Source organism: Cydia amplana, chromosome 17 (genome assembly GCF_948474715.1).
Source record: "Cydia amplana chromosome 17, ilCydAmpl1.1, whole genome shotgun sequence".
Taxonomy (NCBI): Eukaryota; Metazoa; Arthropoda; class Insecta; order Lepidoptera; family Tortricidae; genus Cydia; species Cydia amplana.
Genome location: NC_086085.1, coordinates 914457 through 986545, shown reverse-complemented (window position 1 = coordinate 986545; position 72089 = coordinate 914457). Strand labels below are relative to the sequence as shown.

At 38.0% G+C, this 72089-nt stretch overlaps 2 protein-coding genes across 2 annotated transcripts; both read right to left on the bottom strand.

Annotated features, from left to right (window-relative positions):
- Positions 1-8201: 8201 nt before the first annotated feature.
- On the bottom strand, positions 8202-21334 carry LOC134655740 (uncharacterized). Its single transcript, XM_063511206.1, has 4 exons — positions 21140-21334; positions 20387-20537; positions 19317-19471; positions 8202-8305 (listed from the first exon to the last, which is right to left on the bottom strand). Exons 2-4 carry the CDS (start codon positions 20506-20508, stop codon positions 8202-8204), a joined length of 381 nt encoding a protein of 126 aa, XP_063367276.1. The 5' UTR covers positions 20509-20537; positions 21140-21334.
- Positions 21335-25040: 3706 nt separating this feature from the next.
- On the bottom strand, positions 25041-62674 carry LOC134656034 (nephrin-like). Its single transcript, XM_063511550.1, has 8 exons — positions 62536-62674; positions 62286-62372; positions 58387-58590; positions 55676-55827; positions 32113-32254; positions 29218-29348; positions 27429-27588; positions 25041-25211 (listed from the first exon to the last, which is right to left on the bottom strand). Exons 1-8 carry the CDS (start codon positions 62672-62674, stop codon positions 25051-25053), a joined length of 1176 nt encoding a protein of 391 aa, XP_063367620.1. The 3' UTR covers positions 25041-25050.
- Between the last annotated feature and the right edge of the window lie 9415 nt (positions 62675-72089).

Genomic DNA, 72089 nt, shown 5'->3' with positions numbered 1-72089 from the left:
CTGCATTTGTTACAATTTCTTATGTAGACGTGTTCACCTTATTACACCGACATAAAGCTTATAATTGGTTGTGGCAGTTCTGATAATCGTTTGGGAACCAACTTGTTTTCGGCGATATCAGACAAAAGGGTATTGGAAAACAACACGTTCTAATGAATGGAACACCAGCGGCCGGCATTTATTACCTGAACACTCGTGTGAAAGTGACCCAAGTGAACATGAATGATTACCAATTTTGAGATCTATCTTAATGTTCTTAACAATATAGGTAATCGCTAGGTAACCAAAGTAGCATGGGTTTTTATTTTTTTAAGGTTCTCGCGTGAAATCCTTCGTTTCGAATGCCGCTTGTGTGTACTTTTTTTGGGTCGTGGGTCGTGGGTAAGCACTTGTTTGGTTTTAGTATGAGCTACTATGAAAGTACAACCGTTTATTACGGCTCCGCTTATAACGACCGACCGCTTTTAACGACGGAAATTGACACAAAATCCGTCCGTCAAGTCCGGTTACAACGACGAGCGATGTAATTTTTACAAATAAATTGTTGGTAAGAAGCTTACTCTGTCCCGCGCACCCAACTCCCCTCCCCCCTTTGCCTATACGCAGCAAGATGAAAAACTGTGACTTTTCGTAATCTTGCAAACTAAATAAAACACAATTCGCATTATTCAATTGAGCTTAAACTTCACATGCATAATTATGTAAGTTGGGTGACAATGCAATATTTTGGTACCTTCGAGCTGGAGGTGGCCATATTAGGAACTGTTTGATAAAACAACGCATCCTAATTGAGTTTGGGTTTGTAAGAATTGTCTCAATTGAGTACAGGTTGCTTGTTGAAACAAAAGTAAACAGTCCGCGATAAAGGCTTGAGTCAACATTGAAATGTTTGACAAAATACTTATTTATTTTTTGACTGTCGATGTACGATTGTCACCTTGATTAGATCCCTAAAAATTATGACTTTTTATTTTACGGGATTCGAGTAATTTGCGGATGATGAGTGAGTACGCGAACCTACAAAAGTGGCTTCTTCTAAACACACAAGTCTCTGCATTTAAGACAAAGTGTTGTAATACTAACGTAAATGAATTTATTTTTTTCGTTGACTGTCGCATAAGTATTAATAAATACAAAATTATGTCATTATTTTGATTAAAAAAAATATATTAAAATTGGCAGTTCGTTTAGTGCGACGTCCGGTTAGTACGACGTAATATCAGCGGTCCCTTGGGCGTCGTTATAACCGGACTCTATTGTACTTACGTACACAATTATACATGTATAAAATGTATTTCTTTGATTGAAATATAATTATATTAATTATGTAATTAATGATGAATATGTTAGCTTAAAAGTAGAGATGCCCCGAATAGTGGTTTTGGCCGAATACCGAATATTCGGCCACCCTCTCGGCCATGAGATGCGAACATTGTGAGTCACAATTATTATGAAAACTGTTCGCCAACAAAGCACAACGTTTGCTAAGATATATTTTTTGTAAAACAGAACTAATAAATAGAGTCAATCAAATCAGACCCATGATAAAATAAAAAATATTCCATGATCAACAAATGCTTAAAAAAGGGTCTTCCTTTTTAACAACTTTCCAATAATACTTTTTAAATATTAAGTATACTACATACCTAATTTTTGGTATTTTTTTGTGTAATTTTTCTTTTTAGTTAGGGGCAACAGATATTCGGTATTCGGCCGAATAGTAGGCAATATTCGGCCGAATACCGAATATTCGGCAAAGTGGCCGAATACCGAATAGTTGCCGAATATTCGTGGCATCTCTACTTAAAAGCAATAATAGTAAAAAAATGAAGGTTTTAATTTAAACTAGGGACGAGTAGGTTTAAAATTAAAAATAGGGACACCTACTTCGATTAATATATTGTATAGTTGGCTAAATATATTATATCAACACAGTTATAAATAATTAAAAAAAATCGTACGCCAAACGAGTTCATCTGAAGTCAACATTCAATATTAGACCTTACATACCCAGACCTAGAGCATTGATTGGGTCAACCTGTTTCGGATCCGTTCGGGCCGGTGTTAAGTACCCGTGTAAACGGAGATACGTATCTGAGAAACGTGTCTTGGGAACGTTTATTGGAGACGTATCCGGATCCCGGCGGTTCCGTGTCAACCGTGTTCTTAGCACCGCCGGGCTTAAGAACACGGGTATTCGTTTCGGCGTGTAACACGGATACCGGGAGCCCTAAGTTTGAAGCGTTTTATATCCACGTGCGTAGCTCGACCGTGCGCTGCAGTGGGATTCTGGCTTTAATCTTATACCTAGCTTTATTAGACGTCCATAAGCGGATTGTTATGTGTGGAAAAAAAACTAGGTATCTTTATCTGTAATCTAAAAAGTTTTGTGGAAAGATTTTTACTAAAAAATATTTGTTTTTTTTCGTGTACCAATTTTTTTATTCCTAATGGCAATACAAACACTTTGCGAACAATCTAAGTTGAGTTTGACCTACCGCGGTATTCGGAAAACAAGATCCGTTCTAGACTAGAGAACGATACGATATGTACTAGATACGTTGTAGTTTACATTTCAACTAATTCTCTTTTGCAGCTCAATTCGGGCAAAAATGTCCCTTTTACGTTAAAATATCGTAATAATATGTTGTGGAAATCGTTCAAGAGTATCTTCAGAATCGCGGAAATGTCAAATTTGACAGGCTAGATCTTAAAATTATCGTTATCGTATCTAGGTGATGTCTAATAGATGTCTAGTTCAAAATCCGAATTGGGCCCCTATACCCTTCATTTGAAATTATCACTACTTATTTCCTAAATAGGATAAAAGGGCGGAATATGATAAACGATGGTGATATCGCAGAAACAAATTAGGGTTCTCTCGACAGGCAAATTATAAGAGCATAAACGAATTGTACAGTCAGCAGCGGATGTAGAAGGGAACATGCAAATAATAAGTAAAATTGTTTGCATTAATTTACCGTAGGGGCTATTCATAAATTACGTCATTTCAAATTAGGGAAAGGGGTGATTTTAGGGGGGGGGGGTAAAAAAACGTCAAAAATCGATGACGTAATTTATGAACAGCCCCTAGGTAATGGTGCGTTTTAGACCTATGTTCGTGTTTTTTTCTATCGCGCGAAAGTTGTTTATTCAGGTTTCGAATCCGTTCAAAGATTGCCATATTTTTTGGCAACTGCATTAAGTATTTCGGTTGTAGCTACTTGTTTTTCTGACAGTTCTGACTGTACGGAAACTATTAATAAAGACGTGTTCAACACAAAGAAAAACATAACGCCGCGAAAGCTGTTTCATTACGCTGTCCCAATTAGGGCCCGCCCGATACAATATATTTTGTTTTTCATAGTGGGCGGAAACGCTCAGAAAAATGTTAATTTATTAATCGTTAATCCCGTAGAACGCCGGATCCTATTAAAATCTATTACTGTAAAAAAAAACGACCGATATTTTTATTCAAAATGTATGAGTAATATTTGAATTAAAGGTGAAATCTATTTTTACCAGGATTGAAATTTCAATGTTTAAAAATAGTGGATTTTTGAGAAGATAAGAGATAATCCGAATGGTATTCTGATTTAAGTCTTGTAAAAATTACGATATCGTTATGAATTGACACTACTTTCAATGCCTTTCGCGCGCACTAATAATTTGTGAGCGAGACTCGGAGTCCATTTATTTATTTTGCGCGCACCAATCAGCGCGATCGATCGTATTATAAGTATCAGACAGACTAAATAAATAAATCCTACTTCGAGTTTGAGTTTCAATTATAATATATCTTTACATCTTTCTTTAGAAAATACATAAGCACTATGTCCACGCACGCTTTCATTTGAATTAGCATAGCATATTTCGAATACAGATTTACACCACAGTTTTGTATGTCAGAAGACTTGCATTGCGCCCAACAAAACTGTTTAAACAATTCGGGTGAGAATCCGCAGCGTACGGAATTCCACGCCACAAAGCATTTCGGCGTCGTACAAAAATCATTTTAGATTTCTAGTGCACTGGAATTTAAATGTGCATAATGCTGGAGCTACACTGGCGTAGTTGCTCAACAAGGCCCGGAAAACCGACCGTCATTTTAAAAACAAATCATAATTTAGGATCCATTAACGAGTCGAAAACATTCGTTTACGCTCTACGGATGTCATTGGGGCATATTTAATGGTTGACATTGGTACAAGGAAGTCTGTGTTGTACGGAACAGGGTAATGTTTTCAAAATGACGGGCGTTTTTCCGAGCCTTGTTGCTCAATAATATAATTTCAATGGGTTAATACTTCAATAGGATATAAGGGCCATTTTAATTCATTTTGTACCTACACTACACTTTTTTCTTAAATTTAGGAATGTATATGATCTTTCTACTCTAGTCAAAATCACGAGCTCTTTCGGTCCTAATAGAAGAAAAAACAGCAGCTGCATTACTTTTGCAGCGTCATTGTTGCCGCAGCTGTATCTGTCAATTTCCTTGATACAATGAATGTCGTTTACAACGAAATTACTGTCGAGATTATGACGTTCATTCCATCACTCTTTTTATCAAGGAAATTGACAGATTCAGCGTCGGCAACAACGACGCCGCAACAGTAATGCAGATGGGTCAATTTTCAAATAGGCATTTTTTGCTGTCCCACAGCTAAAACTCGAAGTCCATACGACTTAAACACTAGATATGTATATAATTTTCATTCACTTTAAAAATAATGTACAACTGTACCTTCAATATTATTTGTTTCTGACAAAATCGCATTTGAAGGTCCAAAAACGGCGAAATTTGCCGTTTTTCGCGTGTCCCAGTGGCGGCATTGCCCAATTTAAAAAATCATAACTTTGGATGTAGGCAACGTATTGTGAATAGCTTTATATTTTTATAAAGAGCATTTTCTAGAGAATGAGTATTTAGTAATTTCGACAATTTAATGCGTTATTTAATAAAACAAGAGAAGCCTTTTTATCGTTGTCCCGCGCGGCACTTGTTTTGTTATGACTTAAAGATACCCCCCAAAATCTTCTTTGTCTATTGAATAACGATTAAATTAACTTTACGACGCAATAGTGCGGTTAGTTGGGCGTCTTTCACCATTAAGTATGCACGCGGAAACAGTTTTATTTATGTAATAATCTCTTTCAATATATTTTGGTACGACTACAATGACATTTGTATGGACGCTTCATATGTTGGTACACAGTCGAAATAAAAATGTGTATTTCATAATAATAGTTGCAAATATAATGTTAAAATAAATAAGTGAATCGGTTATATGGTGTAAGAAATTTCGCCAAAAAATATTATTGGCGACATTTGTATGGCGAGATTTGTACGGCTATTTTGACCGTACAGATGTCGATTGTGGCATACAAATGTCGACATAGTGCCATACAAATGTCGAAAAGGCGTCATACAAATGTCCTCAGGGTCTTACAAATGCCACAAAATTAATAAATAGTGACATAAACATTTTGATACTGCCATACAATGTCGAAAATATGCCAAATACACATGTATTTGTAGGCGCTTTAGACATCTAAAGCGCCTTAAAAATTGCTAAATAGTGCCATACAAATGTCGATCTTCAAACATCCATATCTAGCAAACTATAAAAAGTAGAGTGGTGCCACGTACAGTATATTTTTTGTTGTTAAGAATCCTTCCTAAATCGATGATTATAAATCAAATTTTCCAAATATAAAAAATTGCCATACAAATGTCGAAAAAACACCCTCTTCAAAAATTTACCCAGCTGCAGTAGCCATCCGAACGTCATCTTTATTAAACAAAGGCTAATATAATGCTTTTGAAACAAAATAAACCGACATTTTGAAAACATTTGCTTAACTTAAAGCGCGAAACTTAAAATTTCATTCCGTGTAAACCACCCGCGAAGAAAGCCTCTCTGTCCATGCAAATATATTCAAATGCCTGTAAATCTCATTCGTTATCAAGCCTTAAAATCCCTCCACACTATGCTCCTCGCACTGCCGCGATGTTGCCCTCTCTCTCTCTCTGGCCACACACTACTCTACTCGCGCATTTAATTGCGACTATCCGCACTATAGTTCGTTTTTTTTAGTATTAGACAGAAGGTAAGCGATCTTGACATGTCTTTTTACTAAAAACCGGCCAAGTGCGAGTTGGACTCGCGCACGGAGGGTTCCGCACCATCAACAAAAAATAGAGCAAAAAAATCGCGTTTGTTGTATGGGAGCCCCCCTTAAATGTTTATTTTATTTTATTTTTAGTATTTGTTGTTATAGCGGCAACAGAGATACATCATTTGTGAAAATTTCAACTATCGCGGTTCATGAGATACAGCCTGGTGACAGACGGACGGACGGACGGACGGACAGCGATGTCTTAGTAATAGGGTCCCGTTTTTTACCCTTTGGGTACGGAACCCTAAAAATCACCATTGAGAAATAAGTCACAGCAAATATAGTAAGAAGAGGGAACGGTAAGAGTCAAAATAGGGAGCGGTGGGCATGACGAGGAACATGACGTGCGGCATGATGTAACGTTCCGACACTACGTGTCTGCATACTTTCCTCGCTACTTCCCATGCCACTCGACGAGTGTGTAGCAGGGGTATTAGGAAATACCAGCATAACCACTATAACCAGACTTGGATATCCGTAATAACTTATTCAAAAAATTCATAATAATATAAATTCCATTATTAGGCGCCCATTATTGAATGTTGGATATTTTGGGAATTCTTTTTCTAATGGTAGGATGGAAAATGCTGTCAATTCTGAATAGAATGAGCCAAATGTCCAGATTTAAAAGAATCATGTTTTCAATATTTATTTTAGAAAACGTCCACGGATAAATTCTAAATAAATTAACACGCCAAACTTCCAAAAAAATTTCCATCCAAATTTTAGGTATCTACGTCAAACAATTTCCGAGAAAAGTGTTCCGTGAAAAAAGTTTTGTACGGAACACTAATTAACTGTCAACGGGACCATCATTCGACGCGAGTAGGTTAGGTTGATATACATAAATATTATTATTTATGTATATCAACCTAACCTGGACAAAGAGGTTATCACGTTATCAAGTTTAAAGATAAAAGTTCCTTCAACCAATTTTTCACACACAAACATAAATTGATTGTCCCCCATTTCCACGAAGTCGGATATGAGTGCTGCATAAATTATGAATCCATTCAGTCTACATGGTTCCGTGCGATGGCAAATAACTTGGGCTGTCTGCGTTGCCGACGTTGAGAAATGGCGGTGCCCTGACGCATGACAGCGAGTTTTATAATGGAGCTGTGCTATGATAGTTCTGAGAGTAGTAGTAGTGGGTTATGGAATTTTTTCAAACTAAAATTTTCTGTAAAGGTAAATAAAAGCGTGAGTGTCGTGGAACCTTAGAGAGCATTTAATAAGTCGCCTTTAAGAGCATACCCCTTTGCCGAAATATACACAATTGTGCATACTTTTGTATGGACTGACATTACGTACAAATTGCCATACATTTGACGTGCCCCTCCCCCGCAAAAATCGGCAGACTGTTTTGCACAGAAAATGATCCAGTTATTAATGATCTAAGCGTGGAACACTGTGATGGAATTAAGTATATTACCTATATACACTAAAAAAGATACAAAACTACAAAAATACAAAAAAAAACATATCAGGTCGAAAACATCATATTATACGAATAATATGACTTTCAACTTTTAACGCGAAAGCGGTAAACAATTTAAATCTATCAGTGAAATATCTCTAAATACACCAAATTTCGTTTTAAATACGGTTTTTGATGCCGTTACATTAAACCACTAATTACAATTGCACTTCTCTATGAGCACCTATCTACAATCCTCTGTACGTAACGTACCTACTTCACAACCGCTTTCAAATCTTCTGTAACAATGATAGTGGGAACAATTTCCACCTCCACAAATCGGCTTAGCCTGACTACTGCGAATCACATAATCACCATTACTGGATACTGTCGATGGAGATAACAGTACCCCTACAGGCCGATTCGAACGTGCACTCACATCAAACCGATATTTAAATAATATTGGAATCACATCAGTTAGGTGTCATTCGCGCATTCAATTCGCTCAGACTCTGCACAATTAGTGCGAACGAGACGCAAGTGAGGCGGGGACTAATAGGAATACACCAAGAGAGTAGGGTACGCGGAGGGATATAGTTTAACTTACCATACTAGGAGGTAGAGGCTGGTCGCTATACAGTCTCAGCGGGTCGCTCTCGGACTGGGGCAGCGGTTGCTTGCAGTAATCGCTGCATTTCTTATCTGTGCAGAAAATAGGAATTACACAGAAAAATAAATATAAGTAAAATATACTCAGAAGGATTTCAAAGGGCCTAACGGAAAACACTTCCCTCGTTATTTCCAGTCCGTTACCGTCATACAAAGTCTATGAAGAATAGGAACGGAAGGAAAAAAAAAAATTGGGACATTTTTTCTCCTATCAGGATCGAAAAAGCTCGTGATATTGAGTAGAACTTGCATAAGAATTCCCAAATCTGAAAAAGTGTAGAGTATATTACAATTTTTAATCAAATGAACGTACAGTCACCTCACGGGATTGTTATGCCATTTAGGGTACTAGCTAAATAGCTTGTTCCATACTTACGCTATGGAATTTCCAATTTAGCTAGAACCCTACATGGTGTAACAATCACGGAGCGTGACTGTGCTCTGTCAAAGTGACCTTCACACTTCCAAGTGGTTTACATATAGCTGGCTTGCGCCAGTTGCACCCGTGACCTTGGCGTATGAGTGACATTTTTGTTTCTGACATAAAACGTAATATTAGACAGTCAGCATCCGTACATAGGCCCGTCAGCTATTTAGGTATATTTGACACGAACCACGAGCGGTTGCAAAAAGTAGAACAAAATCTCGTCTAGGCCGCCATATTAGATTCCAAGGCCGCTCTTCGGAAAGCTTAGCGCATATGCTACGGCCATCCAGCGTACATGTGATCCTTCATTTCTATCCTCTAGCCACCCACAAATGTACACTTTCCAAGGCAAATTATAGTTTTCATTTGTGTTGCCAGCATTGCCGACATGAGGAATAAAATAAAATTAATGCATTTTGTTATATTTGTATTATCTGTGACAGGGGGGTGTCACTCCGCAGTTTAGGTACATTTGGCCGGCGCGCCCATCAGACAGGCGTATTCGCTAGGTGCACGACTGGTGCTGCCGTCATTTTGGCGGACTTTCTACGTTAAATCTTATGGAGTAAAATTAGTTCAAGCGGCTGCCGCTAGTATTCATGGCGGACATTCCATAAGATTACCTGTGTTTGTGACGATCAGCGCCACTTCCCCCTCCACCGACTTCGCACCTAGCCAATAGCAGTGGGCTGCCGCTCGGCGTGCACGATAGTCGTGTCACGTGGCGGTCGCGCAAAATTGAAAATACACAATGGCTTCGAAACTTACTCCGCGAGAATCAGACATGCTATTTTCGGATAAAACATGTATGTTTACATAATCAACGTTTGTAATTCCTACATATTTATCTTAAAAACAATAAATCAGTGGGTATAGGTATAAAAACTTGTCAAGTGATAACCCCGTGCCGACACTCACAGCTCGGTCATAAAACTGCGGCGCGCAAAGGAGATTCACGGTTCGTGCGCGGTTATAAGTTTCAATTTTGCTTGCAGGCGGCGATATAGGTGTAATTTTATACCTAAACCTGACTTTTGTGAAGGGGTGAATTTTCTGTACGGTAGTACTATTAGTTATTCTGTGTCTGTGACTCGTTTCACGTTCTCTCTATCTCTGCCTCCGCGCACAATGTGATCGGGTCATTCTCGGTTATAAAAAGGTATGATATCGAAGAGAGCCAGAATTTTTAACTAATGTCCACTGAATCAATTTTTTAAACAAGCAGATACGTCTGCGAGCGATATTCCAAATTTTATATTAATGATTTAGTATGGGTTAGCACATTGTTACTGGTGAATTCTCAATGCAACTTGAGACTCCGGTGCCGTTAAAAAATGTAATCGTCTTTCGGTAGATGTCGCTATACGCCACCCCAAAGGCGTGTATGCATAAAGGAAGGAATGGAAAGATTTGCGATGTCCTGGTAGCCTTCCGTAGCTCAATTGGTTAATAAGAGCAACACACGAACTGTGGAGGATGCGGGTTCAAGTCCTGTCGGAAGTGTTAATGTCCACTGTAGTTGAAACTAGGGTCCATAGAGAAAACAAATCTTTGTAGATGTTCAAGTCTTGATTATACTGGTTTACAAGAATGCGATGGGAGGAACAGTCCCGCTACTCCTGATGTCCTATGTCCCTCGTTCAATTTGGACGATTCATTTGTAATCTCGTTATTGGTGTTGCCTATCGGATCAAATCTTTTTTTTGGTGCTTCGACAAAGTTGAATGGGGCTATTTGGAAACCCTATTCTATAATTGAATTAATTTATGATGTCGTTATACGAGTCGTACAATACTATAGTTGAAGTAAGTATCTACCTAGTATCCAAATATTACGAAATATACTTACAATTAGATACATTAAACCGTTAGATATTTACGTAGGTATGAGGTACCTATATTACATAATATATATGGTACTTTATTAAAACTTTATCGCTCAATAAAATCAAGTATAGATTGCGGACTATGCCTTAACCATAGGACAAAACAGAAATTCTCGAATGCGGGTACCTAAGTTATTATTTATGTTAAATATTGTACAATAACAAAGCAGAATATCAAATGTACAGAATTCTGTCAAACATAAAGTAAAGATAATAGCATTGTTCCAAATGTAATTAGCAAATACAGTAGAAACTTAATTAGTTTTATAATTTGCGGTAAAACTAATACGGTTCACAGGTAACCTAGAATAATCTAAACTAAATTACCACATTTACCGTTTATATTGAGTGAGCGTTTACATCTGGTTTGATTGGGAAATGACCACAGCTTACTAATTAATGCTACGATGTAGTTGAAGCGCTAAAAATGACGCAATACCGTAATAGTATTTTTTGCAACCGTTGTTTAAGAGAGGTCAAAAAAGGCGAGTGGCGTAAGTAACAATTTGAGGCGAAGCCGAAAATTGTTAATAAAGACGCCACGAGTATTTTTTGACTCAGTTAAAAAACGTTGCATACAATACTTTTTCTACGACCAAGCACTTTGAAATAAAATTGTAAAAACAAATATTTTTCATTCAAGAAGTAGCAAAGAATGGACGGTACGGGCGGGAAAAGAATGAATGAAATAAAAAACATGTCTATGGTTCACTCATCTATCAGAGATGGCAGTTAAAATTAGGTTGGCAACAATGTATTTCATATAATATTTTTTAAGTGGTGATTACACGAAGTATCGTAAAAGTGCCAAAAAGATACTGCGTGTATGCAAAAATACTTTTTTGGGGAATAGACTAAAGACTTGTCTTGACAACTATAAGATAGGGGTTTAAAGGTGTGTGCACGACCCTTTAAATGACAAATAAAAGGACGGGAGTAGAAAAAAGTATTAAAGTTGTGTTAAAGGGTAGAGTTTTATACTTTTACGGTAAAGCTTAAAATAGAATTTAGATACTTGCCTACGCAAAAACGCTTGTCCAGATTATTTAAAACAGTTTTATTATATTCGGTAAACCTGCATCATTCAGCCCTAAATGCCCTTTGCCCACGCAAAATAAACCCTTTTCAACGTATTAAAAAAAAGTGAAAAAACTGTAGACTAAAGCACTTATGTCATAATTTAATAATATATCTAAACATGTGGTGGAACAGATTGAAGGACTTTTACGCAAACAGCTACCTACTTTATTTTTCACTTATTAATCGCCTTAATATTTCTAACCATTTTTGAGATACAATGTGTTAAACATTAGTGCAAAAATCTGTATGTTTCAACCCTAGCAAGTAGATCCTGTTGAATGACGGCATGTGTCAATTTAACATGTAAATAACTTTGTAGGGTTATCAAAGATGTAACAATATTTCATTTTAATGATTTTATTTAACTTTTTAATCCAGCTTTACGATTACAATAACTCGATTGTAGATCAATTAGATAACCCTATCCTTTCAGCTCGGTCTCTAGAAATGTTCCACCCAGTATAAATTTAATAAGATAGGGTTTTAGACATAAAAAGACAACAACACAAAAACACAACAACACAAACACAAAAACACAGAAAGAGGAAAGTCAGCTCCTGGTAGCGGAAAGGAAAATCTTTCGTAAGATCCTGGGACCTATCAAGAGAGACAACGGCACCTGGAGGATAAGGAGGAATGCCGAAATCGAGGACTTGGTGGCCGGACCCAATATCATCGGCGAAACGAAATCCCACAGACTTCGCTGATTCGGGCACCTATTGAGAATGGGAGAGGACCGAGCTGCCAAGAGGGCGTACCTGGGAAGACCGACTGGTGGCCGCCCGGTAGGTCGGCCCAGATACCGCTGGGGAGACAGTGTGGAAGCGGATCTGCGTCAGCTTCAAGCCGATAATTGGCAGGAAACGGCGCAGGATCGGGAAAAATGGTGTGCTCTCGTTTCGGAGGCCAAGATCCTCTTTGGGTCGCTGAGCCGTAATAGTTAGGGTTTTAGAGCGTTCGGTTACCCGCACCGTGCAGCCGCGCCAGCAAGCGAACGTCCTAACGTGTAGTAGTAGGTACACATTATTTTATTCAGGTGTAGTCTGTGCGGAAAGAGAAGAGTCGTGGAATGTATGGGGCCCAATACATTCCAAGACTCTTCTCTTTCCGAACAGACTCTATTCAATGAATAAACTTGGCTTATTATTTATCCTTCGAAATCTCTTTCACTTTGATCAGCCATATATACATAACTTGACGGTATCCCTTCGCGTTTCCCTATCGTTTCCGTTAAATTACGTACAAACAAGCTGATGTTGATCCAAAGGAATCCTCTTACCATACCACGTCTATCATTTTGACTGACATACGCCTTGTTACGAGAAAATGTAAAACATCATGGGAACAGAGTGAACAGAGTAGTTCACATTTTGATATATGACGCGGTAAATACGTAGTAAGTACTTATTTTCCATTTTTTTTCACGGAAACGTACGAACCTGTGTTGCTATTTCAGTCAGTCTCGGTACAAAAAGTACTGAAGGTTGACTGAAGTACCATGACAAATACGAACGCATCCGAGAAAATACGATGATTATACACTACATCTGTAAGTTCTGTTAGTGAATATAGTACTTTTACTCAAGAAAATAAACGAAAAGTATCGTGAAACGTGCCTACCAGTCTACCTTGCTTCAATATTGTATGTAATTTTTTATATTATTAAATTGTGCTAGTTACTTTTGTTAATATACACGTACAGCCTACAGCTACTACGGCTTTTCTCTGAACTTCCAACCGAGGGGGAAATGAAGTCTTATTGGGTATATATAACTCATGATGTTTTCCTTGATTTCCTACAACGAAATAGCGTCCTGAATATCAAATGACATAAGTAAAGTAGGTACCTATATATTTTCAACAACTGATTCTCTCTGCTACTATCGCTGGTCACGCAACGTGTCTTACCGTTGGACGTTGGACTATTATTATGCAGGAACAGGATCATGTATAAGAGATATACTACTTCTCTTATTTGACAATGAGAGTTTCATTTTGATATAGGTAAATTTTGTCTTCTGTGTTAGTACAGTCGACGTCAAAGATATGTTTACATTGTTCGCCTTATTACAAAGGAGTAAGGTGCAAAAGTGTAAACATATCTTTGACGTTGCCCGACATATAAAGCCTTTTCATGCACTCTTGAAATAGTTTGAATTTGTGTAGATAAAAACGTATTTTGACGTTGTAATACGACGAAATAGAAGAGTTTGATTTATTTATATTACTTCAATACAATACTAATTTGTTTTTATAATAATTTTTAAAATAATTAATTGTGATTTAAAGCGCTCCTAAACATAATTCAGCTCCATCCAGCGAAATGAAACCAATTTAAGATCCTCCTCAACAGACAACACTTAAAAATCGCACTCAATATAGTTTTATCCGTTGGGGAGCTACGATGCCACAGACATACAGATGCACACGTTAAAAACTGCTCTTTCTAGGATCCCGTACCAAAAAGATACAAAAGGAACCCTTATGTTGCGACTCTGTCCGTCCGTCTGTGTCACATTGCTAAATATCTAGAGAACTCTACCGATTTAAAATTTGGAATATTTATGAACAAAGCTAAGTCAGATGCTATTTTTGTTCCGTCAGGAGTTAAAAAAAGTTAAAAAGCCAAAACAAAAATAAAAATATCATATATATATATTGTTGTTATTTATATCAAAATAAGCTTGAAATAGGGTTACTAGCGCCATCTAGTTAAGAATATGTATAACATGTGTCTATGCATCTGGTCTTCTTTCAAATAAAATCCCGTTACTTGTCAACCGTCATCCGTGTGTTTCATTACTTTCTTTAGAGGTTATGGGCTTTAATCCCGTATTTTAATTAAAAAGTATTAGTGTTTTTCGTGTTTAGTGCGTGAAAATGACTTCCAATTTTCTGACGAACGTGCCGAAGCTTAAGGGTCGCGAAAATTACGACGATTGGGCGTTCGCAGTAGAAAATTTGCTGATACTTGAAGGCGCGAACAAGTATCTGAAGGAAGAACCGCAAGCAGACGGGACTGCAACAGCAGCAGTAGAAACTGCAGATGCAAAAGCACGAGCTAAACTGATTTTGACGATTGATTCATCATTATTTGTGCATATAAAGAATGCAAAGACCACGAAGCAATTGTGGGCAACGTTGAAGACTTTGTTCGACGATTCAGGATTTTCGCGGAGAATTACTTTGCTTCGTCATTTAATATCCATCAGATTGGAAAACTGTGAAAATATGACGAATTATGTGACACAAATAGTTGAAACTTCGCAGAGATTAACCGGTACAGGTTTCAAAATCGATGATGAGTGGGTAGGTTCATTGATGCTAGCTGGTTTACCAGAACGATTTATGCCTATGATTATGGCCATCGAGCACTCTGGAATCAGCATAACGGCCGATTCAATAAAAACCAAATTGCTCGATATGGAATCAAGTCAAGTAAGTGAAACGGAATGCAATTCAGCATTAGTTGCAAAAAGTTACTTGAAGAAGAAGTGTAACAACACTAGCAAGCATAGACAACAAACCTCTCAAACGTCAAACTCAAATGTAAACACGAAGAACATAACCTGTTACAGGTGTAAGAATTCAGGGCATTATCGAAGCCAATGTCCACTGTTAAATGAAAAAACAGACAAGAAAAAGCAGACAAACGCGTTTAGCGTTGTTTTTCTTAGTGGAGACTTCAATAAAAGTGATTTTTACGTGGATTCCGGTGCGAGTCAGCACTTTACGGCGAATGAAACTTGGCTGCAAAATAAAGAGTTTTCGCCGGATATTCCAGACGTTATCGTAGCAAATAGTACAAAAGTTCCTGTTTTGTGTTCCGGAGATATGGAAATTACGACAAGTCACGGTTATGAAGTGAACGTGACAAATGTCCTGTGCGTGCCAGAGCTTACGACTAACTTATTATCAGTCAGTGAATTGACCAAAAATGGAAATACTGTAAATTTCGGTCCTAAGAAATGTTGGATTCGCAACAAACTAGGGAATTTGGTGGCAGAAGCAGACCTAGTCAACGGTGTTTACAAGTTGAAACTGAAAACAACACCGAGCTGTATGTTATCCTCGTCAACAGCTGATGGTCAGACATGGCACAGTCGCCTTGGTCATATTAACTCCGCTGATTTGAACAGGATGAAGCACGGATTGGTGGATGGAATAGATTTCCCTGGAACTTTCACGGGAAGTAAATTAAACTGTGAAGTGTGCTGTGAAGGAAAACAGTCAAGGTTACCCTTCTCACAAGGCACAAGAGCCACAGAGAGCCTTCAAGTTGTTCATAGTGACATCTGTGGTCCTATGGAGAAAAATTCAATTGGTGGTGCCAGATTTTTCATTATTTTTGTTGATGATTTTACCAGAATGACTTTCATATATTTCCTTAAAGCCAAGAGTGAGGCACTAAGTTATTTTAAGGAGTTCAAGTCAATGGTGGAAAACAGTCAAAACAAGAAAATCAAATTTTTAAGAACGGATCAAGGCCGTGAGTACTGTAGTAAAGAATTTGAAGATTTCTTAAAGAATGAAGGCATAGTGCACCAGAAAACCAACCCCTACACAGCCGAACAGAACGGTCTTAGCGAGCGAAGCAACCGTACGATCGTGGAACGAGCAAGGTGTCTTTTGTTTGAAGCCGGCCTAGATAAAAGATTCTGGGCAGAAGCTGCCAATACTGCCGTATACATAAAGAACCGGTCAGTAGCGTCGGGGATAGAAAAAACTCCATACGAGATGTGGACAGGAAAAAAGCCTAATTTAGAAGGTTTGCGCATTTTTGGAAGCCCTGTCATGGTACACATCCCGAAAGAAAAAAGGACAAAATGGGACAAAAAATCCAAGAAACACATACTTGTAGGATTTCCTGAGAACATAAAAGGCTACAGAGTTTATGATCCAGTAAAGAACCAAATCACAACAAGTCGAGATGTAGTGATTTTAGAGAAGAAGAATGAGGATACAGTCACAGTTTGTATAGAAAACACAGATTCAGTGGGGGAGTTGACAGAGGAATCTGTGGTTAAATTAGAGCCGATTAACCAGTCTAACTCCAGTGAGTCTGAATCAGAGTACCTTGATGTGGATGATGAAGGTGAACAGCATGAAGAGGAAGGACAGCAGCAGTTTTTAGAAGAGACAACTTATAGAACAGATGCTCTGTCACAGTTAAAATCTGAGAATCAATTGTCTTCAGAAGATGCTTCACCGAGACTAGAAGAGGTCACGGAGAGTTTGGCCGCTGTCAATGAAGAGAGACAGAAGCGACAGAGGAAAAAACCTGAGCGGTATGGTTTTGCAAATACATGCACCAGCAGCTACGTGGGAGAAGATGAGATGACGTATGCAGACGCTATCAGTGGACCTGAGAAACAACAGTGGTTGCAGGCGATGGCAGATGAACTGCAGTCTTTCAAAGACAACGAGGTATGGGAAGTTGTCGATGCTCCAGATAACGCGAGTGTAGTGCAGTGTAAGTGGGTCTTAAAAAAGAAACGTGATTGTGACAATAGAGTGAGATATCGCGCGCGGCTTGTAGCTAAAGGTTTTACACAAAAGATTGGTGTGGACTATCAAGAAACCTTTTCTCCTGTTATTAGGCACTCAACTTTGCGGTTACTGTTTGCTTTGAGTGTACAGTTAGAAATGGATATCACTCATTTAGATGTCACGACAGCCTTTCTTAATGGTCACCTTAAAGAAAGCATTTTTATGCATTTGCCAGAAGGTTTTCCTGTCACTGATACAAATAAAGTGTTAAAATTAAAAAAGGCTGTTTATGGCTTAAAGCAGTCATCACTTGCTTGGTATAAAAAGGTTGATGAAACCTTGTGTAACTTAGGATATACTAAGAGTAAACTTGAGCCTTGTGTATTTATAAAAAATCATAACAATAATTTGAAAACTATTGTTGGTGTTTATGTTGATGATTTTTTGATATTTTCAAATCATAGTATAATCTTGTAAAGGCACTGAGTCAAAAGTTTAAATTAAAGAATTTGGGTCAAGTAAAACAATACTTAGGCATGAGAATTAATATAAATAAAGATAAAAATGTCATTACTATAGATCAGGAGAATTATATAGAGATGTTGTTGAAAAAGTTTGATATGGAAGATTGCAATCCTGTTGAGACTCCTATAGAATGTAAATTGAATGTTGAAAAAACAAATGATAGTGAAGAAAAACTGCCATATCAAAAACTTATAGGTAGCTTGATGTATTTATCAGTATTAACTCGACCTGATATTTCTTATGCTACTAGTTATTTAAGTCAATTTAATAACTGTTATTCACATGTTCATTGGAACTATGCTAAAAGAATTTTAAGATATTTATTGAGAACAAAAGACTATTGTTTGAAATATTCCAAAGGAAAAGCAGAACTGGTAGGATTTGTAGATGCAGATTGGGCGAGTGACGCCATTGACAGACGGTCATATACAGGTTTTTGTTTTATGAAGTCTGGTTCTGCTATTTCTTGGGAGAGCAAAAAGCAAAGGACTGTTGCTTTGAGCTCATGTGAGAGTGAGTACATGGCTTTATCAGAAGCTTGCCGTGAAGCCATTTACTTGCAAAACCTTGAAGTGGAACTGATGGGTTTTAGTAATAAAATTGTAGTATACAATGACAGTCAGAGTGCATTGAAGCTGGCAAATAATCATCAGTCACATAAGCGTTCTAAGCATATTGATGTTAGATATAATTTCATTAGAGAAGTAATTAATAATGATATTGTGGAAACAAAGTATTTGCCAACCGCTAACATGCCCGCTGACCTGTTAACAAAAGGTTTACCAGAGGTGAAACATTATAGGTTTATGAAAACACTTGGTGTAGTTCAGAAATGATTTTTTATTAATGTTTCTTGTTAGTAAATCATTTTACATACCTATTTAGTTACATATTTAATAACTTGTGTTTTTGCCTGTAGAATTGCTGTTACAATAAAATAAAAAATTGTTTCACTGGTTTACACCTGTTATATATTAGTTTATTTGTTATTTTGATATAGTGGGGGTGTTGTTATTTATATCAAAATAAGCTTGAAATAGGGTTACTAGCGCCATCTAGTTAAGAATATGTATAACATGTGTCTATGCATCTGTTCTTTCAAATAAAATCCCGTTACTTGTCAACCGTCATCCGTGTGTTTCATTACTTTCTTTAGATATATGCGTAAAAAAAATATCGCGTAGTCTGTGCGGTAAGAGAAGAGTCGTGGAATCTATGGCGTCCAATACATTCCACGACTCTTCTCTTTGCGAACAGACTCTAGAAGCGAAGCGAGTTTTGCGCAGTTAGTAGGTTGAATTTTCGCTCCATAAGTTGAGGCAATCTCTGTTGCTCAGGAAATAAGAAAGCCTCGGAGTAACGCGATTTTGTATCGGAACGAAACTGATTGCGGATTTACATGGATAAAGCCTATCTAAGACGAATATTTGTATGCTTAGATGATAAACAAATATGTATAGTTCGGTTGAAATAAGATTTACATTGGCTCGCTGAATATTTAGAGTAAAAAACAAAACATTTTAAATAAATCCAAAGAATGCATTTAGGGAAAAATTAAGTGTGATCGAGCTTGAGTGTCGGCGTCCATATGTTTAAACAGCCTTTCTCTGTCTCTCTAAGCTGTCTCCCTCACTCACCGTAATGACACGGAATGATGTCAGGGTCTGAATCCTCCACCTGATCCATCTTCAGCTCGTACCGACTGCAGTAGTCGAGCTTGGGCGTGGCTGTATATGTGTTCAAACTGTCCGGCTTCGAGAACTCGAGGCTTCGTTGCATGTAGAGGGTGTTTCTGAGGAAATAAAAAAGTTAGATTGAATTAAACAATGAAAGTTTTTTTGAAATTTTGCTATTAATGCTATAACTATAGTAGTTTATGCAACAGTGATATAATAAGGGTTCTTAAAATTCAAGGGTCGAAGTTACAAAACGAGACGTAGTCGAGTTTTGTAAAAAAAGACCCGAGAATTTTAAGAACCAATTATGAGCTGTTGCATACATTACTTTTTCTATGACAGCTGGATCAAAAAAAAAAAAAAAAAAGTTATTATTAAAAAAAAAGAGTTATTATTAAAAAAAAAGAGTTATTATTTAAAAAAAAATGAGTTATTATTTAAAAAAAAAAAGAGTTATTATTGTAAATGAAAACATACCTCTTTCAATCAAGATGATCGGAACTTGTATCTTTAAAAAAAATAAAGCAGTTGTATTATACTCATAAGATGACTGCTAGCAGTCATCTTATGAGCCTATAGACAAAGCATTCAAATGACATTGCTTTAGATATCACTGTCAGTCATTTAATTGACACATTTAAGTGCTGGAGTAGAAAAACTAACTAATATGGCTCAGCGACCATAAGAGGACCTTGGCCTCCGAAACGAGAGCACTCCACTTTTCGTGCGCCGTTTCCTGCCAATTATCGGCTTGAAGCTGACGCAGATCCGCTTCCACATTGTCTCCCCAGCGGTATCGGGTGGCCACCATCGGTCTTCCCAAGTACGCCCTCTTGGCAGCCCGATCCTCTCCCATTCTTAATAGGTAACAGGCGGCCTAGCCAAGGTGACGATCGCTTGCGCTCTATCACTCTTCCATAGTAGTGTGACAGTGACATTGACAGTTGCGTTTCGTTCGCTACGTAGCGTTAGCGATTGGCGTGTTGTCTACGCGGCCTGTAGGTAAAAGTAGAAGTTACGAGTACACTTACGCTGAAGGCGGATGCTTGTCCATGTGGTGTCGGCGCGTCACATGCCGCCGATATAAGGCAGTGATGACACCGCAGACAGCAGCACACAGCAACGCTGATAGCGCTACTAGCGTCGCTAGCATTGGTGACAATGGTAGCGTTGTGCTCGCTCCTGTCACAAAATAAAAAAAACCGGCCAAGTGAGAGTCGAATTCGCGCACGTAGGGCTCCGTACCATTACGCAAAAAACGGCAAAAAATTACGTTTGTTGTATGTTTGTTGTTGTTTAAAAATTTCAAGTGTATAGCTATCACGGTTCATGAGGTATAGCCTGGTGACTGACAGACAGACGGACGTACGGATGGACGGGCAGACGGACAGCGGAGTCAGTAATAGGGTTCCGTTCTTACCCTTTGGGTACGGAACCCTAAAAACTAGGTCAATGCGGCCAAATCCGTCCGCGGGAAATTCTGTACACGAGCATTTTTTTTTTTCAAACAATAGTTTACAGTACATGTTTGTTAACTTAATCAAAAAAACAGCAATTTATTTTAGTTTCAGCAGTCAAAGGCAGACGGGCTCCAGTTGAAAAAAAAAAAGAAGAAAATATTATGCTCGTCTATACGCGGTATTTCCCCTAGACGGATTTGGCTGCATCCCTATTTGGAAAATAATTCTAGGACGGCGGATGCTTCTGGAGCATTGTTTCATTCACTACGATTGGTGCCGACTGTAGCGGAATGTCTACTTAACAGCTTGAAACTATAAACTCACCAGTGAACTTGTCAGGTGACCTTAAAGCTACAGTGTACAGAGACACCGCTTCGCTCCGCCCTTTGGCGTTTGCGGCGTATAGCTTCAGCGCGTAGCTCGACCTTCCATCTAGCTCCACTTCGAAAGTGGAACTGTTTGAACTTACGTTGGCATGGACCTAAGTAAAGAAACAAATGTTTGAAATTTGAATGGGCCAAATGTTTTATCGTCTGTCATCGTGGCCATCACTTTCGAATAGATTGACACGTGACATGATAGACGATAAAAGTGAAATCATCCTATCGGTTCATAGTGGTAACAGTTAATTCCACAGTTTAGCTCTAAGTTTCTCTCACTTAGGCTGTTGAAAAACCCGCGAAAATCCTACATTTATTTTAAACAATTTCATACAAAATATTCCATTAGAAGCTTCATCTGACTCCACACAAAATGTAAGATTTTAAAGAAATAAAAAGACAGTCTTACCAGCAGAGATGGTAATTCCAGCACCTCCATATAGAAGACCTGAGGTAGACCTCCATCGAAGCCTTCCAAGCACTCAACTTGCAAACCAACGGCACTTTGGTTCGTCACTGAGCAGTTCTGGAGTGGCATCGGCTTACCTGTAATTATGTTTAAATATATGTAAATGTAAAACAGTTCCGTTATTAGATAATGACAGCCATTTTCATGCCTACTTTACCTACATTTCTTTGCTTTACTTTACTCTACTTTATTTTACTCTCAGTTACTTTGCTTTACTCTACGCTACTTTATTTTACATACCAGCAGCTACGACCTTGTATACACAAGGGGCTCCCTGTCGCCCGACCGTGTTGGTGGCTGTACACGATACGGTGCCAAAGTCCATGTCTGTGATTGGAGTGTAGCGGAGCGTGGAAGTGAACCCGGATTTTGTGTAAGACCTGGTGAAGAGTTTATTAAAATTAAATAACAAAAAGGAATATATGGTCAAGGAATTTAATTTCAGTATCATTTCGTACTTTGTCGCAGTGAGAATAGTATAAGGGCCCATGCGGTCCCTATATGGTCCTTAGCGACTTTCTTATTGATTGTGACGACGTATATCTCAGGACTGGCCTTACAGGCAATAAGAATGGGGCATGAATGGGGCCAGTACAGCGGTGTGACACCGCTACAACGCGATTGGTTGATGAGTTCACATCACGCGCGCGATCTGTAGTTAGACTACACGATTGGCTCGAAATCGTGAGTGACACCGCTGAACTACTACCCTTTTTAGTACCCGTGACTCCCGTGAGGCCAGTCCTGAGATATACGTTAATGGTTGTGACTGTGATAAGATATGAAATGGTAAGAAAAAGGCCGTAAAATATACGAATTAGTGGAGTCGGGATTTAACACTTAAATTCGGCCTTCTATTCTGCATATTTCAGTATATCCACTCTGTGGTATTACTTCAAGCTGTGTTAAGCCTACGCCGGTCAGAATACACAATGCCTAATACCAACATGTTACCTAAGCCATGTGGTGTGCTAGCTAAAGGGTATTTTAGCTGATCGTGTCTATTCGTGGAACAGGTTTAAAACGTAGCTGATACCTTTAAATATCAAAAAACTGCTGCATATAACCCGTGTAAATTGTGTCAAATCAGTATCGCCAAATTGTACCACGGGACTTAATCGCGTATCGCGTATCGCGTAGTTAATCGTGTTTTAAATCTCAAAACTTAGATACGTGATTAAGTCCCGTTGTACAATTTAATAATGTGTAAAAATCGTGAAAGTTTAAATCAGTGTAGTGGCTCCAGACTCACACATTCATGTACACACGGTATACAATAATAAAAACCTGAATGGCGATGTAATAAATTATTGAAAAAATATTTAAATCACTCATTTCATTTATCCCCAGCTTAACTGTGACGCCATTAAAATGTTGGCTAGCGTATTTTGCGTCTATATTTAAATTGTGAAAATTAAATCCTTCACGGAAAATATTGATTTAAAAAAACGCCGAGGGCTAATCTAAATAAATAAATTACAAAAAATGTCATATTACATAGTCCTGCAAAAAAAAGAATTAATCTATTTAGGCATTTTCAGCAAATGACAGCCACAAAAATGCTACGTTCATTACTTTGAGAGCTCACAGACAAAGGGAATTAATTAATCAGAGTGTAAGTTTCACGCATTTCATTAATTCATAACATTTAATAACGTTTGTCATGGTAGCCGATTATGCTGTACCAATTTGTTATATTTTTGATCTTGTTATGATACCGCCATGCTTTAGAGTTTTAGACGATAGTGGACGACCGCCATTTTCCTCTCAAGATATTGATATGGTAACTATTTTTATAAATTTAATAGTTCTTAACTATAGCTGTGCCATTGCCCCTTCGTTTGATTTTGTGCGATTTTTCTGATTGTTATAAAAGGTAGGAGTGAAAAACAAATTCTACACAATTTTTAAAGCTAAATAAGTACTCTTTAACCTTTCGTATGCCTAGTCCTGCCCTTTAGGTGTAATTTACAGTTTCAAGGTTCATTGAGTAGCAAATTTTTCCAGGGAGGAAAATGGGGACTACGTTTGCATGGAGAAGCGGTCGTCTACTGTCGTCTTAATAACACAATTCCCGCTGCTATTCACTCGCACCAATCAGCGTGGGCTATCGTCAAGGTCGTGTCAAAACCAGACGGAACCCGTAACAATTTGTTTAACAGAACCGGCCTCAGGATGAGCTCAGCTCTTCTATTAAAGTAGGCTCTATTATAATTCGATGTGAAACTCATTAGGAAAGTGAGTTTTAGAATTATGTAACTACTTGTTTCATTTCAGTTCGTATCGTGCCTGACATTGATAATTGTAAATTCTGAATAAGCATCATTGATGTTGACGAAGTTGTTACAAATAATAGGTGTGTAGTATTTTATTCATAACGAGCTCTTAGCCACATTATATGTAAATAGCAGTGTTGGCCGAAACGTTAATGCAATTGAAAATGTTGGCCATTAACCATTATAAATTGAACCGTAAACTGTAATCGTCCGTTACGGTTTAAGGTTCAATTTATAATGGTTAATGGCCAACATTTTCATTGGCATTAACATTTCGGCCAACACTACCAGTGTTATGTATCCAATAGTAGGGTGTCCATTATTTAGCGATTTTTAGTTGTTCCGTACAAAAATTTGTTCACGGAATTCTTATTACAATTAACAACGCATACCCCACAAAACATAATGATACTACCCCAAAACAGAATGATATTTTTAAATTGGAGGTACATTAAGCTTTACGATTTACCTCCGACGTTTCGCGGACGGCGTCGCCGTTGTCCCCCTGGTTTCGGAGACGACTGGCTAAAGTTGACATCAGTATCTAGCCGCGCGTGTCTTTCAAACTATAATATTTCCTTTGAAGTAATGACGCTAAGCACAAAGAATTTCGTACATTGACCTGTTTTTATCTCTATCGCATGCACGTGATGCGCGTAATCATATTGCTGTCCCGCTCATGAATCCGGCGGTCAATGCCACTTTGCAAGCAGAATAGCAATATAATAATGCGCGTGCGATAGAGATAGGTCAATTTTCAGTCACCACACGGGATTGTTACGCCATTTAGGGTCCTAGCTAAATTGGTTGTTTCATACTTACGCTATGAAATGTCCAATTTAGCTAGAACCAGTGTTGTGAATAAAGCTTATTTTTAGGCTTAAAGACTCAAGCCCTCAAGACTCGTAAGTCTTGAAGACTCGACTATATTTGAGAATTGTATTTATTTATTTTACGCGTATGGATGTAAGAAATCGTCTTTGCCGCCTTTGAAGCGTTAAGCCTCGAGAGTCTTAAGGGTTCGAGTCTTTAAGCCTTAAAATGAGCGTTATTCACAACACTAGTAAATGGCGTAACAATCACGGAGCGTGACCGTTCATATAAAGTATCTCACCCAGCTGGTATTTGTGTCTGCTCCCCTGAACTGTTGAAGGTCCATGTGAAGCTTATTGGAGCAGGGTTGGAGTCCACCGAGCAGAGGAGCTGGACCGTCTCCTGCTTTAGGGCTCCGTATACCTCGCCATCTTCCACCACCTTGCAAACTGGGGCGTCTGTTGAAATGTCAACATAGACACAGTACACTAAGAACAGTAGTGAATCTAAGGCCGCTCGGCAAGTTATTTACCTACTCATGCATTGGCGCTTAGGGTTGTCACTTTTATTTTTAGTTAAATATTATTTGCGTATTATGAGTAGCACTAGGTTTCTATTTATATAGTATAATGAAATATTAATATGTAACAGCCGTAACAGGTAAAAATATAACCTAAACTCTAGTTTATTTAGATATATCTATAATTTAAGAAATAATGTTTAAGATATATATTTATAAACTCTCCATGGGCACACAAGCCTCCTAAAGAGTTTGTGTAGGATGGGGCATCCTACTTGACCTACTTATGTATGTTTTGTTTATTCAATAAATCAAAAAGTAGGTATAATGAAATGTTCTATCAATTCATAAATGTGGTATAAATTAAGGCCGGTAAGAGCAGGCAAATGCGAGCGTACTCGAATGCGCGCGATCACAGTCGCGGTACGGCCCACACTGCCGCCACCGTATTCCCCCGTATATTATGCGAATGTGTGCGTGGCAGCGCGTGCGTACACGGCGCCCGGCGCGCACGCACACATTCAAACCGGCAGCGGCACATTTCTATGAAGATTCACTACTGTTCTTGTACTGTGACATAGATTTAAACAATGTATGGAAATAGTTACGAGACATCATAACATCTGTCATCCAGAACCCCTAGTGTAAATTTCATTCGATAACGTGACGAGCGTTCTGGTTCGCGTTACGTCTATTTTCGTATGAGACTTAATATATAAATAGTACAGTCAGCAGCAATAGTTGCTAAGCGGGCGAGGTGTTCAAAATAATCTTGACGCAACTTTATCGTTCAGAGAATAAGAGCGCGTCAAGGTAATTATGAACACACCGCTGGCTTAGCAACTTCTGCTGCTGACTGTACTATATTCTTCCTTTTTCTTTATATGAAAAACAAACAAGATCAAAGAAACAACAAATTCCTTGATCTTACCAACTTAATCATTTCCCACTACAAAGGTATGCATGTAAAAATATGCCTTTTTTCATATGTCAAACGCAAATCTCCTTTTATTAAATGTATAAGAAAGGTTGATGGGAATCATGGGAAGTCTTTGAAAATGATGCTATTCATATGAGCTCTTTAACCTTTTAACCGCCAGCAATTTTTGATCGAGCGTGCTCGTGTCACAAACATATACAATACATTAATTACATATACAATAATCTCAGTTGGAAAACGGAATAGTAAATATTGCCAAAATTTTTTGATTTCGTATAAAAAGTGGACGTCCTAATTAAAGCAGAGTAACAGAATAAACTGAAAGGGAAACGACTCGATTTGAATAGCATTACTCTGATTTTGCTGTTACAAAATTAAAATTTCGTTTTCTTGATTGGAATGAGGCTGTAAGTAAATGGCTGTTTTTATGAATAATAACACAAATACAAAAAGCCGATCTGCCGAAATTGAGATCAGATAATATTAATATTTAATCTTCCTAATGCTGCTCCTAGTTTATTCCAAAGTATATCGAAAAGTTGGCTGCTCTTTATAAAGCCAACCGAGACGGAATATACAATGAATTATTTAAGAATTCGAAAGATTTATATTGTTGTTTGTTTCATTCTGTCTTGTTAGTTCCTGCCACTTTATAGGGTTCCGTACCCAAAGAGTAAAAAACGGGACCCTATTACTAAGACTTCGCTGTCCGGTCGTCTGTCACCAGGCTGTATCTCATGAACCGCATTAACTAGACAGTTGAAATTTTCTCAAATGATGTATCTCTGTTGCCGCTATAACAACAATTTTTAAGGGGGGGCTCCCATACAACAAACACGATTTTTTTTGCTCTATTTTTTGATGATGGTGCGGAACCCTCCTTGCGCGAATCCGACTCGCACTTGGTCGGTTTTTTTCGTAATATTTTACTAAAATGAAATAAGTTTTTTTGCCAAATTTTCATTTTTGATACAAGCTTTTATCGCTAACTGTACTTTTCATTCAAATCTAATTTAGTTTGCATGATTTGACCCGAACGTATTTACCAGCACGCTCCGCGATTTCGTAGCCATTTAGGGTCCTAGGTAAATTGGTTGTTCCATACTTCCGCTATGAAATGTCCAATTTAGCTAGAACCCTAAATAGCTCACGGAGCGCGTTACTGTACCTACATATAAACATTGCAAGTAAAAAAAAAGATTCAATGCTACTCACATCTGACTTGCAATGAGACAGGGTTGCTAGTAGCACTGCCTTCGGTGTTAGAAGCGAGACAGCTATAGTCGCCGGCAACTGTCCTGTTCACGCTCTGCAGCACCAGACTCTGGTCGCTGAGGATAATACCGGAGCTCGCGTTGTGGGTGATTTCCATGTCCTGTGTAATGATTGAAAGCTATTAGAAAGTATATTATGTAAGTATAATAAATAAATAAATAAATAAATAAAATAAAATAAAAATAGCCTTTATTCCACCATAATTACATTTTTTCTTTGCATGCATAATTACATTTTTTTTTTTAGTTGCATATTCCATTTTGTTGTATTTAAAATATAGTATTGTATAACATTCTAGTATAGGTATTGTTCATAAAATATAATAAAAATCCATTTGACATTCAATTTCGATTCCATTTCCATTATCTATTTTTATCACAGTCATTTACATTTTTCATTTTAAAGCCAATTTTACTATTATAATTTTAAAATTTATCATATTAATATTAGTATAAGTTTATTTATTACCAGTATCTACTTTATCATTAATTTTAAATACTTAATTTAATTATCCTTCATTAATTATGGAAGTCGCCTCTTTGGCGTAGGCCTCCCCCAGTGTTCTCCATGTGTCTCTATCTTGAGCTAGTCTTCTCCATACTGTTCCACAGCGTTTTTTGAATATGTCTTCCCATCGTGTCTTTGGGTGACCCTGCTTTCGTGTTCCTTCTTCTTTTGGTGGGGTCCATTCTATGATTTTCCGTGTCCATCTATTGTCGTTTATTCTACTAATATGTCCAGCCCACTTCCATTTCAATCTACGTATTCTCTCTATGATGTCAGTTACTTTAGTTTTCTTTCTTATATAATCGTTTCTTACTCGGTCTGATATTCTGATTCCTAACATACTACGTTCCATCTTTCTCTGTTCTATAGCTAGTTTTGTTTCATGATCTTGTCGTATGCCCATGTCTGGCAGCCATATGTTAGACAAGGCAGAATTGCAATTTCGTATAATTTTCTTTTTGTATTAATAGATATGTCCTTATTTTTCATAATTTCTCGTAAGCTCCAATACTTTCCCCAAGACAGGGCAATTCTACGTTTTATGTCTTTATCAGTTTGTTCTTCAAAAGATATCAGCTGGCCCAAATATATATATTCATTGACATATTCTATGACCTTGTCATCTACGGAGATTGTTCTCTTTGGACCATAAATATTATAGGACATTCTTACTCAGAATCACTAGGTCCCACAGTAAGCTCAAGAAGGCATGTGTTGTGGGTACTCACATTCAGGCAACGATGTATATAATATACAAATACATAGAAAACACCCAAGACTCAGGAACAATATCTGTGCTCATCACACAAATAAATGCCCTTACCGGGATTCGAACCCAGGACCGCGGCTTCACAGGCAGGGTAGTGACCCTACCTGTGGTTGCCTGTGGTTGTGGGTAGTGACCGACTAGGCCAGACTAGTCGTCAAAATATTTTTGTAATTTATTTATTGAGAATGAGAGCCCATATTAATATCCTACCGTTGGCCAAAGGCCTCCCTCATTATTTACAGTCTCCCCGAAAAATTCGGGTCAATCCACGTCCATCTGCGACGGGTTTTTTGAAACTAATTGTAATTGAAGCTATCTCAATGCCATCATTGCCTCGCTATTATTCGCTGGGTATGGTAAAATTCAACCACCCGGGTTACCCGTTCTGGTTACCCGTAGCATCTGTTACAACATGTTACAGCAAATGGCTCTGCTTAGTAAGAAATCACTTACCCCTTTATACCAAGTGAGTCGGTAGCTCCTCGGGTTGGCCTTGACACTGCATTCGAAGTACACGTCGTCACCCTCCTTAATGTGGCCAGGGTTCAGGCTGGAACCCATCCTCAGCGTCACTACGGGAACGTCTGCAGATAAAGAATTGCTGGAAAACTGGTGTTTTAAACTAACTAGAGTCCGTCTAAAGGTGCCCACTGATTATTGCTCCACCGGACGACATCAGTCTGTCAGTTAGAACAAAAAGTTGACAGTTCCGAACAACTGACAGGCTGATATCGTCTGGCGGACTGATAATCAGGGTGCCCGTTAAGCTAACTTATTGCAGCGATTTGAATATAACGAACTGATGCCTTAATTTAGTCGACTATAAACGACAAAGTGTGGCAATGTCATTATAAACGAGTTTATTTTTTGCATAGGAACTTGATACCTATTAATATCCATGCAGAGTTGGCTTGGTCCGATTCTAGTGAAAAGTCCTAGTGAATAGATAAGTCCTAGTGATAAGATTTTAGTGAATATGTTTTGTGTATTTGGCCTATCGCTATTCTGCCTATATCATTTTAATGTCTGTCAGTATGTCTATGTCTGTCATTCAATAGAACTTGCTAACTATGTAAACAAACCGCCATACTAAAATTGACACTGAATGTCAATTTACTAGTAACTTTTGTTTACATAGTTAGCAAGTTCTATTGAATGACACTTTAGTTGTAGCGTTGAAGCCGAAAAAGCTATAACGCTTTGTCGGCTTCGACGCTACAACTAAAGTGTCATTTGTTTCTGTACTTACTTACTTAGGGAATAATCCCTAAGTAAGTAAGTACAGAAACAAATTTTCGCAAGAATTGCCATCAGGATCTCTAAAACAAGCCCGATTTCAGAAAACTTTTTATCACATTTTAGTCTCTAAATGCGATGAAGAAAATACCTTTTAAATCTATTTAATTAGGTTATTCGAGCGTGTGTATCTATAATAAACCTTCTACTCTAAATCCGATGATAAGCTCATTTCCCAAGTCCCACACTCAACAGACACCAATTATCTTACAAACTACGAGTGCAAAAATAACCCGGAAATTCCGGAAAATCTATAAGCGTTTAATCCAATCAGAATTCCATAGCTTCCGGAGTACCTAATAATAAAACTTTGATGAAAATATAAATTTTAATATTTATTGAGGATTCTTCAGAGTAAATTGGTTGTCTGATTTACGATGTATTTAAGAGATCCTGTTCGATTTTAGTACCTAGTTTGATTCTGAATTGGCATCACATAGAAATAGATGTCGAATACTAAATAATAAGTTTTTGGCAAAAATTTAATTTTCGGTACAAGATGTTATCGTTGACTGTAGGTAATTTTTTTTCCACAGGACATAATTACATTTTCATCGAGTCAAATCTAACAACCCCAAACACAATTAGTTTGGGTTGTTTTATCACAGAGCCTTCCCATGGCTACCTCCTGTCTCCTTGCATTACCATCCGATTTAAGGATGACTCTCACATTAGACCGGTGTCCGGGCCGGAGCTTTCCGAGCTCCGTTTTCTATGGAAAGCGTCACGTGATCACCTGTCATCTGTCATAGCAGATCTATATCTAAATCCCTAAAGTCTTTTCTCCTATCGATGCATTCCCTAATATTGTTTGTCATAATGATCAGTTGTCCTAACACTAAAAACCCTAATTTTGGTTATTCTAACATTGATTACTTATCCTAATGTTATTATGCATATTTTCTTTTTTGCGAGGGTCGCAGTTGAACCCTAACCTAACCCACTTTTGTGGCAGCAAGTTCTAAAACCTAACCATTTTTCAGAACCTTACATTATGGAAAATAATCGTTATGACAATTTGATCGTTATGTCATGTGCCCATTAGGACAAACCAGTTAGGGCAAGTGACTTTAGGACAAACGTTGTTAGGGATTCAGAATGACACCCGTCAAATATAGTTTCCAAAGTTTTCCGCACACTAAAATACTAACAGGGCAAGTTACATTAAAAGCTTGTAAAAAGTGACACCCGAGGTCAAATTTAACCCAACGTATTCCATAACACTAGTCCACTCGGTCACGGCGGCACCCATCCTAATTCTTGAGCTTATACAATCCTTTGGCAAGATTGGCGCCTTTGACCAACTCTAAAGGGCGAGCAGTACGTGCTTCTTGTACCTATACGAATCCCATACGGCAGCGATTCTCAAACTTTTTTGGTGACTGAATCCTTTTGGATAGCGAAATATTTTAAAAAATGCGCTCGTCACTGTGGACCATAATCATACCTAGAGCTGTTTTTTTTTTCTTATTATTAAAAGTATTCTCGCGGAGCCCCAACAGAGGCTTTGCGGAGCCCTAGAGGTCCACAGAGCACACTTTGAGAATGGCTGCCTTAAGAGGGGGCTCCCGCCAAAAATTAAATTTGGCTCGATAGAATAAAATCATGAAAACATGTCTAATTTTCATTTACTTTCAATTGTATATCATTACCCTGCATTCCATAGCAGTATGATTTTAGTATAAAATAGCTAGTAACACAGCCGAGAGATTTGTGCAACGAAATTTTAATCTGATTATAATTTCAGAATTATTGAGGAAAATTGTTAAAAGCGCGATCGTCAAATCTTCCGCAGGTTTCTAATTTGCTGGGTTTACGCGCCCTCTTAAGGGATTATCATATATCCACATTTCGGCCAACAGAGGGCTTGGTCTTTTTTTCTTAAGTATATGACATAATAATATAGCTGGTCAAGCAAATCTTGTCAGTAAAAAAAGGCGCGAAATTCAATTTTTCTATGGGACGATATCCGTTCGCGCCTACATTTTTCAAATTTGCCGCCTTATTCTAATGATGACCAAGTATATATTACAATTTATTACGACCACTTACAGTGCACATTGAGCGTCCACCTGTCTTCAACGAGTGCGTCCGCTATCCGTGGGTTTTCCGCTCTGCAGACCAGAGTCGCCTCGTGGTCCTCAGCCTCTGGCACGAAGTGGAGGATGCTGGTAGTGGCGTTGGTTTCGGAGAACTGGAAGAAATACATTTTTAGGGTTCCGTACCCAAAGGGTAAAAAATAAATTAATTAAAAATTAAAAACACGACTGCAGTTTAAAAGCGAACTGAAAAGCTAGAAATAATTTTTAGTTATGTTAGGTACTCAACATAATGAATGTAAAATAGAATATAAGTGTTCAGTCAGGGTCATAAACAGCAATCGGAAAAGTTTAGGCTCATTTAGGATCGTGACTGTACCTGCATATTTTATTTCGATTGCAGTCGGGGACCTGTGAATGGGAAAATTTCAATATATCAAGGTCCCCGACTGCAATCGAAATAAAATATGCAGGTACAGTCACGATCCTAAATGAGGCTAAACTTTTCCGATTGCTGTTTATGACCCTGACTGAACACTTATATTCTATTTTACATTCATTATGTTGAGTACCTAACATAACTAAAAATTATTTCTAGCTTTTCAGTTCGCTTTTAAACTGCAGTCGTGTTTTTAATTTTTAATTAATTTATTTTATTTTATACATTTTAGTGACCATACAAACCAACCACATTTTTTATGATTTAAGACAATTTAGTTGCTTCAAGGAGATTTCATAACGTTGATCTTTGATATGTTAGCATAAAACGTGCTTAAAAACCTAACTAGGTCTGACCCAAAAACAGACGTATTGAAAAGTGCTATATGGCTTAATATCTCTGCAACTACATAATTATTTCCTATTAGTTGGCTTTCGGCCTTCGCAATTAAGATACTTGGGGAAGCTGCAGAAGGCGTGCATCTTTCTTACGCTCCGGGCCTTCGGCCCTACGCGAAGCTCGGCCTTCGGCCTTCGCAATTAAGGTGCTTGGGGAAGCTGCAGAAAGCGTGCACCTTTCTGCGCAAAGTTCGGCCTTCGCAATTAAGATACTTGGGGAAGCTGCAGAAGGCATGCATCTTTCTTACGCTCCGGGCCTTCGGCCCTACGCGAAGCTCGGCCTTCGGCCTTCGCAATTAAGATGCTTGGGGAAGCTGCAGAAAGCGTGCACCTTTCTGCGCAAAGTTCGGCCTTTGCAATTAAGATACTTGGGGAAGCTGCAGAAAGCGTGCATCTTTCTTACGGTCCGGGCCTTCGGCCCTACGCGAAGCTCGGCCTTCGGCCTTCGCAATTAAGATACTTGGGGAACCTGCAGAAAGCGTGCACCTTTCTTACGCTCCGGGCCCTCGGCCCTACGCGAAGCTCGGCCTTCGACCTTCGCAAATAAAAAACTAGGGGAAGCTGCAGAATGCGTGCACCTTTCTTACGCTTCGGGCCTTCCGCCCTACGCGAAGCTCGGCCTTCGGACTTCGCAATTAAGATACTTGGGGAAACCTAAAGAAAGCATGCACTTTTCTTACGCTCCAGGCCTTCGGCCCTACGCAAAGCTCGGCCTTCGGCCTTCGCAATTAAGATACTCGGGGAAGCTGCAGAAAGCGTGCACCTTTCTTACGCTCCGGGCCTTCGGCCCTACGCGAAGCTCGGCCTTCGGCCTTCGCAATTAGGATACTTGGGGAAGTTACAGGAAGCACGCACCTGCCTTACGCTTCGGACCGTCGGCCCTAAGCGGAGTTCGGCCTTCGGCCTTCGTAATTAAAATACTCGGGGAAGTTGCAGGAAGAGCCCATCTGTCTTAAGTTTTACTTACGTACGTACTACGTACGGACACAGCAATACTACAGAATGAGAGATGAATATCATTATCTCATTCTAACAAATAGCTTTGTCCCTACATACGTAAGTAAAACTTAGAAGTGTATCTCGAGCTTTATATAAAAAATACGTATAAAAATATACGGTTATAATGACACTTTCACACTTTGCTCCGTCAAAGTCGGTGCAGAGTTGTATCTGAAGACGGACTCTACAATCTCAGACTCTCTACAAAGAACTTATTTACACTTTTCTATTCCCTTAGCGCAATTTAGAACATATTGGCTTGGTTTCAAAACAAGTAAAATATGATTAATATAATACCTATGTATAATATTTTTTTTTATGATCAGCGGTCAAACCACTTCCTTTTAATATCCCAACAATAGGATAATATTTGGTTTTATGAGATTAGCTTTTCTTAATATATTTTGTAAATTCTTACTTTCTTAAAATTGAACTTAAACCCTTATATTGTATATATATTATTGATCGTCTTTCAAAGCGCTTCATTTTGATGCCCTACTCGATGGGTTTGCAAGATTTTTTTTTCTTAAGGTTGCGTAATATGGCGTATTAAGTCCGCCATATTGATTTTGTAATGACATCACATAGCCTACGTCACCCGGGATGACGTAAGGATTCTAATGATGTATCATACATCTAAATCGGTTAAGGCATTCTGAAGTTATCGTGGAATAAAGAAACTCACATACATATATACATACAAACATGAACGCTGAAAACAATACACTCTTTTTTTTGGGCAGTCGTGTAAAAACGGGACCCTATTACTAAGACTTCGCTGTCCGTTCGTCCGTTCGTCCGTCCGTCCGTCCGTCCGTCCGTCCGTCCGTCCGTCCGTCTGTCACCAGGCTGTATCTCACGAACCGTGATAGCTAGACAGTTGAAATTTTCACAGATGATGTATTTCTGTTGCCGCTATAACAACAAATACTAAAAACAGAATAAAATAAAGATTTAAGTGGGGTTCCCATAGAACAAACGTGATTTTTGACCGAAGTTAAGCAGCGTCGGGCGGGGTCAGTACTTGGATGGGTGACCGTTTTTTTGCTTGTTTTGCTCTATTTTTTGTTGATGGTGCGGAACCCTACGTGCGCGAGTCGGACTCGCACTTGGCCGGTTTTTTGATTAGACTCCAAGCAGGCGTGGCTCACTCCGCGATTTCGTCGCGTCACTACAAGTACGTACAAGTATATGCGGCCCACACCAATTTTGGTGTCTAGCCATAGTAGTTGCCGCGCACCGCTACGGAACGGACGCCTGCTCGCACCACCTAGCGATCATATCGGTCGTATTAGACGCGTTTTGTTAGAGAGTGAATCTTCTGTACCTAGTACTATTATTTATTCTGCGCTCCAAGGCCATTGACAGGAAAAAATGTGATAGACTTAAGAGTTGAGATGATAGTGAATTTATGAGTCTTTTTTAAACCACGTCGGTGACAAACAAGCATGTGGCCCGGTAAGCGGTCACGCACCGTAATCTGTGGACGCCTGTAACTTCAGGGGTGTTACAGTACGTACAATGAATGCACGCTGATTCTTTAAAAATCTGTGTAAATTATTTTTTTAAATAACCCTAAATATGGGGTTCAGGAATTTGAAGTTTCAGCTCAATTGAGTAATGTAATGTAAGTTGGTCTAATTTTAAAATTTGACCTGGGGCCCGTTTCTCAAAAGCTTGTAACTTGTAATACACTTTATGTCACTTTTTGACAGCTTTTGTTAGAAAGGGACTTCCACTTGTATTACAAGTTATAAGCTTTTGAGAAATGGGCCCCTGAACATACATACTACATACAGTACATAAATAAAAGCTTGTAAAAAACAAAGACATTTAAACTGCGAGACCTCCACTATAAAACTAAATTTAGGCTTTTTTGCTTGCACGGTACAAGCAAAACAACCTAAATTTAGTATAATAGGTACAAGTTGTACCCATTATACTTGTATAACTTATTTTGAGCTTGAAACTTGAATTAGATATCTATGCAAATGTTTCGACTTTGCTACCTACATTTAGTAAAAATTCAAATTTCTGAGACGTGCTTGTAAATATTTATAAACCGAGCTTTAAGTTTAATTAAAGATACTTTGTCTGAGTAAACTTTTACAGAGGTAAAGTAAGGAAGAAGAACGAAGAATTGCGTACGTTGACCCACCTGTTCCTATCTCTATCGCACGCATATTATATTGCTGTCTCGCCTATCATGCATGCGGTCAATGCCAATGTGCGAGCGGGAAATAAATATAATTATGACAGAGATGAAGATGTTGACTGTAACATTAGTATTCGGGCGGTTTCGGGGTTACCTGACTAATTATTTTAATGTTATATGTATGTCAATATCATCTTCCTCGCGTTGTCCCGGCATTTTGCCACGGCTCATGGGAGCCTGGGGTCCGCTTGGCAACTAATCCCTGTAATTGGGGTGGGCACGAGTTTTACGAAAGCGACTGCCATCTGACCTTCCAACCCAGAGGGTAAACTAGGCCCGTATTGGGATTAGTCCGGTTTCCTCACGATGTTTTTCCTTCACCGAAAAGCGACTGGTAAATATCAAATGATATTTCGTACATAAGTTCCGAAAAACTCATTGGTACGAGCCGGGGTTCGAACCCGCAACCTCCGGATTGCAAGTCGCATGCTCTTACTGCTAGGCCACCAGCGCTTCTTGTATGTCAATATGCAGAATGAATTTCATTAGCAATGCTGCAGATTGTACCCTAGAAAGTTAAAGATTATATGAAGGGTACACGAAAAGAACATGTCTAGTCACTCTGACAATATTTTGAGTTATCGCGTGAGTTATATTTGAAAGGAACGATGTACATAATTAACCACATCATTTTCATATGTGGGTGATTTTAAAGTGAGAAAAAAAAGAGTTATTTTTATAATTACAGAGGTAACATAAGCTGTAACTAAAAGTTCATTGAGAGCTCTACATTTTGAGATAAAAATCTCACTTTTGAAAAAAATTACTAGACAATGTTCTTTCCGTGTAGGTAACCTTTATATTAACAATCCGGGATTATTAAATTATTTTTAGAGATTCCACGTGGAATCTCGCATGTCGGTTCTGACTTTGAAATTGTACGCAACATTTTCGTACTTAAAAGGGAGCCCCTTCATAGGGTTGAAAATTTAAGGTGAATACCGCTACTGGGAGAGGCACCTAAAATTAGTGCGATAAGGACAACTAAGGCGATAAATCTCAAAAATCGAGGTTTCGTGCTTGTCTGCTTCTTCATCCAAAACTTAACCAATCGTAACGAAATGTTGAAATCTAAATGGTAAACGAAATCCCATCAAAAACATTACATGTAAAAATAAAATAAATTAATTAAAAATTAAAAACACGACTGCAGTTTAAAAGCGAACTGAAAAGCTAGAAATAATTTTTAGTTATGTTAGGTACTCAACATAATGAATGTAAAATAGAATATAAGTGTTCAGTCAGGGTCATAAACAGCAATCGGAAAAGTTTAGCCTCATTTAGGATCGTGACTGTACCTGCATATTTTATTTCGATTGCAGTCGGGGACCTGTGAATGGGAAAATTTCAATATATCAAGGTCCCCGACTGCAATCGAAATAAAATATGCAGGTACAGTCACGATCCTAAATGAGCCTAAACTTTTCCGATTGCTGTTTATGACCCTGACTGAACACTTATATTCTATTGTACATTCATTATGTTGAGTACCTAACATAACTAAAAATTATTTCTAGCTTTTCAGTTCGCTTTTAAACTGCAGTCGTGTTTTTAATTTTTAATTAATTTATTTTATTTTATACATTTTAGTGACCATACAAACCAACCACATTTTTTATGATTTAAGACAATTTAGTTGCTTCAAGGAGATTTCATCACGTTGATCTTTGATATGTTAGCATAAAACGTGCTTAAAAACCTAACTAGGTCTGACCCAAAAACCAGACGTATTGAAAAGTGCTATATGGCTTAATATCTCTGCAACTACATAATTATTTCCTATCAGTTGGCTTTCGGCCTTCGCAATTAAGATACTTGGGGAAGCTGCAGAAGGCGTGCATCTTTCTTACGCTCCGGGCCTTCGGCCCTACGCGAAGCTCGGCCTTCGGCCTTCGCAATTAAGGTGCTTGGGGAAGCTGCAGAAAGCGTGCACCTGTCTGCGCAAAGTTCGGCCTTCGCAATTAAGATACTTGGGGAAGCTGCAGAAGGCGTGCATCTTTCTTACGCTCCGGGCCTTCGGCCCTACGCGAAGCTCGGCCTTCGGCCTTCGCAATTAAGATGCTTGGGGAAGCTGCAGAATGCGTGCACCTTTCTTACGCTTCGGGCCTTCCGCCCTACGCGAAGCTCGGCCTTCGGACTTCGCAATTAAGATACTTGGGGAAACCTAAAGAAAGCATGCACTTTTCTTACGCTCCAGGCCTTCGGCCCTACGCAAAGCTCGGCCTTCGGCCTTCGCAATTAAGATACTTGGGGAAGCTGCAGAAAGCGTGCACCTTTCTTACGCTCCGGGCCTTCGGCCCTACGCGAAGCTCGGCCTTCTGCTTTCGTAATTAAGAAACTTGAGGAAGCTTCAGAGAGCGTGCACCTTTCTTACGGTCCGGGCCTCCGGCCCTACGCGAAGCTCGGCCTTCGGCCTTCGCAATTAAGATACTGGGGAAGCTGCAGAAAGCGTGCACCTTTCTTACGCTCCGGGCCTTCGGCCCTACGCGAAGCTCGGCCTTCGGCCTTCGCAATTAGGATACTTGGGGAAGTTACAGGAAGCACGCACCTGCCTTACGCTTCGGACCGTCGGCCCTAAGCGGAGTTCGGCCTTCGGCCTTCGTAATTAAAATACTCGGGGAAGTTGCAGGAAGAGCCCATCTGTCTTAAGTTTTACTTACGTACGTACTACGTACGGACACAGCTATACTACAGAATGAGAGATGAATATCATTATCTCATTCTAACAAATAGCTTTGTCCCTACATACGTAAGTAAAACTTAGAAGTGTATCTCGAGCTTTATATAAAAAATACGTATAAAAATATACGGTTATAATGACACTTTCACACTTTGCTCCGTCAAAGTCGGTGCAGAGTTGTATCTGAAGACGGACTCTACAATCTCAGACTCTCTACAAAGAACTTATTTACACTTTTCTATTCCCTTAGCGCAATTTAGAACATATTGGCTTGGTTTCAAAACAAGTAAAATATGATTAATATAATACCTATGTATAATATTTTTTTTTATGATCAGCGGTCAAACCACTTCCTCTTAATATCCCAACAATAGGATAATATTTGGTTTTATGAGATTAGCTTTTCTTAATATATTTTGTAAATTCTTACTTTCTTAAAATTGAACTTAAACCCTCATATTGTATATATATTATTGATCGTCTTTCAAAGCGCTTCATTTTGATGCCCTACTAGATGGGTTTGCAAGATTTTTTTTTCTTAAGGTTGCGTAATATGGCGTATTAAGTCCGCCATATTGATTTTGTAATGACGTCACATAGCCTATGTCACCCGGGATGACGTAAGGATTCTAATGATGTATCATACATCTAAATCGGTTAAGGCATTCTGAAGTTATCGTGGAATAAAGAAACTCACATACATATATACATACAAACATGAACGCTGAAAACAATACACTCTTTTTTTTGGGCAGTCGTGTAAAAAGGTGCAAGTCTCGCAACGCTTTTACTACAAAAAAGTTTTGAGTTGTAATGTGAAACCAAGTCGGTTATTTTAATCAGTGCCAGGGGGTGTTAAAACCGTATCAATAAGATATCTTTAATTTGTAATACATATAATGACTTGGCAATCAAAGGTATTTTGTAATTATCTTTAAAAATAAATAAGGTAAAATAATCCTTGTCCCTAAATATTTTTTAAGTCTGTTTAAATATTTCTTTGAATTTATTTTGAATGATTCTCCAAAGGATAGATTTTTTGAACTGGTATGATTTGATACGGACTTTATTGCATTTTAGAAATGTATTAAATGAAAATCTGTTTATTCGTGTCACTTATCAAATTTTCAGCTTTCGTTTCGATATTTTTAACTACATAAAGTAACTAAATGAAACTTGAAGTCGTTTAGACACAATTAAGCAAATGCGGAATTTGTGCATAGACTAAGAGTTAGTAAGAATACGGAAATTGATCAATAAAGTCCAAGTCTGTCATAGATTGGCGTTATCTCAGATACAGAGGTGAATTTCTATACAATTCTAAAAAAACAATTAGGAAAATGTAATCTTATAAATATAATCTCAGTAAAAGAGGTAAATGTGACTATAAAATCACAACAGCTAATCCCAGTTATAGAGGTTCGTTTTATCTCAGTAACAGAGGTAATTCAGTGCTAAAGTGACGGGACCGCACCATGAGTCCCAGCTATAGAGGTTTCTCACTTATCCAGGTCCCACTTAACCAGGTTTCACTGTATTTGTAGGAACTGCAACAGTAACTTTGTAATATCATACATTTATATGGGATTACAAACTTACTTATGCAGTTCTTAGATCTTTAAAACGTGACTGATATTGCAATATTTTTAGGTTTTCCCTTTATGTGGCCATTAAACCCTAACTCTGTACCAAATTTCAGCTCTCTGAGTTTATGGGAAGTACTAGTTCTATCCTGATGATCATGAGTGAGTTTGTGTCATAAATGCGAAACTTTGCTTTCGCTTAACTTCGGAAATCGGAACTAAATAACCTACAGATTTGAAATTTTGGATTTTAAGTATGTGATTATAGCTTACTGGATGACGAAAATTTCTGCGTTCTGGTCTTATCCAGAGGTTCTCAAATAGGGGCCTGAAAATGCGGCGAAATGGTTCCAGTAAAGGATGGTACGGCAGTGTTTGCTTCGCGCTCGACTTGGCGGGGGCACTGCCGTGCCCCCAGATTTTTCGCCGCTTTTGCGATGCTTGAAGTGCTCTAGCGCCTAAAATCAAGGAAAAAACCGGCCAAGTGCGAGTCGGACTCGAGCACGGAGGGTTCCGCACCATCAACAAAAAATAGAGCAAAAAATCGTGTTTGTTGTATGTTGTATGGGAGTCCCCCTTAAATATTTATTTTATTTTATTTATAGGATTTGTTGTTATAGCGGCAACAGAGATACATCATTTGTGAAAATTTCAACTGTCTAGCTATCGCGTTCATGAGATACAGCCTGGTGACAGACGGACGGACGGACGGACGGACGGACAGCGAAGTCTTAGTAATAGGGTCCCGCGTTTTACCCTTTGGGTACGGAACCCTAAAAAGCAAAACAGTGCGACACAGATATTAATAATCCTAATTCTGTGTTGAAAAAAAAAAAATATTGCTCTAGGCTAGGTTGAAAAACTACGGGATGAGAGTCGAGTACGTTTGTATGAATAAATGAAATTGATTTATGACCTAATTTTTTTATAAAATACTTATACGTTATTCCCTTTCGGCTTACAGCTATGCGAGACGTTGTATATTATATTTGAGATATCAAATACGACATAGATATATGTCGGTGGCCGATCGTAAGATCAGGCATATCGTGAAACGTGAAAATCTTTGACCCGTTCCCTGAGTCGACGGAGCCCCGCTACGCGGGGCTCCTATTTCTGGGCAGTTTACCCTTCGGGCATCTAAAGCAACCTAACGAACCTATCCTACCTATATATTGGTTTAATGTTACTAGCGTCAAAACATTACACAGGAACATTACGATCTGCCTGATCTTACGAGCGGCCGCCGAGATCTATACTGTACCATCCATGGTTGCATTAAAGAATTATGAATGTCCCTATCCTCTTAAAACCTCGATACCTTAGCCCATTAACGTGTTTCCTGATCGTTATGTATAATCGTGACGTTCCTTGTTATAACGACGTCACTGACAGGAATTCGATCAGGATTCGAACGATTCGGGCCAAATAAGTTAAAGTAAACGACTGACAGGGAAGGAATTCTAATGAAGTCAAATGACACCGAAATACTACACGAAAGTCATTTTAAATTTAACTGATTTTAGCCATTGATGCAAAAAGTACGAATCATAATGACAGTCCGACAAGAAATTGTAGAAATTAAAAAAGCGGCCAAGTGCGAGTCGGACTCGCCCATGAAGGGTTCCGTATTTAGGCGATTTATGACGTATAAAAAAAAACTACTTACTAGATCTCGTTCAAACCAATTTTCGGTGGAAGTTTACATGGTAATGTACATCATATATTTTTTTTAGTTTTATCATTCTCTTATTTTAGAAGTTAAAGGGGGGGGGGGACGCACATTTTACCACTTTGGAAGTGTCTCTCGCGCAAACTATTCAGTTTAGAAAAAAAATGATATTAGAAACCTCAATATCATTTTTGAAGACCTATCCATAGATACCCCACACGTATGGGTTTGATGAAAAAAAAAATTTTGAGTTTCAGTTCGAAGTATGAGGAACCCCAAAAATTTATTGTTTTTTTTCTATTTTTGTGTGAAAATCTTAATGCGGTTCACAGAATACATCTACTTACCAAGTTTCAACAGTATAGTTCTTATAGTTTCGGAGAAAAGTGGCTGTGACATACGGACGGACAGACAGACGGACAGACAGACAGACATGACGAATCTATAAGGGTTCCGTTTTTTGCCATTTGGCTACGGAACCCTAAAAAGTGGCAACATTGTAGTGTCGTCCCTTTCAAATCAATCTAAGAGAACGGGACGACACTACAATGTTACGACTTTTTAATTTCTACAATTTCTTCTCGGAATATATGTCTTTTATATCATTTACCTTTGTCTTGTATATTTTATAGTTAGTGTTTTGTTATTTCTAGATTTAATTCAAGTTTATTATAGTTTTTAATTGTTAGTTGTTCGAAATAAATAAATAATGTACTAATCCTATGTTTTCTGCTTCCATTCGATTTTGAAAATTATTTTTTTAATTGAAAATAGGTATATACCTACATATAGATTGGTTCCATATTTGTCAGAACCCAGTTCTTACTTATTTCTATATTATGTATTGGAGGTCGCACATGGCACATTGCAGGGACTCAGTATCGAAGCAGTCGCAAAAAGGTCGCGATACAGTCGCGATGCTGTCGCTGGTCATATACCCTCACACACTTAAACACGATTCTGCATCGCTACTATCAACAACATCAGTTTATTTTATTTCAGCGCAGCGTTTGCACTCAAGGAAATTGAACAGGCCACTTTGTACAGAAATATTTGGAGTTATATTCTTTTGTACCTGTATCGTACACCGTACTTAAGTACCTACGGGCTACGGGTCGGTCTTTCCGTGACCACAGCTGGTGCAACTCAGCTGAAACGTCTTTTATTTTCATCTTTATATGCTGTTTATAAAATAGGTACAGAGAATTATCCTAACCGCAGAAACTAAAGAGCCATATCGTATGCAATCCCTTCCGTTTATAACGAATGGAACACTCCAACAAACTCAAAGTTCCGCGGCACACGGTGCAGATCCTAGTTCCTAAACGAACTGAAAGAAGAACAAACTCAACTAGTTCGGCGATTGTGGGGTTGTTGGGAACAGTTACCTAATATAGTCGGGCTCGCCGTTTCTGATAGTACCGTAAAAGTATAAAACTTTGCCGTTAACATAAATTTGCCCACCGCGTCACAGTTCAGTAAAAGCGAAATAACTCAAAAGTAGTTACTGATACACTTTCTGAAGAAAGTGAAGAAAATGAAATTATTAACATAAAACTTATTACACAGTGTATTGTCGTGTTTACTTAAGTACATAGCTACAGTTAAAGTATAAAACTCTGCCCTTTAACATAACTTTGCCCACCGCATCACAGTTCAGTTAAAGCGAAATAACTTAAAAGTTGTTACAGATACACTTTCTTCAGAACAACACAACGGCAACACACTTTGTGAAATAAGTTTTTTGTTAATAATTTCATTTTTGATTCAAGCTCTTATCGCCGACTGTGCTTTTCTTTCAACCATCATTTATTATATTCACGATACTAACAAAAGTTAGATAAAACCTTGTAAAACGTATAAACAGAAGTTTTTATTTTGAATATTTTCAGATTTTTAGGTGAAATTGACTATACTGGTAATAAGATGGAGATTTTTACAGTAAAGCTGCAGAGAAAAGGTACCTACCCCCCTGAATATAAATTTGTATGCAAAGGTTCTAAGCTAATAATATTATAATTGTGTTGACAGTCCTTATTGGAGCTATAATTTTATTTCATTAGTATTGTTATTATTTTCATTTTTATTTTGACGATCATGATAGAAATTCTTATATTTTTGACATCAATGCAAATTTATTATGTAATTGTCTTTCATGAAATAAATCGTCTAATCTTCTCTAATCTATAGTATTGCTGACTGTAAGTACGTGCCGATGCTGTTACTACCTTGACTGTACCCTTGTATAGATTTCTTCAGATTAGTCCTCAACTGTCTGTCTGTCTTGTCTGTATGTGTATGTAGTCTGGCGGGGACATGTCTGCCGCATGCACCCTGAAAGGTGGGCCGAAATGGCTACCGAGTGGGACCTACGGAACACCATCGATGGTGCAAGCCGGGGTTCAGGCAGACCGAAGAGGAGATGGCGGGACGACTTGGACGCATTTTATCCGGGTTGGCGGGAAAGTACAAACGACAGGGTTGAGTGGAGGAAAGGGGAGGCCTTTGGTCAGCAGTGGGACACTAAACCAGGCTAATAAAATAAAAAGTCATCAACTACAGCAAATACCTAATTTTGACTATTTGCTGTGGTGTTGCCGTGCACACCCAGCCTTATATTTACCTAGACATAAACGGCCTAATGAGTCGGATGCTTAGTGTAGCAAGTGTTTAGTTAGTCATGTATCTAGGTATTCCCTTAGTGCACTATTCTGGCTTGCAGCGGATGTAGGTTAATAATTTAGGAGTGGTACGGCTGGCGTCGGCGGTGTTTCATGTATTTTTATATTTTGCTAGATAGAAGAATAAAAACCCACCATATTTCATTCAAAATTGTTTTGTCATCGTTTGAAATATTATTGCGTTTCAATCGGCAATCTACAACACTACAAACCCATACAGGCCAATTCGATTGTGCACTAGACATCAAACCGATATTTGCAAGGCTTAATGACAGAATGAATGAATGCTATGATTATGTTAAATTTGATGTCCAAATTTCATAAAAGGTGGCGCTGTTACAAACGCAAATGATTCCAATGTGATTCAAATATCTGTTAGATGTCAGGTGCACGTTCGAATTGACCTGTCAGTGACTGATAAAAACCGAGATAAAAAGCGTCTGTGTTCATATTTCGCAATCGTATGTTTTTCTTTTCGTTAAAACTCTTTAATTGGCGCCCAACGTGGGCCCGGTAAAACTCAATTTAAAAAAAGTATTAATAAACAACCACGTGACCAACGCGACTAACATCTATTGATTAAAACAAGAACAACTCGTAACGTTGCTTAGTATATAAAACCACTAAAATATTCTTCGCATAGCCAAACTGGCCGTCAGTTCCTGACGCCATCAAAACGCGGTATGTCCAACAAGTGTAATGAAACTTAAGCTTTTTAGTTGGGATAACTAAAACCCCTCACACACCTGGAGGCTGCCATCGCTTGGCGTGTTGACAGCTCGAACCAGCCAGTGTAATAATGACCTTTATAGATCTCAAGGCCATGTGTTGAGAGCTCAACTCGCAGTTGTTAACTCGGCCAACGGTAACAGAAAGTCTGTTCTGAATACAAATACACGGGCCGTAACAGGTAGAAGCCCCTTATTATGTATTTGTGAAACCCGAAGGGATCATCCCCTGAAGTGGTCTTGTGAAAAATAAGCAAATATGTTTGAATATAAAATGAGAAATGAAAGCAGTTGTAAATGTGTGGACGAGAAAGATACTTTTGTAAGTTATAATATATGATATACAAAAATTATATTTTAGCAGGCCACCAAAAAAAAATAGTATCATTATTAACGTAGTGATTAAATAAAATAGGCATTAGATTGGATTATTTATTGGAATGGGTATGTTTTATTAGTAAATCATGCATTTTCTTTTAGAGAGGGGCATTTGCAGAAGTGAGCCAACGGACAAACATCCTATACTTAAATATCTCAATTTAGGTTAAAAGCTATTATTTACTTACCTGTGTATATTTTTCATTGAAATGTTTGCATCCGTATTTGCGTTATTAAGAAACTAATATAAATTCATTATTGACATAATATTAAGTAGTAGGATTATTCGAAAGATGACATTTCCGGTCTGAAATTGCGGATTGAGAAATATGTACAAAAAAATGAGACAGATTAAAAATCCACAAGTCTGAAAGTAAATAAATATAAAAACGGCCGCGGTCAGAGCACTTTACCCGTAGATGCTGTATCAAATACTACTTGCTCTCATAACAACCCTAACAACACTCATAACGCCTAATAGATAGCCGGCAGTGACCCTGCCTACGCCTGCTAAGCAGTTGTCTTTAGATCCTCTAGACAAGTAGACTTCACCGCAACCTCGGCCCACGCTTTAAATGAAGTTGATTTAAGAATGACTCACTCTAGACCGGGCCGGGGCCGGGCCAAGGCATCCGACATGTCATTTTCTATGACAGCCAATCGGTGATCACGTGGTGCTTTCCATAGAAAACGAAGAGTCGGAAGCTCCGGCCCGATCTAGCGTGAGTCATCCTTTAGATATCACTGTCAGTCATTAAATTTTCTTACGAATTTGCTTGTAAAGATTGAAGTCCTGAAGTAGAAAAAAAAGCGGCCAAGTGCGAGTCGGACTCGCCCATGAAGGGTTCCGTATTTAGGCGATTTATGACGTATTAAAAAAAAACTTCAACTTCAACTTCAACATTTATTCAGCAAATAGGCCACAAGGGCACTTTTACACGTCAACATTGAATTTACATACAAGCAAAATAATAATAATTATCAGGGATGTTGCGGATGCCGATTTTTTGACATCCGCGGATGCGGATGCGGATGCGGATTTTTTAAGGCTCACATCCGCGGATGCGGATGCGGATGCGGATGTCAAGATAGCACCATAAAAAACGTCAAATATTACATTTTAGTAATTTTTATTTCAAAAAACCTGCCAAGTGCGAGTCGGACTCCCGTTCCAAGGGTTCCGTACATTAAGTCCCACTCACGCTTGACTGCTGATTTCTAATAGGTTTTTTTGGTTAATGACTAAATTACCTAGCAGTCTAGCACTTACGCCGATGCTAAGGCGTTTCTGTACCGACCTGTTCCACATCCGCATCCGCATTAAATCCGCATCGATTTGATGCGGATGCGGATGCGGATGCGGATGTTGAAAATAATGCGGAAGTTCCGCGGTTGCGGATGCGGATGCGGATGTTCGCAACATCCCTGATAATTATACATAAACAATTATTAAATACAACTACAACTACCAAATCAAACTAACGTAATACAATTACTTAGAGATGTATAAGGTCTCTTAATGTCGAATTACATAAAAAAACTATAATAATAATATTAAAATAAAAACAAAACAGATACATGGAAAAACTACTACTAGATCTCGCTCAAACCAATTTTCGGTAGAAGTTTGCATAGTAATGTACATCATATATTTTTTCAGTTTTATCATTCTCTTATTTTAGAAGTTACAGGGGGGGGGGGGGACACACATTTTACCACTTTGGAAGTGTCTCTCGCGCAAACTATTCAGTTTAGAAAAAAATGATATTATAAACCTCAATATAATTTTTGAAGACCTATCCATAGATACCCCACACGTATGGGTTTGATGAAAAAAATATTTTTGAGTTCCAGTTCTAAGTATGGGGAACCCCCAAAATGTATTGTTATTTTTCTATTTTTGTGTGAAAATCTTAATGCGGTTCACAGAATACATCTACTTACCAAGTTTCAACAGTATAGTTCTTATAGTTTCGGAGAAAAGTGGCTGTGACATACGGACGGACAGACAGACAGACAGACATGACGAATCTATAAGGGTTCCGTTTTTTGCCATTTGGCTACGGAACCCTAAAAACGGGTTGCACTCCGGGAATGCCGGCAGAAGTGAAAACTCAATGACATTGTAACAGTTTTTCGATCAGGTCACGTCTTACGAATTTTGAAACTGTCGAATCTGTCGGTCACGCGTCCTGTCGCGAGTTTAACATTTTTCCCCATCTCAAAAAGTCCACAGCGCCGCTAAAGAAGTTTTCACTTCAAAGAAAAAAACAAATAGTACCCAATCCAGTCGTGATCCACACTCGCAACGCATTTCAAAGCGACGCGACGTCGGGAGCCAGAGGGCCTACCGCGAACCACGTTCGACGTGTTGCCTCCCTGTCACACTTACGTACGAACTTACAAGTGCGACAGAGAGGCAACACGTCGAACGTGGTTCGCGGTAGGCCCTCAGAATGCCGCTGAAGAGATGCTCGGAATTAATCTCGACTTAACGCGTCTTCCTAGCCTTGGAGTACCAGAAAATATATTCAAACGTGAATCTTAAGGAATTTTAAGGAACTACGAAATTGTGTTCAAGATATATAACTATTAAATCAAAAAAAATAAAAACTCCCTACGCATTATAATTCCGAAAAAATCTGATTCTCTTCAAACTGCTGCTGGATAGATTTTTACCAAATATAGTGAAGAAATACCGCAAAGAAACTCGCTTTCACGCAAAAAAATACAATCGAAATCGGTCCATCCGTTTGAGTATACGTTGTCTAAGTACCCACAACACAAGCCTTATTGAGCTTACTCTGTCAATCAATCTATAATGTCCTATAATAATATTTAATTATTTATATCTCCAATCTCAATCAGAATAATGTAAAACGTCAAAAACTACACAACCAGAAAAGTAATAAATCTGTCGTTGCATGACGTCACATAGTAGTGATCTTATCGAAGCTAGCGATAGAAAGGCAAGCGTTCACAATGGACACTGACATTTCAATAAAATATTGTAGGGTATTTCACTTACTAACTGTCGGCCCAATTCGAATAATGCTTATAAGATGTCACAGCGATACGACGTCGATCTGTCAGTGTCAATAGTGACGTTTTTAGTTAAAGAAATAGCTTGTAGACAGTCTTCTCCACAATTAATTTCTTTAAAATGCAGTAATTGAAACTTAAAATTGACATATTTTATTTGTGTTAAGATAAAATGTATGATGCAGGATCGAGTTTATTACGCGATTATCATACTAATGCGGGTATTGGAATCGGCACCAGTATGTTAACCGCCTAAGACTGTAAACCCAACAAATACCTATGTAACCCTTCGAATTGTGCTAGTTTCAATTCAGAAGTGGGACGCACGAACTCCAAATTAAATTCACATTATCGGGTGACGGAATATTGTTGGAAACCCCAACATGGCGATCATAATTATATGATAAGGATACGAGTATTCATTCGTCTTGAGGAGGGCGAAATATGACCCAAATTAGAGACTACTCCGCTTAAACAAAAGCTCTTGTTAAACAACTAGGGAACAAACCAAATAAAAAAAAATGTGTTTTTAAGTAGTCATACTACTATAAAATGAATTCGTATAGGAGGTGCAAGCGCATATTGCTTGCCCTTAGAGTCGGTCAAAGCCGCCTAGTCTTAGTAAGTTGGCATATAGTCGAGAAATTGGGACGGGTTCCACCGTGGCGGGGTAGCCAAGGGGTTCAAGGCGTTAGCCCGGATTTCTAAAGACGGCGTTCGAATCCGGCCTTTACCACAGGAGTGCTTCGTCACTTTTTCTTTAATATATATGTCATGTATTTCAGTTTATAACGTAGTGTCATTCCTAGAAACCTAGCTCATACAACCTAATAATGTATCCTTTTCCAGGCTTATTTTCCTGACGAACACGCTGACGCTTTTGTAATTTCAATTTACGAGTAGCAAACGCACACGTTAAAGGGAGGAATGTTTTATTGAATTAATTCTGAGAAACTCTCGATTTAGCAGCTAATGCTTTTGTTCATAAAGGTACCGTTCAGATTCAGACTACATACAGCGTTACTGTTGCAGTATTGTCGACTGCATTCTCAAAATTTTGCAGATCTCAAAATTTCGTTACATTTGGTTAAGTTTTGGAGGAGGAAACAGTCGAGTACCAACGAAACCTCGTTTTTTGAGATTTTTACGCAGGATTTTTCTCCTAACCTGGCGTTGTCCTTGTCGCACTACCTAGTTTTAGGAGCCGCTTCCGTTAGCGAGACGCATATTTTCGCCAAAAATATTAAATCTCAGCTCCCGTATCCTCTTAAACTTTTAGTTCGAAACAGTGATGTAGCCGAAAGCTAATTTTATTACTTCTAATAACTGTTCTGCTCTAAACGATACCGAACTTGGTAGTTAATATTAAATTTTTTAACTTTGTTTAAGCCTATGCCGCTATTTGTATTTGATTTCCTATCTGCTCTATATTTTTATTTGTTTTGTTTTCACTGTATTTGAGTTTTACTTCTTTGAATTTATAATTTGTTAATGACACATTCTTCTATTTTTCCGTGTAAGCGAATTGGTAAACTACTGTAAGCTTATATGAGAGAAATAAATGGTATTGTATTGTATTGTATGTCAATTAGAATTGAAAATGTAAAACGATCAACAACAATGCAAATCCATCATTAATCATCAAATAGGCATCCAATAATTAAAACCAGCTCACAGCCGCATTTCCATTTCTAAATAGATTACCAGAAATCGATGCCAAAATAATTAAATAAACAAGACACCCTGAGAATATTCGCAATTGTCGCAGTAGTTACGCAAAAGTAAAAAGTAGTATCTCGATAATAATCTCAGAGACATACAGCCTTTTAGCTTAAGAGAACAAGTGATAAGCCTATAGGACTTGGGACTGGATATGAATAATTAATTTGTCTCAATCTACAGGATAATAGTTTAAGCCTGTGCGTATATGTTGGATTCGGAGAAACTCTTGAAGTTTCGCGGTCTCCCTGCATATTTGGATGTGGATTATAAGTTGAGTTAAGATAATAATGATTTGTAAACAGATTACTAGCGAACCAGATTGATAGAAAAATGTGGCCCTTCCAAATTCATAGCTGACACAGTAAAACATTAGTTTTATCTCTCTCACACTACTTAACTAGATAACCCAATATAATGCAGCTTTGCCGATTGGCAAACAGATCTACAAAAAATAAGCAAGCAGCAAATACTAGAATTAGTTTTTTAAGTTAAGTGGATCTGAATAATTTATTATTAATGCAGTTTTATTCGGCCTGCAACCTTCCTACCCTCCACTAATCGACTTAGCTTGATGTGAGATTTAATACATTTATATATTTATTTATTTACTCGCGCATGGCGGAACGGAGTTAATATTTAAATTGGCTTAACGCTACATGGAATTAAATGGGAGACATACCATTGTTAATGGAGTTTGACGGGACCTGTTACCAAGAGGCCAATTCAAGCTCACATTTTGACATCAAAATGATATATAAATGGTGTAATTTTATTTATTTATTTATTATTTATTTATTGATCAAATAAGTAACACAGCATTACAGTATAAAACCAAGGCACTGTGAAACTACAAAATATAAAAGAAAAGACTCAAAGAAAAACAATATACATAAAAATTAAATTAACTAAATATTAGATTTGGGCGACGACGTAACAGCGTGGCTCCGTAGCGTCGTCTGACTCGGCGTAGGGTTCGGCAGGTTGCCCCGGAACCGCCGAAATACCACACCCTTCGGCCAGAAGTCCGCGCTTGCGATGGTGTCCTGCAGCGGCCGCGGCACGCGCACCACAAATGAACTGAAGTGCACATAGTGACGCGACTGTAGCTGGTGCACCCTCAGCGTGTAGCCAGTCTTCTGACGAACGTACTCCACCACCTCTTCGGACACGGCGGAGTAATGTAGGCGGATTTTGTTACCATTTGCCCGTACATCTCGCTCGAGCCAATACAAAATGACCGTATAAGTACGAGCGAAATGGATTGGCATTTGAATTGGCCTCCAGGTAGAGTATTAATGACAGGTAGACCAAATTGTTGTTGGTTTGGTGTTTTCGAATGTAAGAATGTGCTTGGTGTGGACATCAATTTTTTAGGACAGTCGACGTCAAAGATATGTTTACATTTTAGTAAGGTGCAAAAGTGTAAACATATCTTCGTCGACTGGACATACTATCTTCTTTGTAATCTGAGGAATTGTCTAGTTGTATCTTGATAAGATTTATTATTTTACTTTAATTAAATAAACTAAATTAAAACTAAGAATCCTAAATATATCTAAAATTAAACAAGCAATATAAAAACTACTCAAAGAGCCCGCGCAACCCCCGGCGCAAAGGTGCCCATCACACTCGCTGCGTTACCGCGTTGAATTGCGATGGACATTTATTTATTTATTTATTTAATAAATCTTACAGCTATCTTAACAGTTTCCCAATGCGATAGTGTAGGCAGGCTATTAACATTAAAAGCTAATTACTTATAAACTAGGTATATGGACAACCTTTGCACTAGGAAAAACCCGGAGCGCGGGTCCAGGGTCCTTTCTTGCAGGCGGCGACCTACTTCCCCAACGAAGGTTTTTGCCTCAGCGCACCAACAACCGGACGTCTCTACGGCTACTGGGACGAACAGGTAATTTGTGCTGAGTACTTTATTTATAATTAGTCGTAGTTAGTTTCAAGATTGATTAAAATCATAAATCATAAAATCATAAATCATTTATTTTTCGTGATAAACTAGTTAAACATACAAAAGTAACATGATAAAGGTTAGAAATTGATAATTAAGTACATATTGTTGTGTAGTGTTGTTTGTTGTTGTGTTATTGTTATGGTTGTTACATATTGTTGTTGTTGTTGATTCGTATTTGTATTTAAAATGTTCATCTGTAAACTGTACCTATTTCTGGAAATATATGACAGCTCATCTGTGAATAATCCTTGTAAGATATTCGTAGTGTATAAATAATGTATAAATTCAAATTGCCCCCGGTAAGCCGTCTATTGAAAGCATTTAAATATTCAAATTGGACATACAACATTTAGTTTGATTAATGGATTATTTGTTGTGCCTACGTTAATCATACAAATACAAATCACCACTTTCACAATTTCTCATTCAAAATCAACTTTATGTTTTGGAATTAAGATTGAACTTTCAAGGAGAAAAACGAAATGATAAGACTTTTTAAAAGTAAAGCGTGTTGAAAAGAAAATAACAATCTACCAAAATAATTCATCGTATTGACGTGTTTCCAAATGTACCTTGAAATGTTTATATTATTGGGTTGTTTTCAATGCTCCTGGCAATCACTAAATGTATTGCTTTTATCCGACGGTGGTAATGTTTTTGGCAATTGGCAAGTATTATCAGGCTATTGAATCATGTTACAAGTAAGTTTATCGTTTCATTTTTCGCCAACTGAACTCCTTTCAAACTTCCTACAATCATCTCTCTACTGAAAAGTGCATTCTAAAAAGTATGAAACAAGAAAAAGGAAACATCTCGAAATCGCATATACAAAACATTTTTTATTGATTATCTTTTAATCTGTCAGCTCTCACGGCTCATATATGAGCCAGAACGCTTATGGTGACGTCATATCGTGGGAGTCGACAGGTTAAATTAGAGACATAATTATCCAGATAGCCGTGGCTTGATCACTAGGACATTTCCAAAATGGCGAAACCTATCTTCTGCAGATTTCAAGCTAGATCCTTATTTAACCTGAAAATTATAATAGTCATAAAAGTCATAAATCATGCAGCACATGTTAGAGCTAATAGTAGTTTTGCGCCGTGCACCGTATGCAAACACTAGGAACTACTCTGCAAAAGGCGAAGTTGACTCGCAGGCCAATTCGAACGTGCAACTGATATCAAAACTATATTTGAATTTATTTACAAACAAGATATATACAGTGTATTACTAAAAGAAATTAAAAACTAGCTTAAATAACATGAAATCATATCAGTTTAGCTGTCATTCATAGGAACTCTGTGGTTCAAAAACGAAACCTGTAGTGCATAATTGTTCTCGAAAACGATCGTATTTGTCATGGTACTTCAGTCAACGTCGTTACTTTTTGTACCAAGACTGACTGAAATTAGCAAGACACGTTCGTGCGTTTCTGTGAAAATACGATGGAAAATAATTATGCACTACATCTGTAGTAGCTCAAATACTGTGTATCTTTCAAACCCAACACAATGACACTGTTATTCGCAAAATCTACCGAAATAATAATTATATGAACAACTAAATATTTCGGTATACAACCTCAACGGTACAAATATCTGCATGAGCATGACATCGTGTCCCAACTTCGCTAAAATCAACATAATGTATTATGCAATCTAATCCAGTATAACTATTGTAAATAAACTACGAAAAGGATTATGCGACTGAGGCTTGTATGAAGTTACGATCTTTTGTCGTAAGGATATATTATTATATCAGAAATTGTTACCTACCTTCAGTATTTCTCTGAACGTTCATCAAATCTAATATTGAAGCGTGAACGGAGCCTGAGATACAATTAAATCAAGCCCTGAGAAACAGTGCGGTTAGCATGATACGCAGTAGTAATTATAAAGAGAGATGTTATATCTTCCGTCTCTTTCACACAGAACTCAAAAATGGTCGCTTATAACGGTCGGTTTTAGATAAATTTTCCCCCCTCTCTCTAATCGCTCTATCCCCTCAGAGGTCAGATGGCAGTTGCTTTCGTGAAACGCCAAGTCTTTGGGCACGCCAAGGTTTATGTGGAGTGCAGTGGAGGTTCTTTAAAAAAAGATACTACTCGATTTTAAAGGGTTGGCAACGCGCATTTTCCCCCTCGAGATACAACCCCCGTATCTTGTGGTTAAACAAGCGATTGAAGTGATTAATCGCGCTAAGAGGACGCGGATTAAACTGACGAATCAATAGATTATATGTATAGGTAATAGAGATGTACCGAATAGTCGGCGATCAGTCGACGAGTAGTCGGCAAAACAACCAAAATTAGTCGGCACTTTATAAGTGGCAGAAAAACAGGACAAAAAGAAATAAACAACAAATTACCATAAGCTTTGCACCTATTTTACCCAAATTCCTATTTAGGGTGCTTAAGAAAATTTTTGTTCGAATTATTGACCGTGTGGTCGCTTTCTTCTGTCCGATTCCGATTGTCCGGTTGTCGTATGAAATATAGCCTTAGGATTGATTTTTTATTTTTAGCGTTACTATAATATTATGATGAGTAGCGCGACGAAAGGAGTAAAACAATTGTTTTTAAGTGCATCTGAACTAAACTCAGACGAAACTAATGATTTGGCCGACTAGCCGACTAATCGGCCATCCGAGCGCCGATTAGTCGGCTAGTCGGCCAAATCAATAGTGTACATCACTAATAGATACCTATAAAGGGACAAACTCTTTTTTGGTCTTGGAAATATTCAACGAGTTGCAAGCACCTATAGGCCCCGGTGTCCACATACTTGGCTAGCCGTGCGTTTCGCTGTTGTAGTAACGAACAAAAGGCCAGGTCACCTGTGGCCATAATTTACAATTATGTCGGAGGGGTGAGCTCCAGCGAGTGTGGTCGCACATTCGCTACGTCAGTCACCTGACCTGCCAGCGCACGGACCTGCTACGTTCTCAGCAGTAGAACTCAGTCTCTGTCGCCGAAAACGGCTAGATGATGATGACGACCAAAGTATATATAAAAGAAGTAAACCCAAAACGCTAAGGTACTTAGTTACTGAGAGGCACTTACGTTTTTCACCCCCCTTTTGATCTGGCGTCCCCCCTTCCACCACGTCAGCACAGCCTCAGGCCTCGATCCCGTGGAATGGCACTCCACCTCCTGAGGTCGGTCTGCCCGTAGCTGGCCGCTTTTGTTCAAGATGACCGCCGTGAGCGGACGCACTGGAACCAACTGGTGTGGTTAGGATGGTATTAAAGCAAACATGGAAAAATTCACACACAAGATTAAAAACTTGCGACCTTTCGGAACACAGATCCGATCGCTGCTACCAACGTAGCTATTTAATTTTTAATTTCTGCTTGATAAACATTTTTTTCGGAAGGAATAAGAATTGTAAATGTTTGAGTTTAATTTTTACAAGCATTTCATTAAATTGCAATGTACGTGTAGGTATGCATGTTCGGGTCAAAAATGGAGTTTTATCTATATGTAGAGAGAAAACGCTTACTTATTTATCTATGGCCTAATGCGTGTGCTTTCCTTGAGCGTTTTTGCCATACAAGCGTAATAAACGTCAGAATAATTTTCTCATATGTTTGCTGCACATTAAGCGTCGACAGCGCTTCAGAAGATAGTGCCGGTATAAAGCTGAATTGTTTACTGAATAACCCGCCTGCACGGCACACACGCTGCTTAAATAGGATGGATTTACCAGTACTTTGACTTGGTTTTAGCTTTAGTGCTACATAAACTGTAGAAATTTATTGAAGGCGCCACTGGGCTTCAACAGGCAACTGATGCAGACATCCATTCATCCATCTCCTGCTTCATAAGTGCGTCTTTTACGTTTGTTGCTTATTTGACGTTTGCCATTGACATATAATACGGATATTTTCATCTAACCTCAAAATGTACAATAAACAAATTAGAAAAAAAACACTACGTTTTTCATCACTGTATTTTTTATTAATAGCCACGTCAAATTAAGCCAAATTTGGCCAATCTGCGGAAATAATTCGTGTAGTTTTAAAAATTGGTACAGGTATACCTTATGATGTCTAGATAAACATACTAAAAGTCCTCGAAGGTAGGGGGTGTGCTGAGGGTGTAGGAGGGGGTTGAAGGTACCTTTTTTCATATTTTGGCTCATATCTCGAATATCTGTACGAATAGCATTGTAATTACTGCGGACAAAAGTTTTAACATAAAATTTTCTACAAATTTAGTTTTATTTATTTTTACTCTGCGATTAATACTTTAGGAGCTACAGGCTGTTAAACTTAAATAAGAGATAAAAAATAGACGGTTTAAGAAAACGTAGTTTTTTCGTAATTGTTCATCATTTTTATTTTTAATACGTCATAAATCGCCTAAATACGGAACCCTTCATGGGCGAGTCCGACTCGCACTTGGCCGCTTTTTTTTAATATATTTCGTTAAATTTAAATAATCACGATTATTTAGCAGTGGCGCTAGTGTGCACTTTGATGGGCTCTTAAACGCTGGCCGGAGTTTGCTCAAAACCGAGACAGATGGAGATCGAGGGGGGAGGCTTTTGCCCAGCAGTGGGATATAGGCTAGTAATAATAATAATTTATAACAAATACAAGAAATCATTCCCGCAACAAAAACCCCTATGGTGATCAAACATAAGATACTGTGCTAAACCTTAACTCCGGCATGTGACGGAGATGCAACGAATTGTTTGTGTCTGCTCGTTATTCGCAGTTAATTAAGGAGGCTCCGACAACGCGAAATTAAATAATGGCGTCGCAGTGGACGGTAAAGCAGTAATTACGGGCCTAGAGCGGAAAAGCGCCTTTGTGAGCCATTCGGTAATAAGTACGCATGATATTGAAATGTTTGATAGTGCTTCGAGTTGAGAGAGATAGCCGAGTGCCAAATGTGACAATCGTTTATACTAACATAGAATATAATATGACTACTGAAACTTTTTGTAGACCTTGCCATAAGATAGAAAATAATTGCTTGATTAAGATAGAAAATACTTGCTTCGTTCAGTCAGTACAGCGAACTCACAATGGTCTTAAATGCCATAGACTTTACTGGCTCTTAAGTCCATTTTTCACCATTTTGAGCAGGTACTAGGTCTTTTTCAAAAAATAGAATCGACTGAAAAATTATATATATATATAATTTTAAATTTAACGAGAATCGATTTGAGCTGCAGAGGAGAACATCCGGACATACAAAAGCATTTTTGGCCAAGCTGAACCGGAGACCTTCGCTAACACTCGGTCTATCATACTCGGGTTTGACGGGAGCAATTTGACATTTAAAAAGTTCGACAACGTCACTTTTTACACAGACAAATCATATCCTAAGAAATCTAGATTAAATACATAGGTAACCTGTTAATCAGAACATGTCTCTAGCTTTCCAATAGCTACCTATTCTTCGTAGTGATAATATTTCAGTTTGTTTGAACAAAGAGAAGATACAATAATTATAATACAAACAGTATATACCTATTTACTTAAGGTTTGAAGTGGCAGCCTCGGGCTACCAATTAAACTGCGGTAATGTTCCATATTCTACCGTTATTGTGCACATAACAGTGCCTTGCTCCGTGGGAATAATGAACAAAATGCCTTGATGGGTTTCTAAACTAACAACCGGTGAATATTCTTGTTTACGCACTGTTATGTCGCTTATTAAATTGCAGCGGGTTTAAGGTGCGGCCACACTGCGGCTCAACGGTGACGGTACGGAATCAGTATCTTGAAAGAAACTGAGAAGAAATTAAAAAGAAAACTCACAGTTGATGTCCAATATGAGCATCTTAGTCTGCGGCGGCGCCAAGTTGGTATTGGCGGCCTGGCAGACCAGCCGTGCGTTCAGGTGCTGACGGCCCACGTTGGGGAACGCCAGCGTGTTGACGGTCACGCCGTCGCCTCGCTGCTCGTACGAGTCGTCGATGACTGTGTTCTCAAGGTACCAGGTGAGGCGGGGTCGAGGGTCACCTGCAGAGAAAATGACAGATGTAGGCAGGTAGGTATATAGATTCCCTAAAAGTTGGTCAGACCGGTACCCTCACCATGAATGTTACGCGGCTTTAAACGCTAGGTTTTTTGGTGGATACGTGAACATAAGAAAAAAAAGAAGATGAAAAAGGAGAAGAAGAGGTGAAGAGGAGATCAGATGTATTATTATCAATATGAAAAAGTAACATCTTTTCAAATATATAGGTACCTATTTCAAATTTAAACCTGAAATGTAAGTACCCCATTCGTACGGGATTCCTGAAAGAGATTTGCGAATATCCTAAAGTTTCACCGAAATGTCACTCTCGATTCCTTACCGATGTTATCTTGTGAAATTTTAAGGGAGTTTCCGCAGAGATTTGTTTTTTGGCTAATGGCTTGCCTTATCTACTTCCTTGTGTAAAAAGGGCAATAGTCAATTGGCTGTTTTATTAACATAAACTTTGTTAATGTAGTATACACATACACAACCAGCTATACTGTATGAGAAACCACCTATTTAATCTGATTTTTGAAATTATACTTTTAATTTTTGTTTAGTTTAGAGTAATCGCTAAAATAAGTATAATATTAATTATAAATTAGTAAAGAATAAGAGGGTTAAATAATATATTCAATGTAAATATTGTAGCCATGAGTTGAAAGCCGCAAGCAAAGGAAATACGTATTTTACCATGTTATTAACATTATGTAAATATGATAAATGTTAAGGCGTCAACTATTTAAAACTGAATGCAACAATAGACATACGAGATGCAGAATAGAACAATAAACATGCTAGTGACATAATAAATTCACGAATACCAAACCCACTCGTCCGGCACGGGTAGACACTAAAATGTCCATTAGTCGATCCTTGTCACACCTTTGTCGGGCGCGAAGTGGCTACAGGGTTGCCAGGCGTACGATAATTATCCTACATTATATGATTATTTGCACTACAGGGGGACTAGCTAAGCCGACAATCGCTCGCAAAGAAACGAAACAAAACGCTGCATCTGTTTCTATCGCACTAATATGGAAGAGTGATAGAGAGACAATGGCGTTTCGTTTCGCTTTCTGCAAATGCAGTATCATGTACGATCCAATTTACAATACCCAATTTCAGACCTGGCGATAACACCCAACATTCAACAAGTCTACTATTTGAGGCGAAAATGGGCGTTTTTTTTTGTTGTCCCCTACCCTTTTTTTTCAAATTTGGGATTTTTTATGTTAGTTCTACTCAGAATCACGAGCTCTTTCTATCTTAATAGGAGAGAAAAAAGTGTCCTAAGGTTTTTATTTCCATTACGTCACCATTTTTCATAGACTTTGTATGGCGGTCGCGCAATGGAAAGATCGAAAAATGTATGGAAATTTTGGGACACTTTTTTTCTCCTATTAGGATAGACAGAGCTCGTGATTCTGAGTAGAAATAACAAAAAAAAATCCAAATTTGAAAAAAAAATGTAGGGGACAACAAAAAAAAAGCCCAAATACAACACTTTCACTCAGAAACTAGGAGAAATAGGATACAATTGGCATCGGCATTAAAAATGTAAAATTTTCCTCAAACCGTTTAGAACTAGCACAGCATGCACAAATTAAATGAGATTTATATATTATATGAAAGCTATAAGCTTATTTTGCAAGTAATTTTATAGATATATTTATCATCGGTATGATAATTTTGACACTAAATTACGGTAACTCACTTCCGCTCACCTGGCAACCCTGGCAAGGCAACGGCAGTGACTTGTGAATTTCCCATGGGCAGGCGTGTCTGACACATTCACAAAATTCAAAGCACGACAGGAGAGATAAAATTTACCGCATTATCAAACAGATGGCGTTGACACGTTGAAACGTTTTTCTGCATCACGCTATCGAAATTTTTGCAGTCACGTATAAAACCCCAGCGGGGTTTGTGGTTTTATTTGAGTGCGAATGCTGTTAGTCGGTTTTATCAAATAGACGGCCGGACAGTGCTCGTGCTACGTTAGTTTACGATATTGAACAAATAGACAGCGTGTGCCTGAAGTACCTTACGGTAAATCTTTTTCCGATAGCTATTTTTAAAAGGGAAAAATTCCTTGAATTCATCTGTCTAACTAAGCGGAAAAAGCTAGTGAAATGGAAATGGTGTGTTATTTGTTAACCTCGGATCTATTCTTGTTTCTATTTGAGGAAGTTTGCTAAAAAAAATTTTGAAATAATGTACAATTCATAATTTGAAGTTTCAAAGTTTCCTAGAAAACCTATTCTTATTTTATGCATATTTCTTATGTGAATTTATACGCAAACAACCTTTGTATTTCTAAGAAAACAACCCACATGTAGATACATTATTCAAAAACTAAGTTACGTAGTTCAGATGCGTGTAGGTAAATATTTAATCTAAATTCCAACTTTTTCCACCACGTAGATGGAAGCAAGTGATTGATCAGTTCCAAGATTAAATAAGTTACTCGTGTGGATATGTTTTATTTTCACCCGTCTGCAGCGAACCTAAAGGAGTGAACATTTTAGCTTACGTGTTAGGCGGAGGTATATAAAGTTACTATACTGATTATGATGGATGATTAATGGTGATTAAGCAAGCGGTAAAACAGGCTTTATAGGTGGCTTAAAAATATTATAACATTTTTTTAGGCCGCGGCATACTGTCGATCAATTTATCAATAGTATGCGTTTGTGTATCGCTACTAACAGATACAGGCTTATCCAAAGTAAAAAAATCGTAATTTGTTAATTTCTTCGTAACCGGTACACCGATTGTTATGATACTTTGTATATTTTAAATATGTACAGTTCGGCTTTGTCCAATGGCTAGGGACTGTATAAGTATATATATATCGTCGCCTACCACCCATAGCTTAGCATACTTTGGGGCTAGGTTGATTTGTGTAAGAAGTCCTTTAATATTTATTTATTAACTAGCTTTTGCCCGCGACTTCGTCTGCGTGGAGTTAGTAATTTGGGCAGCTTATTTTTACCCAATCTGCTTTTTATCGATTTCCCATACAAATTTCCACCCCCCTTCTCACCCCCTTCAACGGTGATGTCTGGGATAAAAACCACCCTATGTCCTTCCCCGGGACTTAAACTATCTCCATAGGTACCAAATTACAACTAAATCGGTTTAGCGGTTTAAGCGTGAAGATGTAACAGCCAATTTTAATTAATTTCATATTTTGACATAGTTTAAATCCTTCTTATTGATACGAATATTTTATGAAATTCTGGACCAAATTATAACTGTTTTGACAATCTCACTTTATTTATACTTACAATTAATTAAGCAATCTAATTTATTTGTTAACTGTTGGTAATGTTTTATTTCTGGATTTCTTCTTTGTTTGTTTTTGTTATTGTTATAATGTTTTTATTGTTGACTGATTGATTAAGTATTTATTTGATATTTTATCATTGTATTTGCATGGCTTTTGTCTATATTCGCAAATAAAGAACTGAATACTGAATACAGACAGACAAACAGACAGACACACTTTCGCATTTATAATATTAATATTATATATTAGTATGGATTTATCTGGTGTTACCTACTTCCGAAGGTTTCACAGGTGAGTTCCAAGGTGTCACCCTCGTTGTACGGCTGTAGCAGCCGCGTCTGGTCTTTGGTCCTCGTGTCCACTATCGTCGGCCGGTTCATTTAATCTGGTGTTACCTACCTCCGAAGGTTTCACACGTGAGTTCCAAGGTGTCACCCTCGTTGTACGGCTGCCGCAGCCGCGTCTGGTCTTTGGTCTTCGTGTCCACTATCGTCGGCCGGTTCATTTAATCTGGTGTTACCTACCTCCGAAGGTTTCACAGGTGAGTTCCAAGGTGTCACCCTCGTTGTACGGCTGTAGCAGCCGCGTCTGGTCTTTGGTCCTCGTGTCCACTATCGTCGGCCGGTTCATTTAATCTGGTGTTACCTACCTCCGAAGGTTTCACAGGTGAGTTCCAAGGTGTCACCCTCGTTGTACGGCTGTAGCAGCCGCGTCTGGTCTTTGGTCTTCGTGTCCACTATCGTCGGCCGGTTTGGAGGGGCTGAGGACAAAAAGATTTCATCAACCATCTTATGTTATGTCACTTTATTGCACAATATCTGGGCGACCGAGCTCTGCTCGGAAAACATATAAAAACTCAAAAATGTGCGTTTTCCCAGAGATAAGACCTAGCCAGATCGTTAGAGTCGTTTCCGAGATCCCCGAAATATATATATAAATAAATATACAAGTATTGCTCGTTTAAAGGTATTAGATAGATAGATATTCGATTAGATAAACAGGTTTAAATTACATAAAACGGACCAAGAAAAAATGTTTTTATTTAGGTAATCTGTTTTGCAGTAAAACTTATCGTACAATAAACTTAACGAAGTTCACACTAGCCCACGTACGCAACGTATGCAATGCATTATGAAATCTAAACACTGAATTTGTATGTAAATAATAAATAATATAAAATAAAAAAGCCATTTATTCCTTAATATCGCTACATTATAAAAAAGAATTGACGGATACGAATGCATGCATTCAGAATTTGTATGTATGTATTTACTAATTAATTAAGTAAATGATCTACTAATTTTGTAATCTTTGTTTAGTTAGAGAAAAATATTTTTTTTATTATTATGTTTAAAGCGTCTTTAAGATCTATATAAATCGCTTAATATTCAGCCATTTGATCTTAAAACTTCAACTCCGACCAACAATACTTAGTTACGCGTCTAAATATAATTTGTAATTCCGTCAGAACTGTCAATAGGTAATTTAAGTAACTGTCAAATTATTCTCAAATACTTTGGTCTTTGATTTTCTTAATCACACGGAAATTGTTTAAAATTGCCTGGACTTGACTGAAATTAATTTCTTTGAGCTTTGTCGTAGGTTAACTGGAATATCAAAGTTATTTTCGGCAAGGATGAGTCTATGTTAAGCGTTAATGAAAGAAACATGATTTCATACAATAAAAACAGTTCTTTTTGAAAATCAAACAATGTTGAGTCAAGTCTTCGTAAACATAAATTAGAAATTATAGAAAAATCCTTTATCAAAAAAGCGCTGGTGGCCTAGCGGTAAGAGCGTGCGACTTGCAATCCGGAGATCGCGGGTTCGAACCCCGGCTCGTACCAATGAGTTTCTCGGAACTTATGTGGGAAATATCATTTGATATTTACCAGTCGCTTTTCGGTGAAGGAAAATTGGAAGGTCAGATGGCAGTCGCTTTCGTAAAACTAGTGCCCACGTCAATTACTGGGATTAGTTGCCAAGCGGACCCCAGGCTCCCATGAGCCGTGGCAAAATGCCGGGACAACGCGAGGAAAGATGATTGAAAAATCCTTTATCATAAAATTTTTATTGTAATGTTGATAGATAGGCTTTTCAGTGATAAGATCGCCTGTTGTTGCATGAACCAAAAATATTGTCACAAACTTTGATGTCACTAATAGCATGTCACAACTAGACAGGGGTAACTCAGGAGTGATAGATAAAAAAGATATATATCTTTCTCGTTTCATGAATCACTCTTCTTGTCTTTACGAATGTATCAGTATATCCGTACCTCTCACTCCCTCGGCAACGATTTACTAAAGCGAAAGCGATGTCTCGGTCGCGCGACTCGCGCGTCGACCGAAGTAACATGAACGAGCGACAGCGTTCGTTCGGGCGGATTCGGAGTTTCGGACGCGTCATTCGCTTCGCTATTCCGCGGGAACGAGAAGTCTCTCTCTCTCTCTCATTCATAAGATGACGCAAAGTCAGCAAGTGCCGATACAGTTGTGAGCGGGGCAACTGATACGCACGGATATAAAGATATAAAAGAGTGATACATATCCCAGTGATAAAAACATATATATCAATCTTTTCCCTCTACTGACACATTTCGCCCATGTCTAGTCACAACGCATCCGAGCGTGGCAAAGTAAATACGATGGGTGGGTACAACACAAAAAGTCTTTTTTTTATAAATTACCTAAACGAAACAGCACGTGGCAAAAATATATAATTTCTGAATTAGTTCTAAATATAAAATTAGTACTTCTTGTTATGTAGATATGTATAATTACATATTTTTTCTGATTCAAAATAACATTCACCCAATATCTTACCCTCTTCTCCCTCAAAGCAATGTTGTTGTATTTATTATTTGTAATATTTTATTATTCACCCATTTTCTCATTCCGGAGGCGGATGTACGGAGATTACTTCGCGTCCAATGGAAGAAAAACAATGAATTATTTATCTGAGGCAGTAATGATGTCGGTAGGCCGTTATTAGGTTACGTTACCAATCACTTTTTTGACAAAAATACCTTTCAGAAGGCCAATTCGAACATACACTTAGTTATTAAAATGGTATCTAAATGATGTCATTTAGTTATTAATCGCGTGTGCATTTGACTCATACTTGTCTGTACATTGTATTAAGCGACCAAGATGCACGGGCGAATTAGAGGGCTCCGCGCACGCTTTCCAAATGTCCTGAATACCATTGTTCCATTATGGAAAAGACATTGCTAAAATATAAGTGTAAGGCCTGAGTGGACGCTCGAGTTGGGCGTGCAGCGGGGCGTGCATGTTAAACAAATGCAAACGTATAGGAGCGGCCTTAGTGCACGCTGCTCAAATTACTCCTGAGCCCGACGGCACGCTGCACGCCCCGCCGATCGCTCCGCTTCGAGCGTCCACTCAGGCCTTACACTAAATCATGCCCTGAATCTGAAAATGCCCCGTTGGCGCCTTTTGATATGAAATCCCAAGATACTCGAGCCTACGCCCTTTTGACACTGGAGGTCAAACTTCTAACTCGGCAAACTAGCAAAAAATGTCCCCAAACTTGTAAAAACTAGTTTTAAATGAGAGACCCTGCCAACAGTCCGCCGCGCCGGGAACTTTGACGCGATAACGCGGAGATACTATCAACGAAGTTTGTCAGTTGTATGGAAGACAGTTTGTTCGTCTTTAAAGTCTTAGCTTTGAAGGAGGATAAATTATATTAAACTTTGAATAAATTTAGAAGTGGAAAATTTAACTGGCTTGGGTGAGGCTTGAACTCACGCCACTGGATCGCTAGCCCATTGCTCTGCCATCTGAGCTACGACCTCACCGTGACCAAATATTTCCACCATATGGGCCTTACCTGTCGCTAAGGAGGCACCATATGGGCATAGGGTGCTTCCCTAGCGACAGCTAAGGGTGTTACAGTTCTTAAACGGCTACCGCGCGGAGTTCCGAATCATATTGGAAATTCAGCAGTAACGATGCGCCACCCCATACCAAATTATTTTGTGTATCAAACAGCGTTTTTGCTTCGATTTTCTATCGTAATATTTTCTATGTAATCGGGTATTTCCAGATACATGTTTTATCTGACATAAAATTGACTCATCCAAATGTGTTTGTTCGTTGAAAGAAAGTAAATGGTACCGACACTTTTTTCTTCACGCAATGTCGCAATGGACGAACCCTTAGTTAGTAATGCCCTATCCTAAAAATAACCTCCTTCTACCCTAAAAGGATTTGTTACTAGTATAATCAATATTGTTGCAGAAAACTGAAACATAATAAATCAAAAAACACTTCTATGTTTTCAATCCCAATAAAGGACTAAAAAAAGTTGCGCAACGGAAAGCATTAATCTTTTTATACTTACACAATAACCCTATACAGTCTGTAAACCCTATTAAAAAGTTAATTAGGAGGGCAAAAGAGTATTTGATTTTAAATATAAAAAGCAGAGCGTTGATTGGACGTTTACGCTACGATGCCTTTTTGGGTGGCTGTTTAATGAAAATTTGATTTCTACCTTTTACGGGAAGGAACAATTTATTTCAAGCTGTAATGAATTGAGAACGAGGCTAAGTAAGATGGATGGAGAACTTGATAATAATGAAAAAATTGGGAAATGCAAATTGTTCGGTTGTGGATGTTTGCAAATATTTTTTGCCAAATTTTGAGATTTCGCTTACAATAGGCCTTATCAGTGGCGTAGCGTGAACTAATCTAGCCGTGGGCGAAGTCGCATCTGCGAGGCCCTTTTCTTTCAATGTCGCCCAATGCTCGCCCACTTCGCCCACGCCTAACTGCGCCACAAATTTAAGAAGCGAAGGCACTCAAAAGGGCATTGTAGCGAGTCTGAGCCTGAGACTGAGATGCCTCATTGCTGTGGGAAGACATCGCTTGAGGGAGTCACATTCCCCGTGGGAAGGGCCCTAACGAGATGGAACGATTATCTAGTAGAAAATGAAGGAACTATTGTATATGGGTGTGGAGGTTCTTAGGAAGAAATGCGGCAGAAAGATTCATGCATGCCGTTACATCATGTGCTACCTCTTGAAACTCAGTCACCTTCAATAAATATCCACAATTTGATGATCCAACAAACAATACTATATAATAATTCGGCGTGTATGTCCCACTGCTGCTGAGCACAGGCCTCCTCTCATGCGCAAGAAGGTTTGGGCTATAGTCCCCACGCTGGCTCAATGCAGGCTGGAGACTTCACATACACCTTTGAATTTCTTCGCGGATGTATGCAGCGTGGTTTCTTCACGATGTTTTCCTTCACCGAAAAGCTAGTGGTTAATGATATTCCGCACTAAGTTCCAAAATCCTCATTGGTACGAGCCAGGATTTGAACCCACGAGCTCCGGATTGAAAGTCGGGCGTCAGATCCACTCGGCCACCACCGCTTCACCTCGAGTTGTCATACTTGTCATATTCTTCGTTATCTTTCAGTCTGCTTTCAGTAGGTATATTATACAGGGTGATTCAAGAAACGTGAGCAGGACTAAGCCTACACAATCAGTAAATGTAAAAGAATCGTTCACCACAATATTTAACTAAAACAATCACGCTTTTTTCTGTTGTTATACTTTTTGGTAAGGACAAATTTAATTATCTACAACATTTCATTAACAAAGATAAAACCTTTTTAACCGTTATGACAGCGAAACCGCTGTACTCAAAGGAGTATGAAGAAAATAAAATGTCACACTTGAGTGAGATACGATTTTTCAAAAGTAACCAGACTCCGATGACATTCAATTTGGCACTTGTTATGGATAAAACAAAGAGGGTGGCCATGAATGTCGTAAATAAATTAAAACTTTTTTTAAACAGTATAAAATAAACTAAAGTTTATCTCACAAATGGTGTACTGGTACGAAACTGTTGTTTATAACTTACTGTATGCGTAGGCTTGACCCTGCTCACGTCTCCTGAATCATCCTGTATATATTATTACGTCTTTGTTAAACACGCTCCACGTCAAGCTTCATTTAAAATGGCGGGAAGGCAAATCCATTTCAAAAAGGTTCATTTGATCTTAATTAAGTTTATAATTCTTTGATGTGTGCTCGAATTAATGAAGTTAATTAAATTATGGCACGTGTAGGAAGTGTTTTGTGTAATTATAAAAGGGAGGTGAATTGTTTTTTAATAAAATGATGTCTAGGAAAGTAGAAAAGGGTCCGCTTAACAGGAAAATTACAAAGAAAACGAGAAAAAACAATAAGCGTCTCTTAGAAATATTATAATAGGTGTTGAAACAGATATTATCTACAGTCTACAGGTTTACCATCAAGGGAAGCTTGATTTCACTCGCGGTTGGTTTTATTGCACCTAAAAAAAAATCTAGATCTCAAACCGGTATACACTATGCCGTGTCTGAAGTGTCTGAACCCTAGAATGCCTAATTATACGTTTTACCACAGAATAAATAATAGTACTAAGTACAGAAGACTCACTCTCTAACAAAACACGTCTATTACGATCAGCACAGATATGGCCGCTAGGTGGCGACAGTTATTACCACTTCAGTTATCTTATTTCATTACTCAATGAGATCGACATTATTAGGGTTCCGTAGCCAAATGGCAAAAAACGGAACCCTTATAGATTCGTCATGTCTGTCTGTCTGTCTGTCTGTCTGTCTGTCCGTCCGTATGTCACAGCCACTTTTCTCCGAAACTATAAGAACTATACTGTTGAAACTTGGTAACCGCATTAAGATTTTCACACAAAAATAGAAAAAAAAAACAATAAATTTTGGGGGTTCCCCATACTTAGAAATGAAACTCAAAAAAATTTTTTTCATCAAACCCATACGTGTGGGATATCTAGGGATAGGTCTTCAAAAATTATTTCTAATATAATTTTTAGGGTTCCGTAGCCAAATGGCAAAAAACGGAACCCTTATAGATTCGTCATGTCTGTCTGTCTGTCTGTCTGTCTGTCTGTCCGTCTGTCCGTCTGTCCGTCTGTCTGTCCGTCCGTATGTCACAGCCACTTTTCTCCGAAACTATAAGAACTATACTGTTGAAACTTGGTAAGTAGATGTATTCTGTGAACCGCATTAAGATTTTCACACAAAAATAGAAAAAAAACAATAAATTTTTGGGGTTCCCCATACTTCGAACTGAAACTCAAAAATTTTTTTTCATCAAACCCATACGTGTGGGGTATCTATGAATAGGTCTTCAAAAATCCCCCCCCCCCCCCCTGTAACTTCTAAAATAAGAGAATGATAAAACTAAAAAAAATATATGATGTACATTACCATGCAAACTTCCACCGAAAATTGGTTTGAACGAGATCTAGTAAGTAGTTTTTTTTTAATACGTCATAAATCGCCTAAATACGGAACCCTTCATGGGCGAGTCCGACTCGCACTTGGCCTCTTTTTCTGTGTAGGTTACTAATGTATTAATTCACGTGTAAATACTAAGTTAATTGATTAACACATAATTGAGCGTAATGATAGTGGTACTGTTACTTCCTCTCTAATTATAATGTAAAGCAAATAACAGTAACATGTTATTAGTGTCAATATTGGTTACCACGTATATTATAATTGGCATGTATCTGTTCATGGCATACAATTTGTTTAGGTAATTATACAATTTACTTACAGTTCCTGATGTGCTGCTGAAAATGTTCCAATCTTGCGAAATTACAAGGGAATATTTCAGAAACTTCACATATGGTACCTATATGTGAAGTTTCTGAAATTATTTTGATTCTTATAGAATATTTTTTGTGGAAAATGTTACTTATGTAGATTATTTATGTATAAGAACATTTTCTGATGGCTTCAGACGTTTACGAGTTATTTACGTAAAACTAAAAATGGGACTTTTTTATTGAGGTATTTATGTATGTATATCTATTTATATTAGATAATAATATTTCGTCTTGTACAAAACACAAACCTTACTAAACTATCTGTAGAACTAGACCGATTCGTGAAAAATTGTCCCATTTTAATTCCAATTGTCCCATAACATTAATTGTTATTACATTGGACATTATGTAGAGTAAGGACAATACAATACAAATCCTCTTTATTGCACAACCTCAGAATAAATGTACATGGAAACACAAATAATACATGAAGGCAGAGGTAAACAACAGGCGGTCTTATCGCTAAAGAGCGATCTCTTCCAGACAACCTTTAGGTAGTGGAGAAATGAAAAATGATATAATTAGGAGGTGCAAAAAAACTAAATTTAAACTAGAAAGAATACCTTTAAAGTACTTATTTTACAACTAAAGCTTCAGTCATAAATTTAAAAGGTTTATAAATACAAAAAACCCACTATCTAGAGAGGAACGGAAAACATATAAAATATAGCTAAAATTCTTATAAAAGACTTTAATTATGAAAATATTGCTCTCATTCAATTTTTTCTGAAGTGAACCTAATTATTTTCTAGCAGCTAATTTCAGTTTTAATTAAGTTAAAATTATGAGAGGAGAAATAATAAATTAGTTTCAATATCGAAGTTCGAATTAGCAATAAAATTTAACATTTCAATAGAAATGTTCGGAGCTTTCTGTCGCTAAGTTTTAGAATGCATAATATTATTATTTTTCTACTTCAACACTAATATTTGTCGAATAAACGTATAGGTACCTATAAGTATGTACTCAATACTCATACAATCAATTCAAAAAACATAATATTTTACTCAAATAAGGTACATAAACAATTTACTAACTAAATATTAGGTATGTAAGTATTTAACAGTTACATACGTACTAATTTATTTCTGCATGCATGGCATATGTAACAAATAACAAATTATTGGTCAAAGTGTATTTAATTACGTATAAACAACAGAAACACATGAGATAACGATTATTTTCTCAAGAGACTAGACTGTATTATTTCCTACTTACTAATAAAGTACCTAACCTAAACCGCCGGCTGAGAATACGTTTGTGCCATATCCATTTTTGAGCAAAATCGATTTTTAAGGATTTTTAAAATAACAAAAAATATGCTATAATTGACACTAATCGGTTTTTGAAAAAACATATTTTTCAAAAATGCTGTGTCATATCCGCATTTTACTATAGGATAATTACACTCTGTTAACAGAAAATTATCACAAAAATGTGACATAAGTATCCAAAACTTTTGTGTCATATCATACATTGTACGTTTAACATTTACTCATCATAAACGGATATGGCAATAATAAAAACGCTTTTATTTCATGATTACCACTATATTCACAATATTTGTTTAGTACTATAAATAGTAAACATATGTGCCTAAATGATAAATAAGTTCAATATTTCCTAAATGTAAAACTTTTCGAGAAATTATTTTTTTGCTTCTTTTCGCTCTCCTGTAAACCAATGTAAGTGGCGTATGGCACAAACGTATTCTCACCCAGCGAAACGGGAAAAATAGAAAAAAAAGCTTCACAAAGATACTCCTTTACCAATTGAATTGCGGTGTTTGAACGTACAATGGTTTTAATGAAATAAATAAAGTGTATAATATTGTTATGTCGATTGCGACTGCAGCAACGTGACTTCAGCAGTATTGCAGTCTCACTGACAATTACTTGACGAATTGAGTTGCTGTCGTTGCCGCATTGGTCTCCTGATTGATACATCAGCTCCGCGATTGTTATGCCATTTAGGGTTCTAGCTAAATTGGTAATTCAGTACTTGCGCTATGGTTTGTCCAATTTAGCTAAGACCCTAAATCGCTTAACATTCCCGTGTGGTGACTAACAAAACGTAAAGTAAGAGGACGCGGACTGGAAAAAACCAAAAGCTGTATTAGTGTAAGGCCTGAGTGGACGCTCGAAGCGGAGCGTTCGGCCCAACTCGAGCGTTACACTTACTCGAGCACTACACACTAAGTGTAAGGTCTGAGTGGACGCTCGAAGCGGAGCGTTCGGCGGGGCGTGCAGCGTGGCGTCGAGCTCACAAGTGATTTGAGCAGCGTGCACTAAGGCCGCTCCTATACGCTTGCATATGTTTAACATGCACGCCGCACGCCCCGCCCCGCTGCACGCCCAACTCGAGCGTCCACTCAGGCCTTACACTAAGTACAATTGCATTACAAATGTAAACGTATAGGAGCGACCTTAGTGCACGCTGCTCAAATCCCTTGTGAGCCCGACGCCACGCTGCACGCCCCGCCGAACGCTCCGCTTCGAGCGACTACTCAGGCCTTACACTTAAG

What these genes read in the sequence shown, in the direction of transcription:
- LOC134656034 (XM_063511550.1), bottom strand. Translation starts at nt 62,674, where the DNA reads ATGGTTGATGAAATCTTTTTGTCCTCAGCCCCTCCAAACCGGCCGACG. An exon ending in CACGTGTGAAACCTTCGGAG is followed by an intron (nt 58,591 to 62,285) that starts GTAGGTAACACC and finishes TTTTCTCTGCAG; the next exon opens with GTGACCCTCGACCCCGCCTC. An exon ending in TCAAAAGGGGGGTGAAAAAC is followed by an intron (nt 32,255 to 55,675) that starts GTAAGTGCCTCT and finishes TATTTCTTCCAG; the next exon opens with TTCTCCGAAACCAACGCCAC.
- LOC134655740 (XM_063511206.1), bottom strand. Translation starts at nt 20,508, where the DNA reads ATGCTAGCGACGCTAGTAGCGCTATCAGCGTTGCTGTGTGCTGCTGTC. An exon ending in GACAAGCATCCGCCTTCAGC is followed by an intron (nt 19,472 to 20,386) that starts GTAAGTGTACTC and finishes TTATTTCCTCAG; the next exon opens with AAACACCCTCTACATGCAAC. An exon ending in CATCATTCCGTGTCATTACG is followed by an intron (nt 8,306 to 19,316) that starts GTGAGTGAGGGA and finishes TTTTCTGCACAG; the next exon opens with ATAAGAAATGCAGCGATTAC.